Here is a 72,089-nt window from a genome sequence, read left to right as displayed (position 1 = left end):
AGGGCAAAGTGGCAAGTTGGGTCCAAAATTTGTTCAGAGGCAGGAATCAAAGCGTAATGTTTGATGGGTGATTTTGTGGTCCAGTGGGGTTCCGCAGGGCTCAGTGCTGGGTCCCTTGCTTTTTGTGTTATACATCAATGACTTGGACTTAAATGTTGAGGGTATGAGTAAGAAGTTTGCAGATGACACTAAAACAGGCTGAGTGGTTGATAATGAAGAAGAAAGTGGCGGACTACAGGAAGATATCAATGGATGTCTCAAGGCGCTTTGCAGCCAATGAAGTACTTTTTGAAGTGCGGTCACTCTTGTAGTGTGGGAGACACAGCCGCCAATTTGCACACGGCAGGCTCCTATAGGCAGCAGTGTGATGATGACCAGATCATCTGTCTCTGTGATGTTGATTGAGGGATAAATATTGACCAGGACACGAATCCTGGCCACATTGATCCGCCCACCAGTTCACACTCTTCTCCGAGGGACCAGCGCGATGATACTAAAACAACAAGCGAAGTTGTTAAGCTATCCATGCAGTCCATCGGAATCCAGCCACACCACCTTATACCACGGGTAACATCTCTCCATGGATTCTGGAATCTGGATCAACAAACCATAATCCCATCTTATAAGGAATTCCGGGAGGTGCTTCAAGATTTATTCCATATATGTGAACAGTTTTAATGTATTTAAACAAATACCGACGTTTTTTAGATGGGCGTCTGGGTGACGTCATCAAAACCATGGTCGTCATTTTGGAGCGTGAGCAGGAACATCGGCAGGGCCCAGGTACAGAGGAGTGGGAAGGTCGGGGCGGATGAGCAGTGAGTGTTTGTGGCGAGATGCGGTGAATGTTTATGGTGGAGGAGCGGCGACAGATCGTGGAGGAGGTGCGACAGATGACGGTATGGCACCCAGAAGAGCCGAGGGCCCAGGGGCAGCACGGGCCAGCCCACACTGCGATATGTGTGGGCACTGGGTCCATGCAGCAGAGCTGGTCTCCTGTCGTCTTGGTTAACCCTTGCCACTGGACCAAGACCTCGCTCTGTCAAGCCCATGTGGTGGCTGGTGTGCAACGGTCACCTCACGTTAAAAAAATCCACACAAAGGCATCTTCCACCCCCTCAATTGGAGTCCAGGACTGGAACATCGGGTCCTTCATCGAAACACCTGTGAACTCATGGAAGCAAATCGTCCTCGATCGAGGCACCGCCTATGATGATGATGATCAATGTACTGGTCAGGTGGGCAGAACTGTGGCAAATGGAATTCAATCCAGATAAGTGTGAGGTAAAGCATTTGGGGAGGTTTAACAAGGCAAGGGAATACACATTAAATGGTACGACACTGAAAAGTGTAGAGGAATAAAGGGACCTTGGAGTGCAGGTCCGCAGATTCCTGAAGGTAGCAGGCCAGGTAGTTGATGTGGTTAAGAAGGCATATGGAATACTTGTCTTTATTAGTCAAGGCATGGAGCACAAGAGCAAGGAGGTTATGCTTGAAATGTACAAAACACTGGCTACACCACAGCTGGAGTACTGCGTGCAGTTCTGGTCACCACATTACAGGAAAGATGTGATTTCACTGAAAAGGGTGCAGAGGAGATTTACTAGAATGTTGCCTGGACTGGAGAATTTTGGCTATGAGGATCGTTTGGAGATGCTGAGTCTGTTTTCTTTGCAACAGAGGCATCTGAGCGGAGACCTGATTGAGGTGCATAAAATTGTGGGGCATGGATAGAGTGGATATGAAGGTCCTGTTTCTCTTGGCAGAGGGGTCAACAAACAGGGGGCGTAGATTTTATGTAATTGGGGAAGGTTTAGAGGAGATATGAGGGGGCATTTCATCATCCAGAGGGTGGTGGGGTCTGGAACTCAATGCCTGAAAGGTTGGTAGAGGGAGGGACCCTCACCACAGTTAAAAGATACGTGGATGTGCACTTAAAGTGCCGCAACCTACAGAGCTCTGGACCGAGAGCTGGAAAGTGGGATTAGGCTGGATAGCTCTTGGTCGGCCGGCGTGGACACGATGGGCCGAAATGGCCTCACTCTGTGCTGAAACTTTCTGATTCTATGATTCTATTAATATATATATATATATATATATATATAATATATACAATTATCGTAATTTTCCCTTGGTGGTCGAGTTGTTAAGATCCCGAGCACTAACCCTCTTTCTATTCTCAATCAGTTTATCACATGAAAATAATTGAGGTCTGTGAGAGGATGAATAATTGCATACCTCGGGAGCCTATTATCAGCGAGGGCAGGCATCGACGACGAGGTTCAACACTGCCTCCAGTGCGCCAGTGCAGCCTTCGGCCGCCTGAGGAAGAGAGTGTTCAAAGATCAGGCCCTCAAATCTGCCACTAAGCTCATGGTCTACAGGGCTGTAGTCATACCCGTCCTCGTGTATGGCTCAGAGACATGGACCTTATACAGTGGGCACTTCAAGTCACTGGAGAAATACCACCAATGATGTTTCTGCAAAATCCAGCAAATCCTCTCGGAGGACAGACGCACCAACGTTAGCGTCCTCGATCAGGCCAACATCCCCAGCATCGAAGCACTGACCACACTCGACCAGCTCCGTTGGACGGGCCACATTGTTCGCATGCCTGACACAAGACTCCAAAAGCAAGCGCTCTACTCGGAACTCCGACACGGCAGGCGAGCCCCAGGTGAGCAGGGGAAAGGTTTCAAGGACCCTCAAAGCCACTTCATAAAATGCAACATCCCCACCAACACCTGGGAGTCTCTGGATAAAGACCACCCTCAGTGGAGGAAGAGCATCTGGAGGGTGCTGAGCACCTCGAGTCTCATCGCCGAGAGCATGCAGAACACATGCACAGGCAGCGGAAGGAGCGTGTGGCAAACCAGTCCCACCCACCCTTTCCTTCAACCACTGTCTGTCCAACCTGTGGCAGAGACTGTAATTCCTGTATTGGACGGTTCAGTCACCTGAGAACTCACTGTTAGAGTGGAAGCAAGTCTTCCTCGATTTCGAGGGATTGCCTATGATGATGATGAATTGCTGTAATCACCGTTAATAACCCCGTTACTTTCTGTTACACACTTAGTTTACAGACTCTCTGGCTTCTCCTGCCCTTTGTGGGACACTTGTAACTTTACAAACTGGGTGAGTTCGCGGCCCCTTATTCTAAGATTATGCCCCTTAGTTCTAGTCTCCCCTATCAGTGGAAACATCCTCCTTGTCAAGCCCCCTCATAATCTTATACATTTTGATCAGATCACCACCCATTCTTCTGAATTCCAATGAGTAGAGGCCCAATCTACAAAACCTTTCCTCATAAGTCAACCCCCTCATCTCCAGAATCAACCGAGTGAACCTTCTCTCAACTGCCTCCAGAGCAAGTATATCCTTTCGTAAATATGGAAAACAAAACTTCACGCAGTATTCCAGGTGTGACCTCACCAATACCCTGTATAACTGTAGCAAGATTTCCCTGCTTTTTTTCTCCATCCCTTTTGCAATAAAGGCCAAGATTACATTGGCCTTCCTGATCACTTGCTGGTGATCTAGTTTGCTAGATATGAAGGCCAGCTTAACATTAGTTTTATTTGATTATTTTCTGTACCTGACCATGACATTTACATAAAACATGTTGACTCTGTCGAATCATGTTATAATTTTCTAAGTGCCCTGACACCACTTCCTTAACAATGGATTACAGCATTTTCCTGATGACTGATGTCAGACTAACTGTCCTGTAGTTCCCGGTTTTCTCTCTCCCTCCTTTCTTGACTCGCGATGTTACATTTTCTACCTTCCGATCCGCTGGGACTGTTGTAGAATCTGGACATCGTGGTGCAAAGTTTACGGGTCTAACACCCGATCAGGAGGCTGCATGTTCAAATCAGTTAATTTAGCTGTTGTTCTTCCGGAATTGATATTGTGTTTGCTGTTTCACAATAACCAGACCCTTGCTCTAAAACCTGTCTCACTGATTCCCCAGGGGCACATTCATGTTACAATAAACATTCTGAATCAGATGCCTGAAGTACAGTGTGTAAAATGGGATATGGTTTAACAGTTAACATGCAAAGCACAGAACCAATTATTCAATTATCGACTTTCCCTCAGTTAACATTACTTTCACTGTGCAAAACAAGCTGATTGGTTAATTAATAAAGTTTGCCCGAGAAAGCGACATAAAATTTAACGATAATGATTCGCCCAACATGGGGCTCAAACCCACAATAGTGAGATTAAGAGTCTCATGCTGTATCTACTGAGCTAGCCAAGATTATGTAAATCACACATCCCTGTCGGTGATTGCTGCCAGGCGCCTGTTGGTTTCATCCCATTTCCCAGTTTTTCCCGATCCTGTCTGTCTCTCTGGCTCTGTTTAATCTGTGTGTGGCCACCTCCAGTTTGATTTTGAATAAATACCTGTGTTTGTGTATTCAGTAAAAACAGAAAATGCTGGAAACACTCAGCAGGTCGGGCAGTATCTGTGGAGGTGGGGAAGTGGGAATAATCGATGGGTTTGTTTGCGGCTTTGATCTGTTGCTGGGAAGTGAGGCAGCGCTGCAGGATGCTTTTTTTCGAGGTGTAGCAGAGGTTTCCGTCGTGTAACGGTTATCACCTTCGCTGCACATGTGAAATATCCTCGGTTTGAGCACGGACAGAAACATTATTTTGGAGAATATTTTTCTGTGTAATACATTTTTTAAAAGTAGCCCGAGGTTCCTTTTATCATGAGCGATGAACATCTTAACTCACTCTCCTAAAATACAGTGTGTGTAAAATCAGATAGGGGATAAAACTTCATCAGTGATTAAAGTTCCTTAACTCAGTAAAGTTCAGTTATTGAAGTTTCCATCAATTCATTACATAAACATAATTGAGGTGTGTGGGAGGATTAATAATGGGCTTTAATCGTTAATGAGCCCATTACTTTATGTTATTGACGCAGGTTACACACTCTCTTGCTTCTGAAAGTGTTGAGATGCGTGTGGGGTGATTGGGGCAGATCTTTCCCCACATTACAAGGCTCCATCGGTACTTCATTGACTTTAAATCACTTGAGGATATCCTGAGTTGTTGAAAGGCCACGTAAAAATGCAAGTCATTCTTTGCAAAAGTTCTAACCGCAAGTTCAAACTTCGCTGGCAAATGGAGGCTCACCAAGAATTTGTTCTGACACACGACAAAGTCCTTAAAAGTGGGATTCAGCAGTTCAGCTGATCGCTTAACATTTCCGTCTGACCTGGTGCTGCAAGTGGAGATGTGTCCGCAGTGTAGCGTTTAACACGTTCACCTTACACACGGGAAAGCTCACTGGGCAGAAATATTTTGTTGGAACTTTCTCCTCAAACTTTTTCAGGGGAGAGATTGTTCTCCATTGAAAGGACATAAGATCATAAGAACGTAAGAATTAGGAACAGGAGTCGGCCATTCGGCCCATTTTAATGTTTTCAAAGTGATTTCACCCGGGGACCTTTGGTGTGTTTGGGGAACATGATAACCGCTACACTACAGACACACGGTGGTAGATGTTGTCTTAGGAACATAACCAGAGCTCTAACCAACACAGCTGGCCGATACTTCAGGAGCTGGTTTTACGAGAATAGAATGACGGTGCTATATTTAGGAAGGCTGTGAAAGTGGCCGGAATTGATCTCGTATTTCCCAGCCTTTATACACAGGAACATAGGAACAGGAGGAGGCCATTTGGCAGCGACTGGTTGGGATCCGGAAAGCGCTGCCTGAAAGGGTGGCGGAGGCAGAATTAACCTTATCTTTCAAAATGGATTTGGATAAGTATCTGAAGGTACAATATCTCAGAGGTACGGGTAAAGGCCGGAGGAGTGGGACTAGCTGAGAGTCGGCACGGGCTCGACAGGCCGAACGGCCTACTTCCGTGCTGTAACCGTTCCACGATTCTATATTATGTTTAAACTTGCTGTGGATGAACAATCGGAGGTGAGTTTAGTCTCCTGGCAAATGCTGCCTGACCTGCTGAGATTTCCAGCATTTTCTGTTTTTATTTGCTATTTATTCTTCTGGCAAAAGGGTTCCTTATTCCTTAATTGCTCTTTATTTTACTTCAATAAATAGATAACTTTCAGTGAGAGAAAACGGATCCACCGGGGACCTTTCGCGTGTGAGGCCAACGTGATATCCGCCACACTGCAGCCCATCAAAGGGCGAGAAACCACTGAATATAAAGGATGAGCTCACAAATATCAGGGTCAGTGCAGTCTGGTCAACGTCAAACCCTCCTTTCTTGTTCAGCAGAGGCATGAACGGGAGTCAGACGCCACAAAGTCGCCATTAAAGACAAAAATGCAAATAACACTTCCAAATCTTTTCACTGTAAAATTATTTCACTTTATTTGAAATCCTACTGCGTTGAATCTGAAAATGAGCACCATGGGATTTTAACTTCACGAATTACTCTATTTTCTGTGCACGGTAGGAATAACTGGTGCAGTTAAAGTTGACAATACTTGCCCCAGATTCCTGGTGTCATCGGCAATGAAGATTTTAAACCAGACTCCTAAAATACAGTGTGTAAAATGGGTTAACATGCACAAGAACATAAGAACATAAGAAATAGGAGCAGGAGTCGGCCATACGCCCCTCGAGCCTGCTCCGAAATTTAATATGATCATAGTCGATGCGATCATGGACTCAGGTCCACTACCCTGCCCGCTCCCCAAAGCACAGGACAAATGATTGAAGTATCGACTGTCCCTCAGTTAGCATTTTTTTCACTGTGCAAAAGAAGGTGAGGGGTTAATTAATGATGCTTTCCCGTGAAAGCAACACAAATGTTTCAGAAAAAAACATACAGTGACTGGCAGGTGAGTGTTGCTTCTGATTCCTGGTGGGAATGGGCAGGGATTTTAAAGCCCCTTGTATTGTGAAACCTTCATATCGACGGACATCCAAGGCTCCCTGCGTAGGCCTCGTGGTGCAACGGTAGTGTGTCTGACTCCAAATCAGAAGCTTGTGTGTTCAAATCACATCTGGGTCACTGTAATTTTTGATATTGTTCTTCGAGAAGTAATACATTCTTTGCTGTTTCACGATAACCAGACCTTTGCTCCAAGGTCTGTCTCATTGTTTTCCCGGTGTCAGGCAGAGATACGCCTGCTGCCCTCATTTATTTCATGTGACAGGACACAAAAGTTCAAAATCAACCTGCAGGTGGCCAGATGCAGTTTTGTTGCTCAGGATGGCTGAGCGGTCTGAGGTGTTGTGTTGAAATTGTAATCTGCTTTGTAAAGCTTGGCTTCTCATCCCACTTCTGACATGTGTTATTTTTAATCATTAAGCAAAACTTATTTGACACCACAACGAGCTCCTAAAAACTGGGATTCAGCAGTTCAGCTGCTCACTTAATATTTCTGTCTGTCCGGGTGCTGAAAGTGGAAATGTTTCCGCAGTGTAGCGGTTAACACGTTCGCCTCACACGCGAAAGCTCACCGGGTGGGAATATTTTCTGTAGCTTTCTCCTCATGCATGCTCAGGGGCGAGTTTGTTCTCCTGTGAAAGGTCATAAGATCATAAACATGTAAGGATTTGGAGCCGGAGTGGGCCATTCGGCCCCTCGAGCCTGGTCCACCATTCAAGAAGATCCTGGCAGTTCCTCGACAGCAAGTTTAAACATCTGGGGCGGAGCCAACAGGCGCCTGGCTGCAATCAGTGACAAAAACGTGTATTTGGGCAGGAGCCCCGTGAGATCAATCGGTAGATCATGAAACTCTTAATCTCGAATTTGTGGATTAGAGCCCTACGTTAACTGTTAAAACATGTCCCATTTTGCACAGTGTGTTTCCGGGGTCTGGTTCAAAATGTTCATTTTTGGCAACATCAACAGGAGACTGGGGAAACACTGCGACTGACTTTAGAGCAAGAATCTGGTTATTGTGAAACACCAAAGGAAATATAAATTCTAGAAGAATGACATCGAAAAGATATGTGACCCCGACACCCAGAAAGAAGTGTTAAGGCAGAAGATTAAATGCTGCATTCCTCTGTGCAAAAAATTCCTTTCACAAACATTTCTTTGACAGAAACTGCACAAAACAAAAATGTTCCTTTCAAAGTCATTAAACTTCCGAATTTCCGCGCCCCCCGAATCTCCTGAATCAGATGCCTCTAGTTTTGCCGACTCAATCCATGTCCCTTTGCAATGTTCTGCTTCCACCCACACTATGAAATGTGCCACTAACTTATAGAATCATGGAATGGTTACAGCACGGAAGGCCATTCGGCCCGTCGAGCCCGTGCCGACTCTCAGCGAGTCCCACTCCCCCACCCTTTCCCCTCAGGGTTGCAATTATTGTTCCTTCAGACACTTATCCAGCTCCTGTTTGAAAGATAAGATTGAGTCTGCCTCCACCGCCCTTTCAAGCCGTGCATTCCAGATCCTAACCACTCGCTGCTAAATGGTCACCTCCTGTTCCTATGTGAAAAGTCTGGGAAACACTAGATCAATTCCTGCCACACTCACAGCCTTCCTAAATATAGCACCATCACTCTATTCTCGTAAAACCAGCTCCTGAAGTATAGGCCAGCAGTGTAGGTTAAAGCTCTGGTGATGTTCCTGACATTGCTGTCGTGTTTCCGTAATGTGGTGGTTATCAGCTCACACGTGAAATGTCCCTGGTTCGAAACTGGGCGGAAGCATTTTGAAAACTTGTTGAATTAATTTTTATAAAAAATGGATTTATTCATATTAGTTGTTCAATATCAACAAAACACAATGTCCCACAGCCTTGTTAAATTTTTTGATATCTCTGTACAGTTCTGCATACACTCAAACTCGACACTTGAACTGCATGCTCATAAAAGTATTGGAGTGGGAACTCACTGGATAACAGCACAGCTGGCAATGTTTGTGGAATATATTCGTGACACCAAAGCACACAATGACAACCTGGAACTGTGCGGCACCGAATCCTCAGGAAAAAACAGTTAAAAACATCGTCCCTGGGGGGGCGCGAACCACCAACCTTTCTGTTAACAACCAAACAGGGGCAACCCATTGCGCCACAGAAACTTACGCAAATGAACATCGCAAGACATCCCAAACCAGGGTGTCAGTCAGTTAAAGCTTCAGATTGCTCCGACCGGGATGGAACTTGTCCACTCTCAGTTGTTTTTTTTTCCAAATAAAGCGTGGGACATTCATTGTGGATGTATGGAAGCAGTCTGGTCCCGCAGACTGCAGACACTTCCATGTCACCGCCAACCAGCTCTCCCACAACCGGTGTGATCGACCTTCCAGCCTTCCAGTGCCTTTTCTGTGATGAAGTATTCTGAATGTCCCGAAGCCGGTATTTGGTTTTAATTCCTTTTAAGCTCCTGACTGCGGATATTCCTGTGATTAAATGTGAACACAATGCTTACAGGGACAGTTCGATTCACCGTTTCTTTGCTTGATGAAATTTCAAAGATTGAAAGCTACACACATCAACCCCAAACCTCGTCACCTGCTCGCTAACTCGACAAAATGTTGCATTTTCTTTTCATGCCAAGCATTTTGCATTAATGCATTGCAATGCCAACGCACTTTTTACCTGGCAAGACTGAAGTACAAGCTGTGATGAACAGTGTGAAACAGAAACAGCTACTTGAGAACCCATCGCCTCGAAGGTATCTGTGTGAATTGCTCTGCATCGATAATTAGCAGAGCGTAAAGAGAGGAAACTGACGAAGTGGATGAGAAAATGCCGAGCCAAAGTGTAATGTTGGAGATGATTTTGTTGTTTTTGAGAAATGTTTCAAAGATTTTACATTATCTGTTCAATGGTGTAATGTTGAGCACTCAGGATTCTGAATCCAGTGATCTGAGTTTAAATCTTTGTGGGACCTGAATGCTTGTTGTCCCAGCTGCTGAAAATTTGGGACAAACAAGTGCTGGTGGGCAGTTTTGCAGCCGTTGTCATTGATGCTTAATCGACAAGTCTAGTTGTCAATTCGTGTATTCAACCGTCAGTTACCTGTTACAAAATGGTTTAAACAGCTGTCTTGCTCTTTTCACTTCGTTGCTTTTAACCTCGAATTACCCGCACACACTCCGTTGTAGTAAAGGTAGGATCAGGTCTTTTATTTAAACATTCATACCAAACAAACCAAGTATGAAAGTTACTGAGAACACTTCACAAAGGCAGCTTGCTTCGATTTCCGTGGCTGCTTGAGACACACACCTTCCGAATGTCCAGTGTCTCTGGTGTCTGCGTGTGTGAGTCTCATCTTTATACTCTTATTTCTTTGCATTTAGACAATCACGGCTAACTGCTTTGTGAATTGTTTAACATACAGACTTAATATTGCTTGTTTAACCTGCAGATGTCATTAAATAGTAACAAAGGTACAATCAAATATTTAACATACAGACAATGACCAGTTGCTCATTTCAACGGCTGAAGGCACCACATTGTCTAACAGTCTCTTTCGATCCAAACTTCAATCTTCCTGTTTTTTAATCCAAACTTCAGACTGCGTGCTGAAGCAAAGAGTTCAGCAATGCGGGACTGTGCTCCCACATTCCCCCACTTCTTCTCCTCGCCTCTCTGCAGGTCTTATCTGGGTAACATACATTTGCATGGTGGCTCGAGCTCATTCAACAGCATTGTCCAGTTGTTGTCCTTGTTTTCCAACACAACATCCACAGTAAATCAAAATGACCAGCACGATCAGCTGAACCAGCACCAGCATAAGGCCAGGGTGTATAATTGTGTTCATCACGCCTGTTGCCGTCGGGCTCCATCCCAACAATGACTCGCACCAGCTTACATGTTCAATCTGGTCCAAAGTTGTGTGCACGTTCTCGATTTCCGCAGTGTGATGGTTAATGTCCACAACGATTGCTTGATTCAAACTCTGCAGCTGTTGAAATTTTGTATTCCATTCCCGTATTTCCTTCTTCCAAATAGCAGCGCGCTTAGGGTCAAAGTAGGGTTGTTGTAGATTCAGATTCTCAGGATGCCATTTTAAAGTCCGTTGGTCTGTGATCACCATATCCATTTTTACTTAAAAGTCAATTTTCAATTTTTGATGTTTCCAACTGAATTCCATGCTGTTTACATTCAGAAATGTAAACTCACAATCGGTGTCTTCGACTAAGTCTGTTGCACTCTGCACATGTTTTAACAATTTCCTCTGCTTTGTGGGAGAAGTGTAACAACATCGAGTAAAGGATGACGGAAATGCTGAATAGTCAGTCGAGAAACCAAGTCCTTCTCTCAGTTCACCCTTCGGAGCTGCTGTAATTCACTCTCTCGACATTTGCAACGATCGAACTTCTATTTCACATCCTTTAAGATCATGTTTGTAACTCCAACATTTCAGGTTTTCACTGAACATCTCATCAGTTCTGAGACAGCCCATTCCTGCAGAAACTTTAAATGTTTCTGAACAAGCTTCTCCCACTGCTTTCATCTCTGACTGTTCAGTAACTGCTCCTCGTGTAGCTGGGGTGTTGGGGAACTGTCTCTGAAGAGGGGAATCCCCTTCCTCCAGGAGCACCTTCATTTGTACAGCAGACCCGGTGTCCATTTCCCGCTGCCCTTCCACACAAGCCTCGATAAGGGTATGGCCACCCCTATCCTGAAGTAAGGGTCCTAAAGAACGACATGTGTGGTTGAGGCGCGGCATCCCTATAGGGATCCTCCCTCACCTGCGGAATCGACACCCGACCTCAGCAACTAGACCGAGGTATCATTCCTGTCTGTGTCTCCAGCTTCTCTTTCCTGATTCTTCAACTTTTCTTTTAACTTTTCTAATTCTTTAGCCAGTCTATCCCTGTCCTCTATCAACTGACGGCAACCACCTGGTCCTGCTCCTTTTATGTGACTCCTCGCGGGATTCATCCACTCAGGCCCTTCTGCCTTCCATCGCTGTAACCCCTGTCTCACTTCCATGACTGAAATTCCTGCAGCTCCCTGATACAAGCTTTCTACCATTGCCAACCATTTATCAAAATGATCGTCCCCACCCCAGGCATCTACTTCCAGAACTACTGACGGGGATAGGAGAGTCAAAATGATCTCTCTATGTGTACCAGCCCCGTAATTACTGATATCAATCCAATTACTTCCCAAACTTTTACACAACTGGAATATACGTTCCCCAGCTTCCCTGGGTCCTTCCCCTGGTAATAATGCAAGCCGCTTTATTAACTGTGGCCCTGAGTGAGTAACAAAGGTTGCAGCTATTATTCTACCAAGCATGAGACCTGGAAGTTGTTTCAAAACCTATTATTTTCCCCGGTGATTCCCAAAAGCTCACAGAACCATGTGAACCCTCGGTTTCTCTGATATGTTCCCAGACTGCCACCATCCCAGAATATTACACCACCATTGGGCAAACCTTTTAAGATCCTGAAGAGGTGCAGGTCCCACTTCACGAAGGATAGCTCTCATGTCCTGTAACTGTACCCCTCCTCGCTCATACCAGGTATCCCCAAAACCACTTAAGGTCGTGTTCCCTTCACGAGCTCCACAGGGAGTAGAGGAATCATGATCCTGCTCTCGCCTTGTCCGCTCGAGCGTGCTTCCCCCACTCTCCACATTACCGGAAGGTCGTGTGTAATGTTTTGGGGTGTTAAGCGTCTGAGTAACCGAAGAGGCATCTAACTGCTCCACCTCCGCACCTAACATTGCCATGCGAACCACACGGGTTCGAGGCTCCGAAGTCAAAGAAGACAAAGGAGCTGTGGATGGGAACGGTGGGCATTCTCCCTGTCCCTTCATCCCCTTTTCAACTCTCAGAACCGGAGAATCCTCCGAATACCACCCGGCTTTATCAATTGCTGTCTCCGCTGGCTAACCTAATACCACCATCTGCTGCAGCTTAGATATTCCTTTCTCTAGATCTTGTTTACGCTTCTGTTCATCAGCAAGATGCTGATCCAGTGTTAGAACAGTCCTGGCTGCCCCGAGTGCCTGAAATCACCAATTCTCTACTTCTTTACTCACTGCTGTTAGCTGCTCTCTGAGTTCTGAGACTTCCCGATCTCGAGCCTCAGCCTCTTCTCCTAACGTTTGAATCCCCAGCATGAGACACTGCAACACGAACGCTTTTCTCTTTTTATCACTTTTTAACCCAAACACTTTAATCTTTTTTAACTGGACACTCTCCACTAAGGACTGCCGTGTCTCTATCCATCCTCCTGTCATTGTTTCCTGTCTTATCCCATAAGGTCTCCCTTTCGACTCAATCCATTCATTAAGAAATGACTGGACTTCAACTGGAATATCTCCTGAGCCTCCCATTACTAACTGTAGATCCCTTTAATCACGACAACTAAGAGAATGCTCACCTCTCGAACTGGTGTGTGGGAAACACTTCTTCCAACAACTCAGCCAACTTTCTGCTTCACGTCGGGGTCTTCGAATAAGCTAACGAACTTTTGAAAATCACGTCGGGATCACCAAAATGTTGTAAACGGCTGTCTTGCTCTTTTCGCTTCGTTGCTTTTAATAACGAATTACCCGCACACACTCCGTTGTAGTAAAGGCAGGATCGGGTCTTTTATTTAAACATTCATACTAAACAAACCAAGTATGAAAGTTACTGAGAACACTTCACAAAGGCAGCTTGCTTCGATTTCCGTGGCTGCTTGACACACACACCTTCCGAATGTCCAGTGTCTCTGCTGTCTGTGTCTCTACAGTCCACAAAAGTCTCATCTTTACACTGAAAAAGCCTTTGAACTCTTATTCTTTGCATTCAGACAATCCTGACTAACTGCTTTCTGAATCGTTTAACAGACAGAATTAAATTTGCTTGTTTAACCTACAGATCTCATTAAATAGTAACAAGGTTACACTCAAATACTGAACATACAGACATCGTCAAATCGTTTAGTCCTGAATTTCCATAATTCCCACCGTAACAAGGTACTCAAATATTTAACATCCAGACAATGACCAGTTACTCATCTCACTGGCTGAAGGCACCACATTGTCTAACAGTCTCTTTTCCATCTAAACTTCAATCTTCCTGTTTTTTAATCCAAACTTCAGACTGCGTGCTGAAGCAAAGAGTTCAGCAATGCAGGACTGTGCTCATACAGAGCACACGATTTGACAACGAGACTTGCAGATCAAGCATCAATGACAAAGGCAACAAAATTGTCCACCAGCACCAGGTGTCTTTCACTTGTTTGTCCCAAATTTTCAGCCACTGGGACAGCAAGAATTGAGGTTCCACCACAATGTGAACTCAGATCACTGGTTTACTGAGTACAGAATGCTCACCATTACACCATGGAACCAATCATGCCAAAGTTTTTGAAACATAGAAACATAGAAAATAGGTGCAGGAGTAGGATTGCAAAAATTCGTTGGACAACCCCCCAGTGTGTGGACTCATTGGAAAGGAAATTTAATTTGGAACTATCAACCAGAAAGTTTGGGATCCTAAAGTGCACATGGTAGAAACTACAAGTTTTAATCGAATTTGGAATTTTACAAGGCAGATTGGGTCCGTGTGGAAAGGGCTGAGAACTAAAGGATCGTTCAAAGAAAGCAGTTTGGATATTGAAGCTGTCTGGGATATTGAAGCTGAACAAATTGTCTGGGGAATTGTGTAAACTCGAAAACCCATCTCCCCGGGAGACATTAACATAGCAACAATCAACCCAGAGATAGCCAGCCATCACTCTGAGCAGGAAACCCATCCAGCGTTAACATAATGACAATGGCCCATCCAGCCCGCATGGAAAACCCAGGCCTCGGCTGACATTGCAAATACCAAAAATCTAATTTTCCCGATCAAGAAACAAATTCAAAAGATCGACACATCCGAGACAGGTTACCATTAATGGGCCCGCCAAAATATAACAAAGAGATATCAAGCCCGCCAAAATTAAAACAAAGAATCGGGGCTCATTTGGCACGCAGATTAGAACGGCTCCCAAAGTATAACTGGGGCCTTGTTTTTTAACGAAAGAAGGAGAACGGGAAGGAGGGAAAAAGGAGAGAGATCGCCGCAGCAGTTTGTAATAAGCCTTCCAGAGAGCTTGCTACACAGCCTCCTATGCAGCTCTTCTGAGCTCCAACATCTTCAGCCTCGACGACACTCCTGGACCACACTGCCTGCTACCGAAGGAGAAGGAAGAACATCATCACAGCAGAGAAAGCAGTTCCCAGTAACTTCGGACATCATCATCGCGGCAGCAACTGACCACAGCCAACGTGGTAACATCGAAAACACCGCGATCGGCAAATTCTAAGAACAAAAGTCCTCAAGAAGAAACCGAAGCTTCGAAAGTTTCCCCTCTACAATCTGTTCCTCGATACCAACAGTTGAAACATTACCTAAAGAACTTTAAAACCTACTGCTGACGGAAGAAAGTGGGTACTCACCCCATAAATCCAATACGCACCCTACCGCATCAGCGGACACCACCCAACTGAAGACTACGCAGTAAGAAATCTTCCACGATGTTCGGGGTACGGCAAGCAGAACTTACAGAGTCCAGTGAACCTCGAAACTGCAAACCACCGCCAACTGACAATAAGAGGATTGGTGAGCATAATCCCTGTTTGCCCTCGAGTTTCACCGAGTCAGAGTTATGCATTGGGAGGTGGGAGGTGTATTATTTTTCTGTAACCCCTTTAAAGTGTGATAAGTGTTTTTATATTCGAGTAATTACAAGCTCGACATTTTACGTTGTTGCACTTAATAAACTTGAGGTTCTTTGCACCAAAACCAATTGTCTCTTGCACTTTGTCACATCCCCAAATAAATCCAAAGTCTAGAACCCAGATAGTGCGAGCGATTCAAACCGCTCAGAAGGTCAGTGGTGAACCTCACCCCACACACCACGCCCGACAGAATGGCGACCACGGCAGGACTTTGGTATAAAGGATGTGATGCAGAGATTGCTGTTTTGGAGGAAAGAACAAAGATGGAAGAGAGGATTTCCTCCGATGTGTACAAGAAAGTGAATGTCACTAAGGAATGGGTGCTTGGTCTGTTGCGCGCTCAGCGTTCAGGAGACGCTGCGGCCCAGTGGACAGCCAGCAAGTACCAGAAGGAATCAGTAGAAAAGGCAATTTGGTTGTCCTGACGATAGCAACAGGTCCAACCCCTAGATAAGAACATTGAGTCACTGCAGGCAGAACAATGTGAATTTGCAGAAACATCACATGACAGGGCTATGGCAGAAGAAAGGTGTGGGTGGAACTCCGTAAACTAAAACATGGAAAGACACAGCGAATGGAATGGTTCAAAAACAGCCAGGACTATTTTCAGTGTCAGGTTACCGAGGCAAGAATAATGAAAAGATACTGTGGGAGGAAAACACTCGCCTCACCCTTCAAGTAAAAGAGCTGGAGGATAGGTTAAGAGATGTACAGCAGCTTATAAAGTAGCCAGCACTAGTGGGTTTGAGTCAGGAGACCACGGTCCCTGCCAGCAACAAACAAAAGTTTAACCCTTGCTCTGTGCAAGGCAAAAGGCAAGGTATTCCTAATAAACCCGGGTGTGGCCCGGGTAAACCTGGAAGAGAAGGAGGAAACTATTCAACCACCACCTGTGGTGCCGGTGAATATACCGGTTCGGCAGCAGGAGGGTGAACGAGTTGTGGGGCGGACAGGGATAGCGGACCAGCACCACCTGTGGCACCGAGTTTCAGCTTGGCTTGGTAGCAGAGAGGAGGGGTAGGCGACCCAGAACAGGAAGGGCCAGAACCAGGGCCAATGTGCCTGGTCCGGCAACAAACGTTTGGCCCGCCCACTGGTGCTGGGGGTCTGGGGCCCCTGGAAAGTCAGTTTGTGGTTCCCCACACGACCCAACACCTTAGGGCTATGATAAGTCACCTGGGAAAGCTCACCCCAAAGGGGGACACCTCGGTCCACTTTATGGAAGTGGAACAGGCAGGGGATATTAACGGGTGTGATGATGCTGAGATAGCAAATATGCACCTCCTCTCACTGGACGGCAAGCTGTACCAGTCCCTCTCTGCCGAGAGTAAAAGGGGGCAGAGGACATGTGCCGCTGTCCAGGAAGATATTCTAGAAGCCATGGACTGTAATGATGAGAGTCCCAACAGTGCAGCTCACAGGGAAAACCCGACAGGTTTTCGCAGACAGGCTGTGGCCTGTGTACCAGAGCGTCTGTGGAGGGGACCTCGACCGGAATCACCTAAGCCGGGATGAGAGAGCCCACTGGTTCCGAAGCCTGATGGCAAACAATTTACCAGTATAAGGAGAAAGGCTGAGGCCTGGTTTGACCCGAGAGATCCCCAGGCCACCGAACAGGGAGTGGTCAGAGAACTGACCCGAGCCTACTGGAACGGCAGGGGGATGGATGAGCACCCACCCAAGGGAAGGGTCCTCAAAATCAGACCTAGTCAGGACAAGAGGGAATGGTGCCACGAGGGGTGCAACCCCTCTGATACAAAACGTACCTGTTTTGGGTGCGGAAAGAGTGGGCACTGGAGAAATGGTTGTAGAAACCCATGGAAGAGTAGCGCAGGGAAGAGTTCTCGTGCCCCTGCCAAAAAGACCGAGACCGAGAAGCCAGCCCCTCCCCACACGTTTGATACCTTTCTGACTGCGCTGCGAACAATGCTGGATGGCTCTGGGAGGGTAGCCACCGCCACCGGTACCGAAATCCCATCTGCCCCATCCCAGCCAAAACAGTGACGAGAACAGACACAGCCTGTTCCCCTGTGTTCCCTCGAGTACGATGCGTGGGGGAGACCGACCGTTCAGATGGAAGTGGAGAAGGTGAAAGGGACTGACCTGCTGGATACCGGTGCATCAAGCACCCTTGTCTGTGTAACTAATCCCGCCGACTCACCTCTGTCTAACGGGGTCCCCGAGAGTTTGGTGGTTTTCACAGGCACCGAGCAGGTTGGCTCATTCTCCGTTCCGCTCTCTGTTCATTTAGGAACACCCCACACCAAGTGGACTTGTGTCCTGATGAAGTGGGAACAGGAAGGGAGAGGGATTCCGGGGTGCTGACTTTATTCTCGGCCACGGGATCCTAGTGGATTTAAGAAACGACTGTCTTTGGGGGTCAGTCTGTACGGGACAGGAGAGTGAGGTAATGGTTATCCCAGAAAAACGGGGAAAGGGGACAGTGTGCACCATGAAGCCAAAGGAGTGTTACGACCGTGAATCACTGGTCAGTAACACTCCGATGGAGTACCAAGAGTATGTAAGGGCAAACCTTGGAGCTTTTGCCACTCACAAACACGACTGTGGGAGGATAAACGGGGTCGAGGTTAGCATAGATGGGGATCCTATGGCCCGACCGTAGAAACAGTATAACTTCCCCAGGGAGGCGGAGGCAGACATGGAAACAGCCTTGGGTTCTTTAGTGAAACAGGGGTATTGAGACCAATAGCTACCCATGTGAACTCTCCGTTGTGGCCGGTTAAGAAACGGGACAACTCCTGGAGAGCCACGGTGGACTATCGAGTACTCAACCGTAACATCCCCGCCTGTGCACCCACTGTTGTTGCTGTCGCCGACCTCATTGGACGTATCCCAGCCTCCGCGACCACCTTCACAGAGCTGGACTTTTCCAACGGGTTTGGTCCATACCTTTAAGAAGGAACGATCAGTACAAGTTTGCTTTTACCTTTAAAGGACAGCAATACACTTTGAACTGTCTCCCTCAGGGCTTCCACAACAGCCCCAGTATTTTCCATCAATGTATGGCCAACTGTTTAAAGAGCTTCAGCAGACCCCAGCAGCTGGTACAGTATGTGGACGACCTGCTCCTATTCACGGATGAGGGGGAGGAACATGGCCCACTGCTGGCTGAACTGCTGGAGCTGCTGAAAGAAGAAGGGTTTAAAGTGAATCCCACAAAGGCACAGATCGGTCTGAAGGAAGTAAAAATCCTGCGACTGGCTGTGCGCGCTGGGGAAAGGGCCATTGACAAAGCTAGAAGGGAAGCAGTGCAGAAGTTACCAGCTCCCGACACAGTAACAGAAGCAAGATCTTTTCTCGGGCTAACGGGTACAGCAGAGATCTCATTGAGGATTATGCAGCCACAGCAGCCCCTCTGCTCCGACTCCGACACAAGGGAATGGAGTGGGAATGGGACGAAGGCTGAGAGGCAGCATTTATCCAACTCAGAAAGACCTGCAGACCGCACCAGCTCTAGGGGCTATTGATGGGGGTAAATAGTTTTTCCTGGAGGTAGCAGCCAGTGAAGGGACAGCCTGAGTGCAGTACTGCTCCAAGAGTGGCATGGCCGGCTGAGACCAGTGGTCTACTCCTCCAGGATACTCACGGATGTGGAGAAGGGACACTCCAACTGTGAGCGGCATCTCCTAGCCACTCACTGGGCTGTGAAAAGTTCACTGATCTTCACAGGGGGATCCCCTATCACACTCCTTCCCCACCATACGCCCACCCAAATGCTCCTGGACGGTAGGATCAAGGACATGACAGAGAGCAGTGCCTGCTCCTATCCCAGATGGACCTGAGGGTAAAGAGTCTCTGCGAGCCAAGACTCGCAGCCAACATGATCTATCCAGGGAACGCCCTCCGGTGTACGGTGGGAAATTAACATAGGTTTTCGGGCTGGGTTACACCGCAGAGGCCGAGAGATCCTTGTGGACGGTTCAAGCACGGATCTGCGGGTGAACGACTCACAGGCTGTGGAGTTTATGACCCAGAGGCAGGCATTGCCTTGGTGATTAAACTCCCCAGTACAATGAGTGCCCAGCACGCTGAACTGTCTGCGGTGGTATATGTAGTCACACACCCCGAAGAATTCCCCAGCCCACACACGATTTTCTCGGACAGTATGTTCACATGCAATTCGTGTCTGGAGTACTTGGCTATCTGGTCCCGTCGCGGATACACATCTGCAGACGGGAGACCCCTGGCAATTAAGCCCCGACTGGAAAAGATCATGACAGCCGTGGGGGAGGAAGGGAAGATCTATATACATAAAGTGAAGGCACATTCAACCACTGAACCCCGTAGCGAGGGAAACCAGCAGGCTGACATGTTTGCCAAGCAAGGTGCGCACGAGCAAGCTCTGGGATCCGTACAACCCAGGCCCCATCACAGCAGTCAGGGGCAGGATTGGGATGACAGTGAGGGCAGGGGTAGCATTGTCCCCGGACCTAAAAACGGTTCAGATCCAAGACCCCGTCCCCAAAACTGTCCTGAACACGCTAGAAAAAGGGGATAGGGTAGACGGCCCGTACAGAAGGAATGCTGTTCAGGGGGGAGCAATGGGTAGTACCCCAACAACAGCGGAGAGAATTCCTCCAGCTGGCCCACGAGGGTCCAGGAGCAGGACACCCTGGACCTGAGACCACTTGGCAACAGGTGGAACAGGCAGGGTGCTGGCCGGGACTCAGGGAAGACGTCCGCGAGTTCTGTGCCAGCTGTCTGGTGTGCGCTGCCAACAACCCCGACCTCCAGAAAAGGAAGGTGTCTATGGGGCATATCAGGAGGGTAGAGGGATCCTGGCAGTCGATTCAGGTCGATTACATTGGGCCCCTACCCACTGCCCAGGAAGGTTACAAGTACTGTCTCGTGTTGGTGGATGTATTCACCAAATGGGTGGAAGCCTTCCCATGCCGAACAGCCACTGCCCTGGGAACCGCCAGGATCCTGGTCACGGAGGTGTTCTCCCGATGGGGACTACCCCAGTACGTGAAGTCCGACTAGGGGAGCCACTTCACCAGGCAGGTGATGCAGGAGATCCTTAAGGTGCTCAGCATTAAAGGTAAATGGCAGTCATCCGGGCTGTGGAGCGTTTAAACCGCAACATCAAAGAAAGGCTGCGAAAAGAGACAGGGGACTCACCCAAGAGGTGGGTAGAGGTCCGACCACTGGTCCTCATAGGGATCCGGGCCAGCCAGTCAAAGATCACGGGGTACTCCCTGTATGAGCTCATGACCGGCAGAGCCAGGTGAACCCCCACCCATGTATTAGCCCCGGTACTCACGGAAGGTCAGCTCCGGGAAGCGAGCTGGGACAGCTTTGTCAGGAACCTGTTTGAACTCATTAAACAGATTCACTGGCAGGCTGCTGACAATATGGGAAAACAGCATCGGAGCAACTGACTGCTGTTAGAGCCCCTCAAACACCACGAATGGGAGATAGGGGATCAGGTTATGGTATGGAACGATGCTCGAGTAGGGGTTTATGAGGCACTGTACATGGGGCCGTACCACATTGTTGACAAGGCAAGCCCCATGGTCTGTGCCGTGAAAATGCCTCGCCGTACAAAGTGGTTCCACATAAACCAGTGCAAACTTTTCAACCCCGGGACAGCAGCTAAACATAAGGGACAGCCAGGAACAGAGAACCGTGTTAAAGGCAGGGACCCTCAGCCAGCAGCCCCCGACTGTGGAAATCCCACAGGGGACGTGGCAGACCCACAGACTGTACCCAGAGGGGCGATGGACTGAGTTACTGGAGGAGCGATCGCCCCAATCAATTGGGACTTGGAGGCACCCCCAGGGGTCAAAACCCTGAGAAGGACTCACCGCACACCACGGCCTAAGGCACCGTGGTCACCAGCGCCCCAATTTAAGTGGTTCAGCCCCGGGAGAGGGACCTGCCGTGAAAGGGTACCTAAGATCATGGACCAGCCTGCGAGCAGGGACACCCAGCCGGTAGTCTCGGGCGACGAGGGACCCCCAGAAGAGATAGTGGTGGACCAGCCACTAATTGGGGGTCCCCAGCCCACGGCCCTCAACCAGGCAGAACCCCCAGGAGACAAAATGAACCAGGCAGCCACCCCCAAAGGAGCGGTGTGCTGTATCACCGGAGGGGACATTCCCCCAATAGTGTGGGACTCAGACCCACCTCCGGTCAGGACACTCCAGGTCCTGCGGTACTGTCCGACCTACTACTGGCCCCGCTGGAAACACAGAGGCCAGGGAAGAAAAGAGAAGGACAGGAATTAACCTGGCCACCCGGAGATGGGTGGCAGATGTACATAAATAATACGATATGTGTTAAGGTATGTTTAGTAAGAATCTAGCGTAGTGTAGATTATGCGTGTAATGATTTCAGGGCACCACAACCGAAAAGAAACCACACGTATGGAAGGTGTGAAACGAGTAGAATAGGATAAGGATGTTTATATGAATATAGAAGTTAAGAGTTTCAGCCGACAGCCGGTGACTAAATAGTGACATATGTATTGGGGAAAGGAAAAGACCCCACCTTGTCGGCAGTAAAAGAGGCACTACAAGATCGATAACAACATGAACAGGGTCCTGTTCCTGCTCACCCTGATAAGGATGAGCAGCGACAGCTGAGGAGACGTGGAAGAATCCCCCATTTATGGTCTCAGGAGAGAGAGCACCGATCGTGACTGCAGGGAGTGGCACCCCGGGTGTGGAAGAGCTCGCCGTGTACGCCCACGAGGGAAGGTGGCCAGGGTGGATGGGGTCTCATTCCAGCCACTACTCCAGCCAGGAAGGGTTTACCTCTGGGGAGGCCTCCGTTCCATGCCCCAGGATACGGGTCGTTGCTGCGTGGGTCAGTGTCACGGAGGGAAAACGTGTATGTTTGACTTGTAAATGAAAGATTCCCCTGGGTAGATTGTGCTGGCTCAGGAAGCTGAGCAAGGATGTGGGGGATCAGCACTCTGACTGGGAAAGACTCGGGAATGACATGTACCGTACCATCACGGGGACACGGGGAGGAGTGAAGGTGTGTTAGAACACGTGGTGGGAGTCTGAACAGGGAATTTACGTCTGCATGTGGTGGTCAGAGGAGATCTGTCCTGCAGGCATATCAATCGCCTTTGCCAGGCAATGGCAAGATGAGGGTGAAGGGATGGGGTGGGATTCCAGCCTACACGGGTGTGTGGTCCCACACTCCCCACTCACAATTAACACCACCGAACTTATAGCACACCTTAAGAAACCCCTGCCCACGACCCCGCCAGTGAGAACAATAATAGAAAGGTGTCCTACCATCACCAAGTAACTCGGGAATGGATTAGTATTGGTACCAACCGAAAAGGTGTTATACCAGGGGCTACATTATGCAGTAGCTTCAGTTATGTTAAACTTTACCGAGGTGCATATACCTGACTGGTGCCCGAAGGAAACAGAGCAGCTATAGCAGGCCCTACTCAGAGAAATGTTCAAGAACTTTTATGAGTTAGAATTTGAGAATGTAGACAAAACAGATATATACATCCTATACGCGAGGGACACCATGGGCACGGGAAGACCTAGAAGGGGCACCTTGAACGACATTTTAACTGCATATCATGCAGGATCCTCTGTGATAAATAGCCTGGACGATATCGAACTACACATGCAGATAAATGGTCTAAAGAACCAACTGAGAAACATCATGAAAGAAGAAAACACAGGAGAAGGCTCAGAGCTACACGAGAACCAGGCTATGATGATCCATTGAAAGGAAATCGTGGCTGAACTGGAAAAACATGCACAGACAGGGAATGCACTCATACGGAAGGATAGGAATGCTTCTGACCAGGTTGCACAGAACGAGGTGTGTGTGCTGTACGGGGCATGGTTGTTGGGCGAGGGCCGCAACAACCTGGAGGATTTAAAACAAGGTTTAGTCCCCTACTGGATCAGTAACAAGCCCATACAGTAACTCACGAAGCCCGTGCCAGCTCGGCCTAGCTTCTGAAACTTACCCTATCCCAGTCGATCGCGATGTTCTCATCACACCATCATGGGGATAGTACTAAGGATGTCGGTCATGGGTGGGACAGCCCTTCCCACACTGTATACAGGGTGGAGAACATTGGAGTCATTCAAGGAGGTGCACATGTTCATTTCACAGCAGTCCCACCATATGTCATAAAGTGGGAACACGCTGTGACGGGTACTGACCTCTCCGGGTGCTCACATAATACTGTGTCCCCAGCACTTGAACACCTATTCTAAACCACAGTGTGGGTTTAAAGCTGCTGGTGCACAGTCTATCAACTGTACCATGGAGGTAATGGCACAAAACCATGTCCCTCCACAGGGAGCATACATCGGTGGTGGGACATATTGTGTCAGCACCAGTGCGCCCCACTACCAACATGGACACTTCTGGTGTCCGGTCAGTGACAGCAGTTTTTGCTTTAAACCCGAGGCAGAAGTTCAAGTGTCCCAGGAACGGATTGTCCCCATGCCTGAACCCTCCACTGTTCACCTCACTGTGAGAGAAAACATCAAAAACCTGCAGGATTATGTAGTACATTTGGCGATGAAATTCCCCCACTACCCGAACAACTTACTGCTCTGCTAGCAGCTGTAGTAATCTCACAAAAACATTTCGATTCTCGAGAACAGAAAACAATTGAGATAGGGAGAAAGATTCCAGAGATCACAATTCCACCTTGGTGGGACATTTTCAGAAATATAGAAGTTCCTGCCGGGATCAGAATAGCTTCCCACTTTTTGGTTGTCTGTCAACTCGCGATTATTCTTTACTTATGGTGTCTCACTTGTTGAGTGAAACGCAGAGGCTGTCAGGTCAGGCTGTACGCTCCCTGGCCAAACTTGGGGATCGCACAGGGAGGAGTAACACCATACTACCATGAACTCATCCTTTTTTGGCGTGGAAGCAAGTCATCCTCATTTCGAGGGACCGCCTATGATGATGATGATGATGGATATATTAACGTCCCGACAGCTCATTGACTGCAGGAGTGGGACCGTGTGGCGCTTCAGAAGACATGTCAAAAAGACAAAGTCACTGATTCCGTCTCATGTGCTCCTTCAATCAGGAATCGCAACAATCTAAAAATGCTTAATAATGGTTACACCTTATCTCCAAATAAACTTCATACTTGGCTTGTTGGTCTAGAGGTATGATTCTCGCTTCGGGATTGTTATTTGAAGTATGCGAGAGGTCCCGGGTTCAAATCCCGGACGAGCCCTCATTTTGCCGCGAATTTTGAATTTGCATCGAACTTTTGCAAAGAAGGACTTGCATTTCTGCAGCGTCTGTCAGGAACTCATGATGCCCCAAAGTGCTTTACAGTCGTTGAGTTGCCTTTGAAATGTTGTCACGTGAGGAAAGATGTGCCCAAGTCACCTCACACGCACCTCAACTCTTTGTGAAGGAGATCATAGAAGTTTACAGCACGGAAGGAGGCCATTTCGGCCCATCGTGTCCGCGTCGGCCAACAAGAGGCCATCCAGCCTAATCCCACTTTCCAGCTCTAGGTCCATAACCCTGCAGGTTACGGCACTTCAGGTGCACATCCAAGCACTTTTAAAATGTGGTGAGGGTTTCTGCCTCTGCCACCCTTTCAGGCAGTGAGTTCCAGACCCCCACAACCCTCTGCGTGAAGAAATTTCCCCTCTAAACTTTCTACCAATTACTTTAAATTTATGTCTCCTTGTTGATGACCCCTCTGCTAAGTGAAATAGGCCGTTTCTATCCACTATATCTAGGCCCCTCATAATTTTATACACCTCAATGAAGACTCCCCTCAGGCTCTGTTCCATGGAAAACAAACCCAGCGTATCCAATCTGTCCTCATGGCTAAGATTCTCCACTCCCGGCAACAGACTCGTAAATCTCCTCTGTATCCTCTTCAGTGCAATCATGTCCTTCCTGTAATATGGCGACCAGAACTGCACGCAGTAGTCCAGCAGTGGCCAAACCTGCCCCACCGACCCCATCTCTTGTATTCTATTCCTGGATAATAAAGGCGAGCATCCATATTCCTTCTTAACCACCTTATCGACCTGGCCTGCTACTTTCAGGGATCTGTGGACATGCACTGCCTGGATTCTGGGGAGGACCCAGCAGATTGGAAAACTGCAAATGTAATGCCCCTATTTAAAAAAGGAGGAAGACAAAAAGCAGGAAACTATGGACCAGTTAGCCTAACGTCTGTGGTTGGGAAAATGTTGGCGTCCATTATTAAAAAAGCAGTAGCAGGACATAGAAACATAGAAACGTAGAAAATATGTGCAGGAGAAGGCCATTCGGCCCTTCGAGCTTGCACCACCATTCAATAAGATCATGGCTGATCATTCAGCTCAGTACCCCTTTCCTGCTTTCTATCCATACCTCTTGATCCCTTTAGCCTTAAGGGCCACATCTAACTCCCTCTTGAATATATCTAACGAACTGGCATCAACAACTCTCTGTGGCAAAGAATTCCACAGGTTAACAACTCTCTGAGTGAAGAAGTTTCTCCACATCTCGGTCCTAAATGGCTTCCCCCTTATCCCTTAGACTCTGACCCCTGGTTCTGGACTTCCCCAAACATCGGGAACATTCTTCCTGCCTCTAACCTGCCCAGTACCGTCAGAATTTTATATGTTTCTATGACATCCCCTCTCATTCTTCTAAACTCCAGTGAATGCAGGCCCAGTGGATCCAGTCTCTCCTCATATGTCAGTCCTGCCATCCCGGGAATCAGTCTGGTGAAACTTCGCCGCACGCCCTCAATAGCAAGAACATCCTTCCTCAGATTAGGAGACCAAAACTGAACACAATATTCCAGATGACGCCTCACCAAGGCCCTTTAAATCTTCAGTAAGACCTCCCTGCTCCAATACTCAAATTCCCCAGCTAAGAAGGCCAACATGCCATGTGTCTTCTTCACCGCCTGCTGTACCTGCATGCCAACTTTCAATTATTGATGTACCATGACACCCAGGTCACGTTGCACCTCCCATTTTCCTAATCTGTCACCATTCAGATAATATTCTGCCTTCACGTTTTTGCCACCAAAGTGGATAACCTCACATTTATCTACACTATACTGCATCTGCCATGTATTTGCCCACTTACCGACCTGTGCAAGTCACCCTACAGCCTATTAGCATCCTCCTCACAGCTCACACCGCCACCCAGCTTAGAGTCACCTGCAAACTTGGAGATATTACAATCAATTCCGTTGATTCCATCTAAATCATTGATGTATATTGTAAATAGCTGGCGTCCCAACACTGAGTCCAGTGGCATGCCACTAGTCACTGCCTGCGATACTGAGAAGGACCCATTTATCCCTGCTCCCTGCTACCTGTCTGCCAACCAGTTCTCTACCCACGTCAATACATTACCCCCAATACCATATGCTTTCATTTTGCAAACTAATCTCTTGTGTGGGACCTTGTCAAAAGCCTTTTGAATGTTCAAACACATTACATCCACTGGTTTTCCCTTGTCCACTCTGCTAGTTGCATCCTAAAAAATTCTTGAAGATTTGTCAAGCATGATTTCCGTTTCATAAATCCTTGCTGACTTGGACAGATCTTGTCACTGCTTTCCAAATGTGCTCCTATTTCATCTTTAATAATTGATTCCAGCATTTTCCCCACTACTGATGTCAGGCTAATCGGTCTATAATTTTACATTTTCTCTCTCCCTCCTTTTTTAAAAAGTGTTGTTACATTAGTTTCCCTCCAGTCCATAGGAACTGATCCAGAGTCGATAGACTGTTGGAAAATGATCACCAATGCATCCACTATTTCTAGGGCTACTTCCTTAAATACTCTGGGATGCAGACTATCAGGCCCTGTGGATTTATTGGCCTTCAATCCCATCAATTTGCCTAACACAATTTCCTGACTAATAAAGATTTCCTTCAGTTCCTACTTCTCGCTAGACCCTCGGTTTCCAAGTATTTCCGGAAGGTTATATGTATCTTCCTTCGTGAGAACAGAACTAAAGTATCTGTTCAATTGGTCTGCCCTTTCTTTGTTCCCCATTATAAATTCACCTGATTCTGACTGCAAGTGACCTACGTTTGTCTTCACTAATCGTTTTCTCTTCACATATCTACAGAAGCTTTTGCAGACAGTTTTTATGTTCCCTGCAAGCTTCCGCTTATACTCTATTTTTCCGCTCCTAATTAAACCCTTTGTCCTCCTCGACTGAATTCTAAATTTCTCCCAGTCCTCAGGTTTGCTGCTTTTTCTGGCCAATTTATATGCCTCTCCTTGGAATTAACACCATCCCTAATTTCCCTTCTTAGCCACGGTTGAGCCACATTCCCTGTTTCATTTTTTTCTCCAGACAGGGATGTACAATTGTTGAAGTTCATCCATATGATCTTTAAATGTTTGCCATTTCCTATCCACCGTCAACCCTTTAAGTCTCATTTGCCAGTCTATTCTAGCCAATTCACATCTCATACCATTGAAGTTACCTTTCCTCAAGTTCAGGATTCTCGTCTCTGAATTAACTGTGCCACTCTCCATCTCAATAAAGAATTGTACCATATTGTGATTACTCTTCCCCAAGAGGCCTCGCACAACAAAATTGCTATTAGTCCTTTCTCATTCCACATCACCGAGTGTAGGAGAGCCAGCCCTCCAGTTGGTTCCTCGACATATTGGTCAAGAAAACCATTCCTAATGCACTCCAGGAAATCCTCCTCCACTGTATTTAGAAACATAGAAAATAGGTGCAGGAATAGGCCATTCGGACCTTCTAGCCTGCACCACCATTCAATGAGTTCATGGCTGAACATGCACCTTCAGTACCCCATTCCTGCTTTCTCACCATACCCCTTGATTCCCCTAGTAGTAAGGACTTCATCTAACTCCTTTTTGAATATATTTAGTGAATTGGCCTCAACAACTTTCTGTGGTAGAGAATTTTACAGGTTCCCCACAGTCTGGGTGATGAAATTCCTCCTCATCTCGGTCCTAAATGGCTTACCCCTTATCCTTAGACTGTGTCCCCTGGTTCTGGACTTCCCTAACATTGGGAACATTCTTCCTGCATCTAATCTGTCTAATCCCGTCAGAATTTTAAACGTTTCTATGAGGTACCCTCTCATTCTTTTGAACTCCAGTGAATACAAGCCCAGTTGATCCAGTCTTTCTTGATAGGTCAGTCCCGCCATCCCGGGAATCAGTCTGGTGAACCTTCGCTGCACTCCCTCAATAGCAAGAATGTCCTTCCTCAGGTTAGGAGACCAAAATTGTACACAATACTCCAGGTGTGGCCTCACCAGGGCCCTGTACAACTGTAGCAACACCTCCCTGCCCCTGTACTCAAATCACCTCGCTATGAAGGCCAACATGCCATTTGCTTTATTAACCGCCTGCTGTACCTGCATGCCAACCTTCAATGACTGATGTACCATGATACCCAGGTCTCGTTGCACCTCCCCTTTTCCTAATCTGTCTCCATTCAGATAATAGTCTGTCTCTCTGTTTTTACCACCAAAGTGGATAACTTCACATTTATCCATATTATGCTTCTTCTGCCATGCATTTGCCCACTCACCTAACCTATCCAAGTCGCTCTGCAGCCTCATAGCATCCTCCTCGCAGCTCACACTGCCACCCAACTTAGTGTCATCCGCAAATTTGGAGATACTACATTTAATCCCCTCGTCTAAATCATTAATATACAGTGTAAACAGCTGGGGCCCCAGCACAGAACCTTGCGGTACCCCACTAGTCACTGCCTGCCATTCTGAAAAGTCCCCATTTACTCCTACTCTTTGCTTCCTGTCTGACAACCAGTTCTCAATTCATGTCAGCACACTACCCCCAATCCCATGTGCTTTAACTTTGCACATTAATCTCTTGTGTGGGACCTTGTCGAAAGCCTTCTGAAAGTCCAAATATACCACATCAACTTGTTCTCCCTTGTCCACTCTACTGGAAACATCCTCAAAAAATTCCAGAAGATTTGTCAAGCATGATTTCCCTTTCACAAATCCATGCTGACTTGGACCTATCATGTCACCTCTTTCCAAATGTGCTGCTATGACATCCTTAATAATTGATTCCATCATTTTACCCACTACCGATGTCAGTCTGACCTCCCTGTTATCTCTCCCTCCTTTTTTAAAAAGTGGGGTTGCATTGGCTACCCTCCACTCCATAGGAACTGATCCAGAATCAATGGAATATTGGAAAATGACTGTTAATGCATCCACTATTTCCAAGGCCACCTCCTTAAGTACTCCGGGATGCAGTCCATCAGGCCCTGGGGATTTATCGGCCTTCAATCCCATCAATTTCCCCAACACAATTTCCCGACTAATAAGGATTTCCCTCAGTTCCTCCTCCTTACTAGACCCTCCGACCCCTTTTATATCCGGAAGGTTGTTTGTGTCCTCCTCAGTGAATACCAAACCAAAGTACTTGTTCAATTGGTCTGCCATTTCTTTGTTCCCCGTCATGACTTCCCCTGATTCTGACTGCAGGGGACCTACGTTTGTCTTTACTAACCTTTTTCTCTTTACATATCTATAGAAACCTTTGCAATCCGTCTTAATGTTCCCTGCAAGCTTCTTCTCGTACTCCATTTTCCCTGCCCTAATCAAACCCTTTGTCCTCCTCTGCTGAGTTCTAAATATCTCCCAGTTCCCAGGTTCGCTGCTATTTCTGGCCAATTTGTATGCCACTTCCTTGGCTTTAATACTATCCCTGATTTCCCTTGATAGCCACGGTTGAGCCACCTTCCCTTTTTTATTTTTACGCCAGACAGGCATGTACAATCATCCATGCGGTCTCTAAATGTCTGCCATTGCCCATCAACAGTCAACCCCTTCAGTATCATTCGCCAATCTATCCTAGCCAATTCACGCCTCACACCTTCAAAGTTACCCTTTTTTAAGTTCTGGACCATGGTCTCTGAATTAACTGTTTCATTCTCCATCCTAATGCAGAATTCCACCATACTATGGTCACTCTTCCCCAAGTGGTCTCGCACAACGAGATTGCTAATTAATCCTCTCTTATTACACAACACCCAGTCTAAGGTGGCCTCCCCCCTAGTTGGTTCCTCGACATATTGGTCTAAAAAACCATCCCTTATGCACTCAAGGAAATCCTCCTCCACCGTGTTGCTTCCAGTTTGGTTAACCCAATCTATGTTCATATTAAAGTCACCCATTATAACTGCTGCACCTTTATTGCATGCACCCCTAATTTCATGTTTGATGCCCTCACCAACATCACTACTACCGTTTGGAGGTCTGTACACAACTCCCACTAACGTTTTTTGCCCTTTGGTATTCTGCAGCTCTGCCCATATAGATTCCACATCATCCAAGCTAATGTCCTTCCAAAATATTGCCTTAATTTCCTCCTTAACCAGCAATGCTACCCCACCTCCTTTTCCTTTTATTCTATCTTTCCTGAATGTTGAATAACCCTGGATGTTGAGTTCCCAGCCCTGATCATCCTGGAGCCACGTCTCCGTAATCCCAATCACATCATATTTGTTTACATCTATTTGCACAGTTAATTCATCCACCTTTTTGCAGATACTCCTTGCATTAAGACACAAAACCATCAGGCTTGTTTTTTTAACACCGTTTGTCCTTTTAGAATTTTGCTGTACAGTGGCCCTTTTTGTTCTTTGCCTTGGGTTTCTCTGCCCTCCACTTTTCCTCATCTCCTTTCTGTCTTTTGCTGTTGCCTCCTTTTTGTTTCCCTCTATCTCCCTGCATTGGTTCCCATCCCCCTGCCATATTAGTTTAAATCCTCCCCAACAGCACGAGCAAACACTCGCCCGAGGACATTGGTTCCGGTCCTGCCCAGGTGCAGACCGTCCGGTTTGTACTGGTCCCACCTCCCCCAGAATCGGTTCCAATGCCCCAGGAATTTGAATCCCTCCCTGCTGCACCACTGCTCAAGCCACGTATTCATCTGCGCTATCCTGCGATTCCTACTCTGACTATCCCGTGGCACTGTGAGCAATCCCGAGATTACTACTTTTGAGGTCCTACTTTTTAATTTAGCTCCTAGCTCCTTAAATTCGTTTTGTAGGACCTCATCCCTTTTTTTACCTATGTCATTGGTACCAATGTGCACCAGGACAACTGGCTGATCTCCCTCCCTTTTTAGAATGTCCTGCACCCGCTCCGAGACATCCTTGACCCTTGCACCAGGGAGGCAACATATCATCCTGGAGTCTCGGTTGCGGCCGCAGAAACGCCTATCTATTCCCCTCACCATCGAATCCCCTATCACTATCGCTCTCCCACTCTTTTTCCTGCCCTCCTGTGCAACAGAGCCAGCCACGGTGCCATGAACTTGGCTGCTGCTGCCCTCCCCTGATGAGTCATCCCCCTCAACAGTACCCAAAGCGGTGTATCTGTTTTGCAGGGGGATGACCACAGGGGACTCCTGCACTACCTTCCTTGCACTACTCTTCCTGCTGGTCTTCCATTCCCTAGCTGGCTGTGGACCCTTCTCCTGCGGTAAGACCAACTCGCTACACGTGATACACACGTCATTCTCAGCATCGTGGATGCTCCAGAGTGAATCCACCCTCAGCTCCAATTCCGCAACGTGGACCGTCAGGAGCTTGAGGTGGATACACTTTCTGCAGATATAGTCGTCAGGGACACTGGAGTCGTCCCTGAGTTCCCACATGTTACAGGAGGAGCATAACACCCGACCGAGCTCTGCTGCCATGACTTAACCCTTAGATACACTTAAATTGGCAACAACAATGTTAAAAGTTACTCACTGATATAGAAGAGAAAAAAGAAAAGAGAAAAACTACTCACCAATCACTCACCCTCTTGGCTGTGACGTCAACTTTTGATTTCTTTCTACTTCTTTATTGCCTTCTCTCCCCGCTGCAGCTGCACAGGTACGCCTCTCGGACTGCCGCCGCCTCTCGCTGCCGCTGGGTCTTTATAAGCCTCACCAACCATGCACTCCCGCCTCTCGGACTGCCGCCGCCTCTCGCTGCCGCTGGGCCTTTTATTGGCCTCACCAATCACGCACTCCCGCCTCTCGGTTTGGTTAGCCCAATGTCTATGCAGATTAAAGTTGCCCATGATAACTGCTGTACCTTTATGCATCCATAATTTCGTGTTTGATGCTGTCCCCAAACTCACTACTACTCTTTGGTTGTCTGTGCACAACTCCCATGAGTGTTTTCTGCCCTCTGGTAGTCCGCAGCTCTATCCATACAGATTCCACACCGTCCAAGCTAATGTCCTTCCTTACGATTGCGTTAATTTCCTCTTTAACCAGCAACGTTACCCGACCTCCCTTTCCTTTCTCTCTATCCTTCTTGAATGTTGAATACCTCTGGATGTTGAGTTCCCAGCCTTGGTGTCCCTGGAGCCATGTCTCTGTAATCCCAATTATATCATATTTGTTAATTGCTGTTGATGCAGTTAATTCGTCCACCTTATTACGAATACTCCTCGCATTGAGGCACAGAGCCATCAGGTTTGTCTTTTTAACATACTTTCTGCCTTTAGAATTTTGCTGTAATGTGGTCCTTTTTGATTTTTGCCTTGTGTTTCTCTGCCCTCCACTTTTATTTTTCTTCTTTCTATCTTTTGCTTCTGCACCCATTTTACTTCCTTCTATCTCCCTGCATAGGTTCCCATCCCCCTGCCATATTAGTTTAACCCCTCCTGAACAGCAGTAGCAAACACTCCCCTAGACATTGGTTCCGGTTCTGACCAGGTGCAGACCGTCCGGTTTGTACTGGTCCCACCTACCCCAGCACCGGTTCCCATGTCCCAGGAATTTGAATCCCTCCCCCCTGCACTACTCATCAAGCCACATAGTCATCTGAGCTGTCCTGCAATTTCTACTCCGACTAGCACGTGGCACTGGTTGCAATCCTGAGATTACTACCTTTGAGATCCTACTTTTTCATTGAACTCCTAGCTCCCTAAACTCAGCTTGTAGGACCTAATCCCGTTTTTTCCTATATCGTTGGTACCTATATGTACCACGACAGCTGGCTGTTCACCCTTCCCCTCCAGAATACACTGCAGCCGCTCCGAGACATCCTTGACTTTTGCACCAGGGAGGCAACTTACCATTCTGGAGTCTCGATTGCAGCCGCAGAAACATCTATCTTTTCCCCTTACAATAGAATCCCCTACCACTATAGTTCTCCCATTCTTTTTCCTGCCCTCCTGTGCAGCAGAGCCACCCCAGGTGCCATGGACTTGGCTGCTGCTGCCTTCCCCTGATGAGTCATCTCCTCCAACAGTACCCAAGATGGTGTATCTGTTTTGCAGGGGGATGACACCAGGGTACTCCTGCACTACCTTCCTTCCACTGCTCTTCCTGATGGTCACCCATTTCCTATCTGCCTGAGTAACCTTTACCCGTGGAGTGACCAACTCACTAAACGTGCTATTCACGACATCCTCAGCATCGCGGATGCTCCAGAGTGACACCATGCACAGCTCCAGTGCCGCAATGCGGCCTGTTAGGTGCTGCAGCTGGATACAGTTCCTGCACATGTAGTCATCAGGAACACTGGAAGCGCCCCTGACTTCCCTCACAGCACAGGAGGAGCATGACACGTGTCCGAGCTCTCCTGCCATGACGTAACCATTAGATTACTTAATTTGGCAACATGCCAAAGGTTTCTTGCTGCTAAGAACAAGAAGAAAGACAAAGAAACAGAAAACTACTCACCACTCAACCAGCCAATCACTTACCCTCTTGGCTGTGACGTCACCCTTTGATTACTTGTGACTTCTTTCTTACTTTTGACCCTGCACCAGCTGTAGCTCGCTGCTCGCTGCTCCTCCAGCCGCTGACCTCCGACTGCCGCCGATCCCCGGACTCCCGCTGGGCCTTTATAGGCCGCTGCTCACACCTCCTCCGGTCACTGCTCCTCCGGCTTTTGGAAAAAAATAATTCAGTCAGGCAGAGTCTGCATGGATTTATGAAAGGGAAGAAATGTTTGACAAATTTGCTGGAATTCTTTGAGGATGTAATGAACAGGGTGGATAAAGGGGAACCAGGGGATGTGGTGTTTTTGGACTTCCAGAAGGCATTTTGACAAGGTGCCACATAAAAGATTACTGCACAAGATAAAAGTTCACGGGGTTGGGGGTAATATATTAGCATGGATAGAGGATTGGCTAACAAACAGAAAACAGAAAGTCGGGATAAATGGTTCATTCTCTGGTTGGTAAACAGTAACTAGTGGGGTGCTGCAGGGATCAGTGTTGGGGCCCCAACTATTTATAATCTATATTAACGACTTGGAAGAAGGGACCGAGTGTAAAGTAGTCAAAGATTGGAGGAAAAGCAATGTGTGAGGAGGACACAACAAATCTGCAAAACAACATAGCCAGGCTTAGTGAGTGGGCAAAAATTTGGCAGATGGAGTATAATGTTGGAAGTGCAAGGTTATGCACTTTGGCAGAAAAAATCAAAGACAAGTTATTATTTAAATGGAGAAAAATTGCACAGTGCTGCAGTAACAGCGGGACCTGCGGGTACTTGTGCATGAAACACAAAAGGTTAGTATGCAGGTACAGCAATTGATCAGAAGGCCAATGGAATCTTGGCCTTTATTGCAAAGGGGATGGAGTAGAAAAGCAGAGAAGTCTTGTTGCAGTTATAAAGGAGATTGGTAAGGCAAGACCTGGAATACTGCGTGCAGTTTTGGTTTCCATATTTAATACTGCTTTACTTGCTTTGGAGATGTAGAATTTACCAATATTTCGCAAAGATTCCTTGTACCTGTTCCCCTGCAGAGGAGAAGAATCCCTTTCTGAACTTTTAAAATGGAAGGACAGACTTCGGGACACAAATGAGTTTAAAGAGGAAGACGAGGCCTGCAGGGGATAAAAGGGGATGCATTCATGGAGCCCCCACAGTGTTTTAACTCATAAGAAAGAGAATTTAATTTGTACCTAAATTACAGAAGCCTGAGATCCCCTAAACATCTCTGGGAAGCAGCATATCAATTTTGAGATTCTACAACATTTTGGCTGCGAATAAAGAGTTACCGAATACATGACATGGGGCTAACCTCTGTGAAGCAAATTCGTGTATTAAGGATCCCAGACTGTCTGGGGGAACTATGCAACACCGATTCACCCGCTAATAGATAATCAAATTACCAACCATTATCTAAATGACACAACTGTATCAAATTACTGCTGAACAAGCCCGACAAATTCTGACAAAGAAGAGAGCTCGAAACTAATGAGCAGCTCCCTTGAAACAAAGAGCTGGGCCAGATTTGGTGGGAGATAAGATAGCCTTTTTGGGATATATCTATTCCCAGTTTTACAAGGAAAAGAACACAAGCAGCCGGAGGTGGGGAGTGAAGAAATGGAGTAGTGGAGAAAACTGCAAGAAATCATCAAGGACCGACCGAGCATGCAAACAGCACGAGGCCCACGAAACGGAAGGTTGTCAGCAACCAAATTGACAATCCGGGCCACCACAACCAGCGAAACGACCAACCGAAACCAACTCAGCAAAAACCGAAGAATCGACATTTATTTCCATTCTACAATCTACTTCTGAACGACCAACGGGTGAGAAATTACCAAAAAGGACTAACTAAAGCTATTCCTAACCAAAGAAAGTGGGTACTTACTCCATACATCCAAAACTCAACTTACTGCATCACCCCAACTGAACACTACGCAGTCCGTAGTCCTCTCCTCCGTCCGGGATAATGCTCGCCTAGAAGGCCAAGTGCAGTGAACCCCGAAACCGCAATTCACCGGCAAATGTCAAAAGCGATTGGTGAGCATAGCTCCTGAACCCCCAGAGCTATAACTTAGTTAGTCAGGGAATTGAGAGCGGGGGAGGCAAGGATAACTCGTGTAAATGTATCTGCATTCTCCTCTTTACCCCATTTAGAGTTTAAGCTGTATTCCTTTCCCCATAGGCTGTATGTTGACAATTTATTCAACGTGTTGTACCCCTTAGTGTCTATTGCTATTACTATTCTGTGTGTGTTATTAAAGATGTGCCTTTTACTTTCTTTTAAACACAATAAAGCCATACCTGCTTCCTATCTTGAAACCGATTGTTTGCCCAAGTCTGTCACAGCCCCTTTATAATTCAAGTGTCGAGAACCAAGGGTGTGGGAGCGATTCATTTAAGGGCAGAAGGGAAAGCTGACCCTCCGAAAACCACCCCTTACATAATGGTGACCACCAAGGGCCTCTGGGGCAAGAGACGTGATAAGAGAGAGAGTGGTTTCATGAAAAGAAGCAAAAAGGAAGAGGGGATTTCCTCGTATGTGTTTAAGAGGGTAAATGTGGCTAAGGAGTGGGTACTCGATCTATTGTATGCTGAGCGTCCAGAAGATGCTGCAGCTCAATGGACCGAGAGCAAGGACCATAAAAAGTCAATAGAGAAGGCCATTTGGCTAATTTGCCTTCAGCGACAGATCCGGCTTCTCGATGAGGAGAATGAGAAATTAAAGGGAGTATTGAGGCAGGCAGAAGAGAGGTCCAGTGCAAGGGACACAGTCGGAGAAAGGCTGTGGACTGAGGTGGGACAGTGAAAGGAAAGTAGAGAGCTCACTAAAGAAAGGCACAAAACCCAACTGGACCTTTTACAGTGTCAGATTATTGAAGCCAAGTATAGCGAACTTGCATTGATGGAATAGAATTCCTGCCTCGCCAAGCAAGTTAAAGATTATGGGGAGAGGGTGAAAGACATTCAGGTAGCCTATAAGGTAGCCAGTACTAGGGAATTTGAGGCTGGTGACCATGGCCCCCGCCAGCAGCGGATCCAAGGCTTGAACCTTGCTCTATCCCGGGCTCAAGGCATGGTGTGCATGATAAACCCGGGTTTAGCCCAGGAATACCTGGTAGAGCAAGGAGAAACCCCGCAGTCACCGCCTGCAGCTCCCGGGAACAGCCCAGAGCAGCGGGGGTGTCAGCCAGAGTGCGGGGCAGACAAGGATTGCGAACTACCAACAACGGCGGCCCCGAGTTTTAAATCGGTTTGATAGCAGGGGGAAGCAGGCAAGCCAATACAAGGAGGGCTGGAACCAAGGCCAATGCACTCGGTCCGGCAGCAGACGTTTGGCCCACCTGGTGCAAATGGAGCTGCACGACCCCTAGTAAGCAATTTCATAGCCCGCATGACACCCAAAAACTGAGCGCTATGATAGGCCACCGAAGTAAGCTCACCCAACAGGGGGATCCCTCGGTACACTTCCTGGAAGTGGAACAGATAGGGGATATTAACGGGTGCAATGATTCAGAGCAGGCTAAGCTGTTGCTCCTCTCACAAGACACCAAGCTGTGCCATTCCCTCTCTGCACACAGCAGAAAGGGGCGAAACACGTACCCTCCGGTTAAGGAGGAGGATCTAGAGGCCATGGGTATGAACGACTTGAGTCCTTTCTCCCGAGTGCAGAAAACAGTACAGCTCCATGGGGAGACTCCACAGGCTTTCGCCGACAGGTTGTGGCCGGTCTACGAAAGGGCCTGTAGTGGGGTTCTTGACCGGGCCCACCTGGCCCCTAACGAGATGGCTCACTGACTCCGCAGCCTGGTGGCAAACAGCTTACCTGGAGTGAAGGCAAAAGCCCAGGTCTGGTTCGATCCAAGAGATCCCAGAACCACCAATGAGACAGTGGTCAGTCAGTTGACCCTGGCTTACCGGAACGGGAAGGTCCATCAGATTAAACCCAGCCAAGGCAAGAGAGAGTGGCATCAGGAAGGTGGGAACCCTCCCCACAAAGGGGGTGAATGTTTTGGGTGTGGGAAAAGTGGGCACTGGAGGAAGAACTGTAGCAACCCATGGAAAGAGACTAAGGGAAAGGCCACTTCAGCCCCAGCCCGTAAGGTCGGGGCAGGAACACCCGACTCATATGAGACACTCGTAGCCACCCTACAGACACTTATAAATGGACTGGGAGCAGTAGCTACCGCAACCGTTACAGTAGCCGGTACGGTAAATCCCTCTGCTCCAACCCACCCATGTGTATGACTAGAGCCAGCGCAGCCTGTGTACCTGTGTTCCCTAGAGTACGATGCCTGGAAGAGACCGTGCGTTACAATGGAGGTGGTGAAAGTGAACGGGACCTACCTGCTAGATACTGGTGCTTCCTGCACCCCTGTACATGCAGATAACCCGGCTACCTCACCTCTATCGAACGGGGTCCCGTACAGTCTAGTGGGGTTCACAGGCAACGAGCAAACTGGTTCGTTTTCCATCCCGCTCACCATTCAGTTAGGGACACTCAAAACCAAATGGAAGTGTGTCCTGATGAAATTGGAGCAGGAGGGAAAATTTATCCTGGGGGCTGATTTTATCATTAGCCACTAGATCCTTTTGGATCTGAGGAACCACTGTCGATGGGGAGCCATAGGGACAGACAGGGAAGGTGAGGTGCCGGTGATCCCAGAAAAAGAGGCCAAGGGAATGTTGTGTACCGTGAAGCCAAAGGAGGGTTATGACTTGGAATTACTGGTCAGTAGCACCCCAGTGGAGTACCAGGCATATGTACGGGCACACCTTGCAGCATTCGCCACCCACAAACATGACTGTGGCAGGGTAACGGGGGTGGAAGTTAGTATAGAAGGGGACCCCATGACCCAACCACAAAAGCAATATAACTTCCCCAGGGAGGCAGAGGTCGTCCTGACAACGGCGCTGGGATCACTGGTAGAGCAAGGGGTGTTAAGAACGATAGCAACCCATGTGAACTCTCCACTGTGGCCGGTTAAGAAATGGGACAACTCATGGAGGGCCACCGTGGACTATCGAGTGCTGAATAAGAATATCCCTGCCAGTGCACACACTGTAGCAGCCGTAGCGGACCTCAGAGGGAGTATTCCAGCATCCGCGACCACTTTCACGGTGTTGGACATTTCAAATGGGTTCTGGTCCATTCTTTTAAATCGGGAGGACCAGTACAAGTTCGCCTTTACCTTTAAGGGCCAACAATACACGTGGAACTGTCTTCCCCAGGGATTCCACAACAGCCCAGCATTTTTCACCAACGCATGGTGAACTGTTTAAAGGGCTTTAGCAGACCCCAGCAGTTGGTGCAGTATGTGGATGACCTGCTCCTGTTCATCGATCAGGGGGAGGAGCATGGCCCACTGCTGGCTGAGCTGCTGGAGCTGCTAAAAGAAGAAGGGTTTAAAGTAAAGCCGAATAAGGCACAGATCGGCCAGAAGGAAGTCAAATTCCTGGGGCTGACTGTGCGCGCTGGGGAAAGGGCCATAGACAAGGCTAGAAGGGAGGCAGTACAGGAGTTAGCAGCCCCCAACACAGTGACAGGGGTAAGATCCTTTCTCGGGCTCACTGGGCACTGCAGAGACTTCATTGAGGATTATGTAGCCACCGCAGCCCCTCTGCTCAGGCTCCTACACAAGGGGGTAGAGTGGGACTGGGATCAGGGTTTGTGAGGCAGCATTTAATCAGCTCAAGAAGGACTTACAGACCGCGCCAGCCTTAGGAGCGAAAGATGTAGGAAAGGAGTTTTTCCTGGAGGTGGCAGCCAGCGGGGACACTTTGAGCTCAGTGCTGCTTCAAGAGCGGCACGGCCAGCTGAGACCGGTGGTTTACTCCTCCAGGATCCTCACAGATGTGGAGAAGGGGTACTCCAACTGTGAGAGACACCTCCAAGCCACACATTGGGCAGTGAAAAGATCCTTGATCTTCACGGGAGGGTCTCCTCTAACACTCCTAACCCACCACACACCTATTCAGATGCTCCTAGATGGGATGACCCGCATTGCTCGCTGGACCCTGCTCCTCTCACAGATGGACCTCAGAGTAGAAGGTCCGCATGAGCCAAGGCTCGCAGCCAACCTAATCTACCCAGGGAAAGCACACAGGTGCTCCGTCGAAGGGGTATGGGAGGTGAACATTGGCCTTCGGGCTGGGTTACACCCTACTGGCCGGGACATCTACGTGGACGGGTCCAGCATGGTATCTGCTGGCAAACGACTCACTGAGTGCGGAGCCTATGACCCAAGGGCAGGTATTGCCCGGGTAATCAAGCTCCGCAGCATCATGAGCGCCCAGCATGCTGAACTGTCCGCCGTAATGTACATGGTGTCCCACCCCGAGGAATTACCTACCCCGTACACGATTTGCTCGGACAGGATGTTCACCTGCAATTCGTGTACAGAGTACCTGGCTATATGGTCCCGTCGCGGATACACGTCCGCTGACGGGAGACCCCTGGCAATCAAGCCCCTGCTGGAGCAAATCATGACAGCGGTGGGGGAAGAAGGAAAGGTCTACATACATAAGGTGAAGGCCCATTCAAAAACTGAACCCCGTGCAGAGGGAAACCAACAGGCTGACAAACTGGCCAAAGAAGGTGCCCGCACGGGAAAGTTCTGGGACCCCTATGACACTGGCCGCATAGCAGCGGTCAAGAATAAGAACAGGGCAGCAGAGAGTACAGGGATAGCTTTGGGCCCGGACTTAAAAACAGTTCAGGCACAGGACCCGGTCCTGAAAGCTGTCCTGAACGCGCTAGCTAGAGGAGAGAGAGTAGAAGGTCCGTACGGCACAGCAGCCATTACCGTTAAGGAAGGCCTGCTGTTTAAAGAGGGACAATGGTTCGTGCCACAGCAGCACCAGAGGGAATTCCTAAAACTGGCCCATGAGGGTCCAGGAGCGGGACACCCCGGGCCTGAGAGCACCTGGCAACGGGTGGAACGGGCAGGATGGTGGCCGGGACTCAGGGAGGATGTCCATGGGTTCTGTGTGAACTGCCTGGTGTGTGCTGCGATCAACCCTGACCCCCAGAAAAGGAAGGTGTCCCTACGACACGTCAGGAGGGTAGAGGGACCATGGCAGTCAATCCAAATTGACTACATCGGGCCCCTACCCACCGCCCAGGGTGGCTACAAATACTGCCTAGTCCTGGTGGACGTGTTCTCAAAATAGGTTGAAGCCTTCAACTGCCGAACAGCCACCGCACTAGGGACAGCTAAGATTCTAGTGAGGGAAGTGTTCTCCCGGTGGGGACTCCCACAGTATGTGGAGTCGGACCAGGGGAGCCATTTCAACGGGCAGTTATTGCAGGCAACCCTTAACCTGCTCGGCATTGAGGGGAAATGGCACATTGCCCACAATCTACAGTCATCGGGTAATGTGGAGCTTTTAAACTACACCATTAAAGAAAGGCTGCGGAAGGAGACAGGAGACTCACCCCAAAAGTGGGTGGAGGTCTTACTGTTGGTCCTAATGGGGATCCGAGCCAGCCAGTCAAAGAGCACGGGGTATTCCCCATGCGAGCTCATGACTGGCCGGATCATGCGGACCCCCACCCATGTCCTAGCCCCGGTGCTCACATAAGGTCAGCTCAGAGAGGTGAACTGGGACTGGTTTGTCAGGAACCTGTTTGAACACCTCAAACAGATTCACTGGCAGGCTGCTAGTAACATGGGCAGACAGCATCAGAGTAACCGATTGCTGCTAGAACCCAGCAAACACCACGAATGGGAGATAGGAGGCCAGGTCATGGTGAGGAACCATGCTCGGGTCGGGGTTTGTGAAGCATTATATATGGGGCCATACAGCATTGTCGACAAGGCAAGCCCGATGGTCTATGCCATAAAGCTGCCCCGCTGTACTAAGTGGTTCCACATCAACCAGTGCAAGCTGTACAACCCAGGGTCAGCCAAGCACAGAGGGCAGCCGGGAGGGGTGAACCGTCCTCAGGACAGGGATCCTCCGTTGGCCGCCCCCGACGGTGGAGGGCCCACAGGGAATGTGGCAGGCTCAGAAACCGTGCCTTTCGGGACGGTGAATTGCAGTACTGGAGGGGCTATCCCACCCATCGTTTGGGATTCGGACGCACCCCCAGTAACCCAAGCCCTGAGAAGGACCATCCGTACACCACGGCCAAAGATACCGTGGTCACCGGCATCTGAGCCTCAGCGATTCTACCCTAGGAGAAGGGCAGCCTGACATGAAAGGCTGAAGGTCAGAAGTACAGAGGCCACTCAGATTAGGGACCCCCAGCCAGCCCCCTCCAGCGGTAACGGTCTCACAGGAGCAGTAGCATCGAGCTGTCCCAGAGACAAGGGTCTCCAGCTCACCGGCTGCGGGGATACCCTAGCTTCCAAGCGGCTGTCAGACCGCACCAGGCATGGGCCTGACAGGGACTAACCAGGACACCCGGAGACGGGTGGCGGCTGTACATAGCTCTAATTTTTAGTCGAAGGTAGCTGACTGCAACATTTTACATTTTAAGGTTTAGTTTAGAATTGAGGGTAATGTTGCAGTAATGTTTAGGTGATTGTTTTGAGTTTGTCTTGTGTGTCAGCCAGCCTGAGAGCAGTTCTCAAGGGCAGGATCCAGACATTACCAGGTGATGGACAAACCTCAGGAGACCAATTGATGTTGTTTAATTTTAATCTATGTTCTTCCTTCTGTAATGTGGTTGTACGTTGACTACATGCTGGTGAATATAATGTAATTGAAATGAAATGTAACTGTGCTGAAATGCAATTGTAGGGATGGAACCCCCTCCAAGCTGGGAGGGTGTAAACGTAAAAAGTTTGTACCTGTAAAGGGAAAAGTGTATATCTGTGGTGATGTTGCATAAGTGTAATGCATATTTTGGTATTAGTTTAGTTAATTTACGGGGAAGGTTATTTCTTGAGAGCCAGGAACTTTGCTCACCTGTAAGATGACACCATAGATGACATGGTATCACAGGGGGGGAATGTAGAATTTACTAATATCTCGCAAAGATGCCTGGTACCTTTCCCCTGCAGAGGAGAATAATTCCTTTCTGGGCTTTTAAAATGAGTTTAAAGGGGCAGACGACGCCTGCAGGGGATAAACGGGAATGCATTCATCGAGACCACCCCCCCCCCACACAGTGTTTGGACTCATAGGAAAGGGAATTCAAAATGGACCTAAATTTCAGAAGCCTGAGATCCCCTAAACATCTATGGAAAGGAGCAGATCAATTTTAAGATTCTACAACATTTTGGCTGCGAAAAAGAGTTCCCGAGTACAGAAGGTTAAACTCTGTGAAGCAAATTCATGTATTAAGGATCCCAGACTGTCTGGGGGGAAATATTCACCCCATAAGAGATTATCGAATTACCCAATCAAGCACAATGGAAATCATGGTCAGGAAACTGGACAATCCTCAAACAATGCAAAACCAGTGATAGCACATTCTCACACCCTAATCGAGTTACTGCCGACAAAGGAGACATTTGAAAATCAATGGACAGAACAGTTTAAACAGAGCCCAAGAGATTTGATGGGAGATAACAAAGCCTTTTTTCGGGGATATATCTATCCCCCAGTTTTACAAGGAAAAACTAACAGAACACAGACTGGAACTCGCACTGACTCGAACAAGGACATAGACTGGAACACAGACACAGACACAAGCAGCCTGCTTCCTCTGCAGTGAAGAAATGGAACAGTGAAGGAAACTACCAGAACTCATCAAGAACTGACCGAGCACGAGGCCCACGAAACGGAAGGTTGTCAGCAACCAAATTGACAATCACTCTCCAATCTACTTCTGAACGACCCAACGGGGGAGAAATTACCAAAAGGGACTAATTAAAACTATTCCTAACCAAAGAAAGTGGGTACTTACCCATTACATCCAAAACGCAACTTAGCATATCAACGGACGCACCCCAACCGAAGACTACGCAGTGCGAAGTCCTCTCCTCTGTCCGGGGTACGGCTCGCTGAGAAGGCCAAGTGCAGCAAACCCCGAAACCGCGAATCACCGGCAACTGTCTAAAGGGATTGGTGAGTATAGCCCCTGAACCCTCAGAGCTATAACTTAGTTAGTTAGGGGAATTGGGAGGTGGGAGGCTGGGATAACTTGTGTAAATGTATCTGCATTCTCCTCTTTACTCCATTTAGAGTTTAAGCTGTATTCTTTTCCCCACAGGCTGTAATTTGACAATTTATTCAATGTGTTGTACCCCTCAGTGTGTATTGGTCTCTGTGTGTTATTAAAGGTGTGCCTTTTACTTCTTTATAAACACAATAAAGCCATACCTTCTTCCTACCTTGAAACCGATTGTCTGTCCAAGTCTGTCACAGTCCCTTCATAATTCCAGTGTCGAGAACCAAGGGTCAGCGAGCGATTCGGAACCGCTCATATAAGGTCAGAAGGGAAAGCTGACCCCCGGAAAACCACCCCTTACACTGCCGGCCACAACTCCTTCATAACCGATCTTATTCCTCTCACTACTTATTTACCCATGGATTCCTCGTGAGGTTGTGGTGACCTGAAATTTCTAAAATCTTAATTTAAAACTAGAACTCTTCAACATTCTTAAACTCATATCGTGCTATTATATACATCTGCCACCCGTCTCCGACTGGCCAAGTTAATCCCTGTTCTTCTCCTTCCCTTATTCAGCCTCTGGTTTGCCTGTGTGGCCGGCGGTAAGGCAGTCTGTACCACAGGACCCAGAGTGTTCTGACTAGAGGTGTGCCTGAGTCCCACATTATCGGGGGAATGGCCCCTCTGGGGCAACAACACACTTCCCCTTTAGGTGTGGCTGCTGAGTTCATTTCATTAACTGAGGATTCTGCACAGCCGGGGGCTGTAGGCTGGGGACTCTCAGTTAGTGGCTGGTCCACCACGACCTCTCCTGTGAGTCCCTCACCGCCGAAGGCTGCCGGCTGGGGATCCCTGTCCGGAGACTGATCCATGATCTTGGGTATTCTCTAACGGATGGCCAACCTCCCGGGGCTGACCCACTGAAACTGGGGCACTGGTGACCACGGTGTCTCCGGGAAGCGAGCCGGGACAGCTTTGTCAGGAATCTGTTTGAACATCTTAAACAGATTCACTGGCAGGCTGCTAACAACATGGGCAATGAACTCAGCACTTTAGCTTGAGTGTTCAGGACAGAACGCGCCCCTGAGCATGTATGAGGAAAAAGCTCCAGAAAATATTCTCGGCCAGGGAGCTTTCGCTTGTGAGATGAACGTGTTAAGCGCGACACTGCGGAAACATCTCCACTTTCAGCACCAGGTCAGACAGAAATGTGAAGCGAGCAGGTGGACTGCAGAATCCCACTTTTAAGGAGTTGGTCGTGGTGTCAAACAAAGAGTTTCACTAAATGATTAAAAATAAGAAATGTCAAAGTCGAACATGCATTTCCAGAGGAGACTGCAATCTGAACACAGCACTTTAAACCAGTCCGCCACCCTGAGTATTCAATGCTAGATGTGGCCACCTGCTGGTTGATTTAGAACTTGTGTGTCCTGTCACATGAAATAAATGAGGGCAGCAGGCGCATCTCTGCCTGACACCGGGGAAACAGTGAGACAGATCTTGGAGCAAGGGTCTGGTTATTGCCAAACAGCAAAGAAAATATTTTCCGGAAGAACAATGTTGAAAATAATTGCAACCCCAACATGATTAGAACACACAACCTTTCGATTTGGAGTCAGGCATGCTACCATTGCCTGACAAGGTCCACACATGAAGTCTGAGATGTTCGGCGATATGAATGTTTAACAATACAAGGGGCTTTAAAATCCCCGCCCATTCCCACCAGGTATCAGAAGCAGCGCTCACCTGCCAGTCACCGTATGTTTTTTTCTTAAACTTTTGTATTGTTTTCACGGGAAAGCATCATTAATTAACCCCTCACCTTCTTTTGCACAATGAAAGAAATGCTAACTGAGGGAGAGTCGATACTTCAATTATTTGTCCTGTGCTTTGGGGAGTGGGCAGGGAAGTGGACCTGAGTCCATGATTGCATCGGACATGTTCGTATTAAATGTCGGAGCAGGCTCGAGGGGCGTATTGTCGACTACTGCTCCTATTTCTTATCTTATTATGTTCTTATGCATGTTGACCCATTTTACTCACTGTATTTTAGGAGTCTGGTTCAAAATCTTCATTGCTGATGACACCAGGAATCTGGGGCAACTTTTGTCAAATTTAACAGCACCGGTTGTTCCGACCGTGCACAGAAAATAGAATCAGTAGTGAAGATAAAATCCTACGGTGCTCATTTTCAGATTCAATGCAGCAGGATTTCAAATAAAGTAAAAGAATTTTGCAGTCAAAAGATTTAGAAGTGTTACTTGTATTTGTGTCTTTAATTAAACTTTGTGGCATCTGATTCCCGTTCATGCCACTGCTGAAGAAGAAAGGAGTGTTTGACGTTGACCAGACTGCACTGCCCCTGATATTTGTGAGCTCATCCTTTATATTCAGTGGTTTCTCACCCTTTGATGGGCTGCAGTGTGGCGGATATCACGTTGTCCTCACACACGAAAGGTCCCCGGTGGATCCGTTTTCTCTCACTGAAAGTTATCTATTTATTGGTTAAATAAAGAGCAATTCAGGATTAAGGGAGCCCTTTTGCCAGGAGAATAAATAGCAAATAAAAACAGCAAATTCTGCAAATCTCAGCAAATCAGGCAGCATTTGCCAGGAGACGAAACTCGCCTCCGATTGTTCCCATTTGGCAAGTTGAAACAAAATGTTTCTGCTTGGGATCGAACCAGGGACCTTTTGCATGTAAAGGAAACATGATAACCACAACACGACAGAAACCACTGATACAACAGCCCCAACAGAGGGGAGCTGACCAGTGAGCTCCCTCTGCGCTGATCGGGAATGAGGAGGCTCACCTGAAACAACCTCTGTCCCACACTGAAAGTTCTCAATCCTTCTCCTCCGCTGCCCTTTACAGAAATGTCACGGATCACCCAGCCACCGTGTTCACTTCCACATCCTCACAGTGGGGCCACAGAGGCTCCTACCGTCTCCCCGCGATCAGTGAACTCACCCAGTTTGTAAAATTAAATCGGAACACGTGCCCGGCAAAGGGCAGGAGAAGCCAGATAGTCTGTAAGCTCGGTCTATCACAGAAAGTATTGGTATTCATGGTGATTACAGCAATTATTAATCGTCTCACAGACCTCAATTATTTTTATGCGATGAATTGATCGAGTATCGTTACCACGTCAGTGCGGCAGATCTTAACCCCTCGACCACCAGGGAACAGTTATGATAGATGTTGATATATTTATATATATTTATATAAGAACCTGAATATCAACGGCTAGCTACCTTGACCTCATGGCGAACAGCAGTGCATCTAACTTTGAGTGAAGTAAATTGTTCCACAATGAAACCCATTTCATCTTTTGTTCCCTTTTAAACACTAGAAACTGAGACAGGGGGAATAAATAGAGAAATAAAAGCACAGGGATAGAGACAAGAGGAAGAGAGAAGGGGAAAGATACTGTCCCCACCCAGAACTAATGCAGAAACCCCTCTGCTGCGCTCGGGGTGGCCACCCACAGCCTGGATACACTAACGGGAGAACACCAGCGGCAGGTCGGGGCCATAAAAGGAACGGCGAGCGGCCCTGGGAGCAGCTTGGAGGTCCCGGGAGACTACTCCAGGGAGCAGCACGAGCTGGTGCAGGAGGGCGGCGGCAGCGAAGTGTGATGTCATCAAGGTCCAGGTCAGTGATGGGAGCGTGGGCAGATACAGCAGGAGCGGCGAGATCGTTGCGAAGGAGCGGCGAGAGACTGTGGAGGGATGTGATCAGGGCCCAGGGGAGGCATGAGTTCAGGGCCAGGAGCCCAGGGGCAGCACGGGCCAGCCCACACTGCGATATGTGTGCACAGTCGGTGCGTGCAGCAGAGCTGGTCTCCAGTCGTCTTGTTTAACCCTTGCCACTGGACGAATACCTCGCTCTGTCAAGCCCGTGTGATGGCTGGGGTGCAACGGCCATCACACTTTTAAAAAATCCACGCACAGGCATCTTCCACCCTTCAACATACATTTCACGACCTGGAATATTGAAACACCTGTGAACTCATCCTTTTTTGGCGAGGAAGCAAGTCATCCTCGCTTCGAGGGACTGCCTATGATGATGATGAACTGGATTTGCTGCAGTCCGTGGGCAGCAGGTGATGAAAGCGGGCGTGAGAGGGTGAGTGACAGGTGGGCACTGCTTCTGATGCTGTCTGACCCACGCTGGGAGCGGCCGGGGATTTTAAAGCCCTTTCATTGCACCAATGCAGGGTAAATGAAACTGTGTTTCAGGAACCTTCATGTTTCCAAACATAGACAATTTGCACTGTCGACCTTGTGGTGCAACGGTAGTGTGTTTGACTTCCGATCATAAAGTTGTGCATTCAAATCATGTTGAGATCATTGTTCTTCAAAAGTTGTAAACTTCTTTGCTATTTGGCAATAAACTGACACTTGCTCCAATGTTTGTCTCACTGTTTCCCCGGTGTCAGGCACAGATATGCCAGATGCCTTCATTTACTTCATGTAACAAGACACAAAAGTTCAAAATTTAAATGAACTTACAGTCTGGATGGCCGAGCCGTCGAAGGTGCTGCGTTCAGTTTGCAGTCTGCTCTTAAAGCGCGGTTTCAAATCCATTTTCTTATTTTTAGTCATTAAGCAAAACTCATTTGCTTGGCACCACGACCAGCTCCTTAAAAGTGGGATTCAGCAGTTCACCTGCTCGCTTAACATTTCCGTCTGACCTGGTGCTGAAAGTGGAGATGTTCCCGCAGTGTAACGGTTCACATCTTTGCCTCACACGCGAAAGCTCACCGGGTGGGAATATTTTCTGGAACTTTCTCCTCTTGCATGCTCAGGGCGAGATTGTTCTCCTGTGAAAGGTCATATGATCATAAACATGTAAGGATTAGGAGCTGGAGTAGGCCATTCGGCCCCTCGAGCCTGGTCCACCATTCAAGAAGATCCTGGCAGTTCTTCGACATTAAGTTTAAACATCTGGAGCGGAGCCAACAGGCGCCTGGCTGCAATCAGTGACAAAAACGTTTGCTTTAGCAGAAGCACAGCGAGCTCAGTTGATACAGCGTGAGATTTTTAATCTCGGGTTCGAACACCAAGTTTGTTGATTACTTTTTAATTACATTTTATGTTGCTTTCACGGGAATACATCGTTAATTAACCGATGATCTTCTTTTGCACAAATAAAGAAATGCTTACTGAAGGAGAGTCCATAATTGGATAATTTATCTATGCTCTGCAAGTTAACTCTTAAACCATAAACCATTTTACTCACTGCTTTCGGGGTCTGGTTCAAAATGTTCATTGCTGGTAAAATCAACAGGAGACTGGGCAAACAGTGAGACTGACTTTAGAGCAAGGGTCTGGTTATTGTGAAACACCAAAGAAAATATACATTCTGGAAGAATAACATCGAAAGGAAATGTGACCCGACACCCAGAAAGAAGTGTTGAGAGAGAAGATGAAATACTGCATCCCTTTCTGCAAAAAATTCCTTTCATAAACATTTCTCTGACCGAAGCTGCACAAAACAAAAATGTTCGTTTCAAAGTCATTAAACTCCCGAATTTCCGCTTCACCAGAATCTCCTGAATCAGATGCCTCTAGTTTTGCCGACTCAATCCATGTCCCTTTGCAATGTTCTTCTTCCACCCACACTATGAAATGTGCCACTAACTTATAGAATCATGGAATGGTTACAGCACGGAAGGCCATTTGGCCCGTCGAGCCCGTGCCGACTCTCAGCGAGTCCCTCTCCCCCGCCCTTTCCCCGTAGACTTGCAATTGTTGTTCCTTCAGACACTTATCCAACTCCCGTTTGAAAGATAAGATTGAGTCTGCCTCCACCACCCTTTCAAGCCCTCCACCACCCTTTCAAGCCGTGCATTCCAGATCCTAACCACTTGCTGCTAAATGGCCACCTCCTGTTCCTATGTGTAAAGTCTGGGAAACACGAGATCAATTCCTGCCACACTCACAGCCTTCCTAAATATAGCACCGTCTTTCTATTCTCGTAAAACCAGCTCCTGAAGTATAGTCCAGCTGTGTCGGTGAAAGCTTTGGATATGTTCCTAACATCACTTCAATTGCAGTGTTTCCGTAGTGTAGTGGTTGTCACATTTTTTTCACCCACGAATGATCTTTGGTTCGAAACTGGGGGGAAACATTTTGAAAACTAATTTAATTAAATATTATAAAAAATGGATTTATTCATATTAGTGGTTCAATATTAACAAAACACAATGTCCCACAGCCTTGTTAAATTTTCTGATATCTCTGTTCAGTTCTGTGTACACTCAAACTCGACACTTGAACTGAATGGTCATAAAGGTATTGGAGTGGCAACTCACTGGATAACAGCAGAGCTGGCAATGTTTGCGGAATATATTCGTGACACCAAAGCACACAATGACAACCTGGAACTGTGCGGCACAGAATCTTCAGGGAAAACATTTGAAGTCCCTGGCAGGGGTGCTTGAACCACCAACCTTTCGGTTAATAACCAAACACGCTAACCCACAGGGACTGACACAAATGTACACTGCAAGACATCCCAATCCAGGGCGTCCGTCAGTTAAAGCTTCAGATTGCTCCGACCAGTTGGAACTTGTCCACTCTCAGTTGCATTTTTCCTACATAAAGGGTGGGACATTCTTGTGGATGTGTGAAAGCAGTCTGGTCCCACACACTGCAGACATTTCCATGTCACCGCCAACCAGCTGTCCCACAACCGATGTGATCTACCTTCCAGCCTTCTGGTGCCTTGTCTGTGACAACGTATTCTGATTGACCCGAAGTCGGTATTAGGTTTGAATTCCTTTTCAGCTCCTGACTGCGGATATTCTCGTGATTAAACGGGAATTAAATGCTGACAGGGACAGTTGGATTCACCATTTCTTTGCTTGGTGAAATTTCAAAGATTGAAAGTGATGCACATCAACCCCAAACCTCGTCACCTACTCGCTAAACGCGACACGCTGCTCCCGTGAGATGGAAGTCCAGTTGCTGTTTCAAGCTTGAATGCAGGGACAAGCAGAACTCATTCAAAGAAAGTCCAAGTCCCTGAGGCACCTGACTATTTGCACCGAACTCCTTCGCAAAGAGTTGAGGTTCGTGTGGGGTGATTTGGGCACATCTTTCCCCACACTACAACACTTCAAACATAACTCAACGGCTGCAAAGCGCTTTGGAGCATCATGAGTTCCTGAAAGGCACTGCAGAAATGCAAGTCCTTCTTTGCAAAATTTCTGTGCAATTTCAAAACTCGCCGGCAAAATAATGGACTCGTCCAGGATAGGAACCCAGGACTTCTCGCAAATTTCATTTAACTTCTACTAAGCAAACGTTACAATTTTAGATCAACGAACCAACTGCTTGACAATAATAAAGTTAATGTATAGCCATTATAAAAGCAAGTTTTTGTGTGTGGATACCCTTGATTAGAGAAGCACATGAGATCGAATCAGTGATTTTGCTTTTTCGACCTGTCTTCTGAAGCACCGCACGGTCCCACTCCGACAGTCAATGAGCTGTTGGGACGTTAGTGTTTCCAGGCTGTGACTGGCCACCCCGAGCGCAGTAGAGGGGTTTCTGCATTAGTTCTGGGTGGGGACAGTATTTCCCCTTCTCTCTTCCTCTTGTCTGTATCACTCTGCTTTGTTTTCTGAATTTATTTCCCTGTCTCAGTTTCTAGTGTTTAAAAGGGAACAAAAGATGAAATGGGTGTCACTGTGGAACAATTTCTCTCACTCAAAGTTAGATTCACTACCGTTGTGCCATGAGGTCTAGACATCTAGCTGTCGATATTCAGGTTCATATATAAACATATATTTTTATATTGATACAAATTATCGAAGCTGTTCCCTGGTGGTCGAGGGGTTCAGAACCCGAGCATTAACCCTTTCCATTCTCAATCAGTTCATCGCAGAAACATAATTGAGGTGTGTGAGAGGATTAATGATTGCTGTAATCGCCGTTAATAACCCCACTACTATCTGTTACAGAACGAGCTGACACACTCTCCCGCTTCTCCTGCCCTTTGCTGGACACGTGTCCCGCGTTTAATTTTACAAACTGGGCGAGTTCGCTGATCGCTGGGAGACGGTAGGAGCCTCTGTGACCCCACTGTGAGGATGTGGAAGTGAACACGGTGGCTCGGTGATCCATGACATTTCTGTAAAGGCAGCGGAGGAGAAGGATTGAGAACTTTCAATGTGGGACAGAGGTTGTTTTAGGTGAGCCAACACATTCCCAATCCTCCTCTCTTCTTAGGTAATCCCCGAAGTCGAGGATGACTTGCTTCCACATTAAAAATCAGTGGTGATCAGCACAGAGGGAGCTCACTGGTCAGCTCCCGTCTGTTGTGGTAGCTGTGCCAGAGGTTTCCGTAGTCTAGCGGTTTTCACGTTTGTTTTACACGTGAAAGGTCACCGGTTCGATGCCGGGCGAGAACATTGTGTTGAAATTTCCTATCGGGGAACAATCGGAGGCGAGTCTCGTCTCCTGGCAAATGCTAACTGACCTGCTGAAATTTCCAGAATTTGCTGTTTTTATTTGCTATTTATTCTCCTAGCAAAAGGGCTCCCTTATTCCTTAATTGCTCTTTATTTCACCAATAAATAGATAACTTTTAGCGAGAGAAAATGGATCCACCGGGGAACTTTCGCGTGTAGGAATAACCGGTGCTGATAAATTTGACAAAAGTTGCCCCAGATTCCTGGTGTCGCCAGCGATGAGGATTTTGAACCAGACTCCTAAAACATAGTGTGTAAACTGGGATATGGTTTAACAGTAAACATGCAAAGCACAGAACAAATGATTGAAGTATCGACTGTCCCTCAGTCAGCATTTCTTTCATTGTACAAAAGAAGATGACGGGTTAATTAATGATGCTTTCCCGTGAAAGCAACACAAAAGTTAAACAAAAAACATGCGGTGACTGGCAGGTGAGCGCTTCTTCTGATACCTGGTGGGAATGGGCAGGGATTTTAAAGCCCCTTATATTGCGGAATCTTCATATAGACGAACATCTCAAGCTCCCTGTGTAGACCTTGTGGCGCAACGGTAGCGCGTCTGACTACAGATCAGAAGGTTGTGTGTTCAAATCACGTCGAGGTCACTGCTCTTTTGGTTAATCCCGGAATTAATATTTTCTTTGCTGTTTGGCAATAACCAGACCCTTGCTCCAAGGTCTGTCTCACTGTTTCCCCGGTGTCAGTCAGAGAAACACCTGTTGCCCTCATTTATTTCTTGTGACAAGACACAAAAGTTCAAAATCAACCTGCAGGTGGCCATATACCGCACTGGATAGTCAGGAAAGCACAGCGGTCTAAGCTGTTGTGTTCAGTCTGCTCTGAAAGTGTGGGTTTGAATCCCACCTCTAGCACCTTTTATTTTTAGTCATTAAGCAAAAATCATTTGCTTTGCACAACGATCAGCTCCTAAAAAGTGGGATTCTGCAGTTCACCTGCTCACTCAGCATCTCCGTCTGACCTGGTGCTGAAGGTGGAGATGTTTCCGCAGTGTGGCCGTTCACACGTTCGCCTTACTGTCATGTATCTCACACCACTCTGCAGTTCTAAGTCGTTTTGAACATCTCTTTCAGCCAGGTGTGGGTACCTTCAAAGGGGCTAAAGTTAAAATCTACATCACACAGGATGCCAGACCGGTCCATCACAAGGCTGGAGCTGTGCCTTATGTGATGAGGGAAAAGATTGAACACGAACTGGACCTGCGGGAAGGCATTATCTCATCCGGGGAATTTAGCGACTGGTCAAGTCCCATCATCCCCGTCATGAAGCCTGATGGATCCGTACAAATCTGTGGGGATTACAAGCCTACCAAAAACAGAATCTCCCGACAGGACCAATACCCGCTGCCCAGAGCAGAGGACCTATTTGCCACGTTGGCTGGAGGAAAACTTTTCTCGAAACTAGATCTTACATCTGCGTATATGATGCAAGAACTGACCGAAGAGTCTCAGCTACTCACCACCATCAACACACATCGAGGCCTTTTTATGTACAATTGATGCCCATTCGGCATCAGGTCGGCAGCTGCTATATTCCAGCGCAACATGGAGAGTATGCTCAAGTCCATCCTGGGGACGGTTGTGTTTCAAGATGACATACTCATCACGGGCAGGGACACCGACTCCCATCTCCGCAATTTGCAGGAAGTACTAAGTCGATTGGATCGAGTAGGCCTAAGAGTTAAGAAATCCAAGTGTCTGTTTCTCGCGCCTGAGGTTGAATTTTTGTGCAGAAGGATTGCCACTGATGGAATCCGCCCAACAGAATCAAAAACCGAAGCAATTCGTCTGGCACCCAGGCCCTGGAATATCTCGGAACTGCCTGCCTTTCTCGGGCTATTCAATTACTTTGGGAACTTTATGCAGAACTTGAGCACACTGCTGGAGCCTCTCCACGTGCTACTCAGAAAGGGGTGCGATTGGTTTTGGGGGGACGCCCAAGAACGCGCCTTCAATAAAGAACTCAATCTTCTAAGTTCCAACAGTGTTTTAGCCTTTTTTGACCCAGGTAAAAAGTTAGTTCTTACATGTGATGCGTCAGCGTACAGGGTCGGGTGCGTTTTACAGCACGTCAATGATGCGGGTAAATTACAACCCATTGCTTATGCCTCCAGGTCACTTTCCCGGGCGGCGTGCGGTTACGGTATGGTTGAGAAGGAGGCGCTCGCGTGCGTGTACGGTGTCAAAAAGATGCACCAATATCTTTTCGTGGCCAAGTTCGGGTTAGAAACCAACCACAAACCGCTCACGTCCCCGCTATCTGAGTGCAAGGCAATAAACGCCAAAGCCTCGGCGCGCATTCAGCGGTGGGCACTCATGCTGGTGTCTTACGACTAAACAATAATGCACAGACCAGGCACAGGCAACTGTGCTGACGCGCTTAACAGGCTACCCCTGGCGACCACGGAAGGTTCGGACGAACAGGACTGTGAGATGGTCATGGCAATCAATGCCTTTGAATCCACAGGTTCGCCCATGATGTCTCACCAAATCAGATTGTGGACGAACAGCGACCCCACGTTATCCTTAGTCAAAAGATGCGTTTTAACTGGTGACTGGGCAGAGACCCGCGATGCCTGCCCCAAGGAGATCAAACCTTTCCATCGGCACATGCATGAACTATCACTACAGGCAGACTGCCTGATGTGGGGCAGTCGAGTAGTTATGCCCTTGCGAGGCTGAGAGGCGTTTGTCCGAGAGCTCCACCGCGAGCACCCGGGGATTGTCCTAATGAAGGCCATAGCCAGAGCCCACGTCTGGCGGCCTGGCATTGACGCGGACTTGGAGCTCTGTATCCGTCGGTGCACCATTTTTGCCCAACTCGGTAATGCCCCCAGGGAGGCCACCCTAAGCCCCTGGCCCTGGCCCACAAAAACCGTGGTCTCGGGTGCATGTAGACTATGCGGGCCGTTCATGGGCAAAATGTTCCTCGTAGCCGTTGATGCAATTTCAAAATGGATCGAGTTCACCATTTTAAACTCGAGCACCACCTGCACCACTGTGGAGAGCCTGAGAACCATGTTTGCAATGCACGGAATTCCTGACATACTGGTCAGTGATAATGGTCCGTGCTTCACTAGCGCAGAATTGCAAGATTTTATAGTTGACCACGGCATAAATCACGTAAAGACGGCACCGTTCAAGCCGGCCTCCAATGGCCAGGCGGAGCAAGCAGTGCAGATCATTAAACAAGGAATGCTCAGAATCCAAGGTCCCATGCTGCAGAGCCGCCTGTTGCAACTGCTGCTGGCATACAGATCTCGTCCACATTCATTGATTGGGGTACCCCCCGCGCAACTATTGATGAAATGAACCTTAAAGACCAGGCTCTCGTTAATCCTCCCAGACATGCATGAAATTGTTGAGGATAAGCGCCGGAAGATAACTGAGTACCATGACCTAAATTTGAGGGGGTGGTGGAATGAGATAGGGGACAAAGTGCTTCTGCTAAACTATGGCAGGAGTCCCAAATGACGTGCAGGGACAGTAACAGGCAAGGAAGGAAACAGGCTACTGGTTGTACAAATGGACAATCGCCAAACCTGTCGGAGGCATGTAGACCAAGTAAAAAGTAGATTCACCAACAATACTGCAGGACGAGAGGCAGACTACAGTATGGAACTCACACCACACCTGGTGGGCAGACAGAGGGAACAACCTGAGGAAAGGGCAGTCTCAACAGACAGCCCAGGCGAGATACCAGCAATCACACTGAAAGAAAAACAGGCACCAAGGCAAACAACTGAACCACAACTAAGACGCTCCACGCGAGAGCGTAGACCACCTGAGAGTCTGAATCTATAAAGACAATAAGACCTTGGGGGAGTTTGATGTCATGTATCTCACACTACTCTATATAACTGTATCTTACCATGCTATACATGTCTGTAACTAGATATGACCTGTAACCACAAGCATACGTTACCACCAGGGGTGCACTTGCAGGAGACACTGCATACCTGTTCCACACAGGTATATAAAGGCAGGTCTCAGGCAAGTGTGGCACTTGAGAGCTGTGAAATAAAGGTGCAGGTCCAGAGTGACCTTGACTTCAGCATGTGCCTCGTCTGAGTCTGTACTGCAGGGTCAGAACTTTACACTTACAAACGAAAGCTCACCGGGTGGTAATATTTTCTGGAGCTTTCTCCTCATGCATACTCAGGGGCGAGTTTGTTCTCCTGTGAAAGGTTATAAGATCATAAACATGTCAGGATTCGGAGCCGGAGTAGGCCTTTCGGCCCCTCGAGCCTGGTCCACCATTCAAGAGGATCCTGGCAGTTCCTCGACAGCAAGTTTAAACATCTGAGGCGGAGCCAACAGGCGCCTGGCTGCAATCAGCGACAAAAAGGTGCATTTGGCAGAAGCCCGGCTAGGTCAATCGGTCGAGCATGAGAATCTTAATCTTGGATTCAGGGTTGCGAGCCCCACGTTAATTGTTAAATCATGTCCCATTTTACACACTGTGCTTTAGGGGTCTGATTCAAAATGTTCATTGCTGGTAACATCAACAGGAGACTGGGGAAACAGTGCGACTGACTTTAGAGCAAGGGTCTGGTTATTGTGAAACAGCAAATGAAATATCAATTCTGGAAGAATGACATCGAAAAGAAATGTGACCCCGATACACAGAAAGAAGTGTTAAGGCAGAAGATTAAATGCTGCATTCCTCTGTTCAAAAAATTCCTTTCACAAACATTTCTCTGACCAAAACATCACAAAACAAAAATGTTCCTTTCAAAGTCATTAAACTCCTGAATTTCCACGCCCCCCGAATCTCCTGAATCAGATGCATCTTGTTTTGCCGACTCAATCCATGTCCCTTTGCCATGTTCTGCTTCCACCCACACTATGAAATGTGCCACTAACTTATAGAATCATGGAATGGTTACAGCACGGAAGTCCATTCGGCCCGTCGAGCCCGTGCCGACTGTCAGCGAGTCCCACTCCCCTGCCCTTTCCCCTGAGTCCTGCAATTGTTTTTCCTTCAGACACTTATCCAACTCCCGTTTGAAAGATAAGATTGAGTCTGCCTCCAGTACATTCCAGATCCTAACCACTCGCTGCTAAATGGCCAGCTCCTGTTCCTATGTGTAAAGTCTGGGAAACACTGGATCAATTCCTACCACACTCACAGCCTTCCTAAATATAGCACCGTCTTTCTATTCTCGTAAAACTAGCTCCTGAAGTATCGTCCAGCTGTGTAGGTTAAAGCTCTGGTGATGTTCCTAACATTGCTTCAAATGCAGTGTTTCCGTCGTGTAGTGGTTGTCACATTTGCCTCACACGCGAAAAGTTCCTGGTTCAAAATTGGGTGGAAACATTTTGAAAACTTGCTCAATTAAATATTAGAAAAAATGGTTGATTCATATTCGTGGTTCAATGTTAACAAAACACAATGTCCCACAGCCTTGTTAAATTTTCTGATATCACTGCACAGTTCTGTATACACTCAAACTCTACACTTGAATTGAATGCTCATAAAAGTATTGGAGTGGGAACTCACTGGATAACAGCAGAGCTGTCAATGTTTGCGGAATATGTTTGTGCAGTCAAAACGCACAATGACAAACTGGAACCGTGCGGCACCGAATCCTCGGGGAAAACGCAGTTAAAAACTTCGCCACTGGGTGGGCTCGAACCACCAACTTTTAGGTTAATAGCCCAACGCACTAAACCATTGCGTCACAGAAACTGACGCAAGTGCATACTGCAAGACATCCAAAACCAGGGTGTCCATCAGTTAAAGCTTCAGATTGCTCCGACCAGTTGGAACTTGTCCACTCGCAGTTGCACTTTTCCCAAATAAAGGGTGGGACATTCATTGTGGATGCGTGGAAGCAGTCTGATCCCGCACATTGCAGACACTTCCATGTCACTACCAACCAGCTCTCCCACAACCGGTGTGATCTACCTTCCAGCCTTCCGGTGCCTTGTCTGTGACGAAGTATTCTGATTGTCCCGAAGACGGTATTGGGTTTTAATTCCTTTTCTGCTCCCGACTGCGGGTATTCCTGTGAATAAACGCGAACAAAGTGATTACAGGGTCAGTTCGATTGACCGATTCTTTGCTTGGTGAAATTTCAAAAATTGAAAGCGACGCACATCAACCCCAGAAAATGCTGGAAACACTCAGCAGGTCAGGCAGTATCTGTGGAGGTGGGGAAGTGGGAATAATCGATGGGTTTGTTTGTGGCTTTGATCTGCTGCGGGGAAGTGAGGCAGCGCTGCAGGATGCTTTTTTTCGAGGTGTAAGCAGAGGTTTCCGTCGTGTAACGGTTATCACGTTCGCCACACAAGTGAAATATCCCCGGTTTGAGCACGGACAGAAACATTATTTTGGAGAATATTTTTCTGTGGAATACATTTTTAAAAAGTAGCCCCAGGTTCCTTGTATCATGAGCAATGGGCATTTTAACTCACTCTGCTAAAATACAGTGTGTGTAAAATCAGATAGGAGATAAAACTTCATCAATGATTAAAGTTCCTTAACTCAGTAAAGTTCAGTTATTGAAGTTTCCATCAATTCATTTCATAAACATAATTGAAGTGTGTGAGAGAATTAATAATGGGCTTTAATTGTAAAGGACCCCATTACTTTATGTTAAAGACCCAGGTTACACACTCTCTTGCTTTTGAAAGAGTTGAGATCCATGTGGGGGTGATTAGGGCCCATCTTTCCCCACATTACAAGGGTGTCAGGAAACCAACCATCCAAACCCCTTCATGAACCACAGGGGTTCCCGCAATTGTCTGGTCTCAAAGCGGTTTTAGTCCTTGTCAATATCTCTTGTCCATTTCCCGGTGTTTCCCGATTCTGTCGGTCTCCCTGGCTCTCTTCAAGCTGTGTGTGGCCACCTACAGATTGGATTTCAATGAATACCTGTGTTTGTGTTTTCAATAACAACAGAAAATGTTTCTTATATATTTCTTATGTTCTCTCCAAATCCTCGATATTCTTCCTAAATTGTGGTGCCCAGAACTGTAAACAGGTTCCAACTGAGGCCTGAATAAAAAGATTTATAAAGCTTTGGTGTAAGTTCCTCACCGGTGTAATCTATTTCACGTTATAAAGCCAAGGGCCTGTATTCTTTTTTAATAGGCTTATCAACTTGTCTACCTACCTTCAAATATTGCTGTGTGTAAATCTCTCGGTCACTCTGTTTCTGCATCCCATTTAAAACAACACCATTTAGTTGAAGTTTCCACAGATCACCACCGTGTGTTTCCCAGACCTTACACAGAGGGACATAGGAACAGGAGGAGGCCATTTAGCCCCTCGAGCCTGTTCCACCATTCCGTGAGATCATGGCTGATCTGATCTTGGTCTCAACTCCACTTCCCTGCCATCTCCACCTAACCCTTGACTCCCATATCATTCAAAATTCTGTCTATCTCCACCTTAAGTATATTCAATGACCAAGCCTCCACAGCTCTCAGGGATAGAAATACAAAGATTCACGCCCCTCCGAGAGAAGAAATTCCTCCTCATTCCCATTTTAAATGGGCAACCCCTTATTCTGAAACTATGTCCCCTAGTTCTAGATTCCCCCACGAGAGGAAACATCCTCTCTGCATCTACCCTGTCGAGCCCCCTCAGAATCTTACACCTTTCAAAGATATCATCTCTCACTCTGCTAATCTCCAATAGGTAGATCCCAACCTGTTCAACCATTCTTCATAAGACAACCTTGTGAACCTTCTCTGAAATGCCCCCAATGTAAGTTTATCCCTCCTGAAATGAGGAGAGCAAAACTGTATGCAGTACTCCAGGTGTGGTCTCACCTGTGCTCTGTACAGTTGTAGCAGGACTTCCGTACTTTTATATTCCATCCCCCTTGAAATAAAGGCCAACTTTCCATTTGCCTTCCTAATTACTTGCTGTATCTGCATGCAAACTTTTTGTGATCAGGAAGGCCAATGGTATCTTGGCCTTTATTGCAAAGGGGATGGAGTATAAAAGCAGGGAAGTCCTGCGACAGCTATATAACGTATTGGTGAGGCCACACCTGGAATACTGCATGCAGTTTTGTTTTCCATATTTACGAAAGGCTATACTTGCTTTGGAGGCAGTTCAGAGAAGGTTCACTAGTTTGATTCTGTGATGAGGGGGTTGACTTATGAGGAAATGTTGAGTAGGTTGGGCCTCTACTCATTGGAATTCAGAAGAATGAGAGGTGGTCTTATCGAAACGTGTAAGATTATGAGGGGGCTTGACAAGGTGGATGCAGAGAGAATGTTTCCACTGATGGGGAGACTAGAACTAGAGGGCATGATCTTAGAATAAGGGGCCAGCCATTTAAAACTGAGATGAGGAGAAATTTCTTCTCTCAGAGGGTTGTAAAACTGTGGAATTCCCTGCCTCGGTGAGCTGTGGAAGCTGGGACATTGAATAAATTTAAGAGAGAAATAGACAGCTTTTTAAATGATAAGGGGATAAGGGGTTATGGGGAGCAGGCAGTGAAGTGGAGTTGAGTCCATGATCGGATCAGCCATGGTCTTATTGAATGGTGGAGCAGGCTCGAGGGGCCGTATGGCCTACTCCTGCTCCTATTTCTTATGTTCTTCAGTAAAAGGACTCCCAGATCCCTCTGCTCGAGAGCATTTTGTAATCTCTCCCCATTTAAGTAATTATTAGCTTTTTTTGTTTTACCTACCAAAGTGGATAACTTCATATTTCCCACATTATACTGCAGCTGCCAATTTTTTCCTCACTCACTGACCCTATCGATATCGCTTTGCAGATTGTTTGCATCGTCCTCACAACTTGCTTTCCCACCATATCTTTGTATCAGCAGCAAATTTGTCTACATTACAAACATGCAGAGCCCAGAACAAATTATTTTACACCACTGGCGATGTTTTCCCATTGCCTTTGCAGGTGTATATCGCAGATTACCCAGAATGAAACAGTACATTTAAGATTTATACTATGAGGGAAAATTGCACCTTATCTTATTAGTTCGAGGTGTTTCATTAATTGATTTGACATGCTGTATTCATGTGAGGTGCTGTGGAAAAATGGATCCTTACTCATTGCTGACTCTAAGTTAGAACAAATGAGTGTTCGACAGTAAAATGAGCACTGCACTTTAATTGAGAATGACATATCCAGAGTTATAGTAGGCAGCCGCATACCGCAGTGAAGTAGAGCAGACCCGAGAGACTCAGCTAATATTTGGAAAGTAATCACTGAATTAACACAGAAGAGTGCAAAACATTCATCAGAACAATATACAATCTATACAATGCGTCTGATTGTGTTTGAAGGAACACGGCCCATGGAGAGAGAGCATCATTTCCAATTACATTCTATAATAAGTCTGATCAACATTTTCCAGTTTTGGGACGTTGAGCTTCAATTTCGGAATTTTGCATTTAAACATATTCGATGTCATGAGGAACTCAAATCGGCGGCCGTAATGTGTTTGTTCAAACAACTGAAACTAATTTCAACTCTGTTGCATCTTGACTGTCCCAGTGGGGAGCCCACAGGATATAATTGAAAGGCTCCGGGAATATTTCAGGGTTTAATTCAGAGAGATTGCCTAAAGCACGAAGAGGCAGCATCGCTTAACACAGAAAATGCCTGATACGTCCTTACTACACAGTATAAATACACACGAGGCCCATGCTTGAGAGAAGGTCAGTCTGTGACCTATCCTTTATTCCTTCGCACTCAAGTGATGAAGGTGGGTGGAGCTTCCCCTTTTATACCTGAAGATCCAGGTTAGGAGTATCTTCCACCTAATGGTCAGTGTTCTCACATTGTTCAAATTAGGTCAGTTTATACATGGGTTACAATGCTGGTTGAATACATGACATCACCTTCCCCCCCAAAGTCTTATTGGGATCACAGGTTGAGTCTCTCTGGTGGTTTACGCTCCCTTGTGGAGCGCCTGAGTTGGGGCTCCGGTTGTTGGGCGCTGGCCTGAGTGTCTGCTGTTTGCAGTGCTCAGGCCTGTCCGGACTGCACACAGTGACTGTGCTCTCTTCCCTTTGGTTCCGGTGTTCGGTCACCTGTGGTGGAGTGACCTCTATATCGTTCTCTTCCTCTGCTTCTTCTATGGGGTTGCTGAACCTCCTTTTTGTTTGATCCACATGTTTTCGGCATATTTGTCCATTGGTATGTTTAACTACCAGAATCCTATTGCCCTCTTTGGCAATTACAGTGCCTGCGTGCCATTTGGGCCCTGCAGCGTAGTTGAGGACAAAAACAGGATCATTTACATCAATACATCGTGCCCTCGCATTCCTGTCATGGTAGTTATATTGTGACTGGCGCCTGCTCTCGACAATTTCTTTCATGGTGGAGTGTATAAGGGATAATCGGGTTTTGAGCGTCCTTTTCATTAGTAACTCTGCTGGTGGAACCCCTGTGAGCGAATGTGGTCGGGATCTATCGGCCAAGAGGAAGCGTGATAAGCGGGTTTGCAGGGAACCCCCTTGGAATCAGAGTATCCCCTGTTTGATTATCTGCACTGCTCGTTCTGCCTGGCTGTTTGAGGCCGGCTTGAACGATGCGGTTCTAACATGGTAAATTCCATTGCCTGCCATGAAGTCCTGGAATTCAGTGCTTGTAAAGCACGGGCCATTGTCACTGGCCAAGATGTCCAGTAGACCGTGGGTGGTGAACATTGCCCGTAGACTTTCTACCGTGGCAGAGGATGTGCTTGAATTTAAAATGTCACACTCGATCCATTTGGAGTAGGCGTCTACTACAACCAAAAACATTTTCCCCATGAAAGGACCTGCGTAGTCCACATGGATGCGTGACCAAGGCTTGGCGGGCCATGGCCAGGATCTAAGGGGGGCTTCCCTGGGCGCATGGCCAAGCTGGGCACACGTGTTGCACCTGCGAACACAAAGTTCCAGATCTGCGTCTATCCCTGGCCACCAAACATGTGACCTGGCAATTGCCTTCATCGTGACAATGCCCGGGTGCCCATTGTGGAGTTCTCTGATGAACACCTCTCTGCCCATCTGTGGCATGACTACGCGGTTTCCCCACAGTAGGCAATCGGCCTGAATCGAGAGTTCATCCTTGCGCCTGTGAAATGGTTTAAATTTCTCAGGGCATGCCCTTTCCGTGGCTGCCCAGTCCCCATTCAGGACACATTTCTTGACTAGAGACAATAGCGGGTCTCTATTTCTCCAGACTTTAATCTGACAGGCTGTCACGGGTGAGCCTTCGCTTCAGAAAGCTTCAACAGCCATGACCATCTCAGCACCATGCTCGGTAGCCCCCTCAGTGGTGGCTAGTAGGAGCCTGCTGAGTGCATTGGCGCAGTTTACGGTGCCCGGTCTGTGCCGAATTGTGTACTCATAGGCAGCGAACGTGAGTGCCCACCTCTGTATGCGGCCCGATGCGTTTACATTTATGGCCTTGTTGTCGGCCAAAGGGGACGTTAGGGGTTTGTGATCTCTCTCCAGCTCAAATTTCCTGCCAAACAGGTACTGGTGCATTTTCTTTACCGCATATACACATGTGAGCGCCTCCTTTTCTATCATCCCGTAGCCCCTTTCTGCCTGGGACAGACTCCTGGAGGCAGAAGCTACCGGCTGTAACTGACCCTTGGCATTTACATGCTGCAACACACCCGACACCATAGGATGACAGATCGCACGTTAACACAAGTTTCTTACATGGGTCATATAGCGTCAACAGATTGTTGGAACATAACAAATTGTGTGCTCTATTAAAAGCCCTTTCCTGGCTGTCCCCGCAGACCCATTCATGACCTTTGCTTAGGAGCACGTGTAGCGGCTCTAGCAGCGTGCTCAATTTGGGAAGAAAGTTGCCAAAATAGTTCAGGAGCCCCAGGAACGAACGCAGCTCCGTCGTGTTCCCGGGTCTGGGTGCTCTCTGGATCGCTTCCGTCTTGGATGCAGTTGGGCTGATCCCGTCTGCTGCTACCCTCATCCCCAGGAATTCTACCTCTGGAGCGAGGAAGGCGCACTTCGCCTTTTTCAGTCGCAGACCTACCCGGTCCAGTCTGCGTAGCACCTCCTCCAGGTTGTTGAGATGTTCTTCAGTATCGTAACCCGTGATGAGGATGTTGTCCTGAAAAACCACCGTCCCTGGAATCGACTTGAGGAGGCTTTCCATATTTCGTTGGAAGATCACGGCGACCGAGCGAATCCCGAACGGACATCTGTTGTACTCAAACAACCCCTTGTGTGTCGTGATGATGGTCAGCTTCTTCGACTCACTCGCCAGGTCCTGGGTCATGTAAGCTGAGGTCAGGTCCAATTTTGAAAAAAGTTTGCCACCGGATAGCATCGCAAAGTTGTCCTCCGCTCTCGGTAGTGGGTACTGGTCTTGGAGTGACACCCGATTGATGGTGGCCTTGTAATCGCCACATATCCTGACCGACCCATCCGCCTTGAGCACCGGCACAATCCGGCTCGCCCAGTCACTGAATTCGACTGGCGAGATGATGCCTTCCCTCAGGAGGCGGTCCAATTCGCCTTCTATCTTTTTCCGCATCACGTACGGCACCGCTCTGGCCTTGTGGTGTCCTGGCCTGGCGTCCGGGTTTATGTGAATCACTACCTTGGCCCCCATGAAAGTGCCAATGCCGGGTTGAAATAATTAGTCAAATTTGTCCAGGACCTGTGATCATGATACTTGCTCCACAGAGGAAATTGCATTGACATCGCCCCATTTCCATTTCATGACAGCAAGCCAACTCCTCCCCAGTAGTGCGGGACCGTCCCATGGGACAATCCAGAGTGGCAACCTGTTCTCTGAATCTTTGTGGGTCACGACTACCGTGGCCCTGCCTAGCACCGGAATGATCTCCTTGGTGTAATTCCGTAGCTGTGCGTCAATCGGCGATAATTTTGGCCCCCTGGCCTTGGATGCCCACAACTTTTTGAACTGTTTGATAGCCATCAGGGACTGGCTGGCACCCGTGTCTAACTCCATTTATACTGGGATGCAATTGACGAGCAGTTTCATCATTATTGGTGGCGTCCTGGTGTATGAACTGTACACCTGCTCCACATGAACTCGCTGAACTTCAGCTTCCAGCGATTTCCCCCAGTGTCCATTTCTGCAATTTCTGCAGGTATTTTGCTCATCTCTGCAAACTACAGCTGAATGCATGCCTCCACGCCTCCAGCATGAGTTACGGTTTGAAACAAAAGGTCCCTTGCCAGTCGATCGTCCCTGACTGCCCCTGTTATTGTCCTTGAGTGCACCATTAACAGGTGTTGATGGCCCCATTACTGGCCGCATTGTCCCTTGCAATGTCGTGAATCGCTGTTCAGCTTGCCATTGTCTCTGTCGAACTCCCCTTCTGGGTTCGACTACATGTTGGGGCATACCTGACTGCCCTTGTCTGCCTGGAGAACTGTGTGCTGCTTTAACAATGTTGAATCTCTGTCCCAACCATTCCTTAACACAATACCTCTCGTCTGTTCTGCTAGTGGCCATGCTCGCGTGGTTTAAATCCCAGTTTCTTGTCGCCATTGATACGTCCTTACTTCACAGTATAAATGCACACAAGGCCTATGCTTGAGAGAAGGTCAGTCTGTGACCTGTCCTTTATTCCATAGCACTCAAGTGATGAAAGTGGGTGGAGCTTCCCCTTTTGTACCTGAAGGTCCAGGTTAGGAGTGTCTCCCACCGAGTGGTCAGTGTTCTCACGGTGTACAACTTCGGTCAATTTATACATGGGTTACAATGCTGGTTGAATACATGACAATGCCTGCGACATTTTCCATCATTGATAAAATATTCTACGTGATCCTTGCAGTCACTGCTCTTCCTGGTCAGTGATTATAGTCATTGACGTTGTGTAACTCTGTGTGTGATCCATATTTGGCCTTGTTCTGTATCTGACAATGTAGTGATGACCATTAAATGATAGGGGCAGTGACATAATTTCAATAAATCGGAAGTCCACATAAGCCAAATTCCCACTGCTCATTTATGCCGTTCCTTTAACAGAAACCGTAACTCTGTACTCTGCAGACACGCAAATGATGAAGTTATTGCCGTTGTTGGAACACTTTGTATACTTGCACCTGCCCTCGGCACTAAAAGCTCTCTAAAGTTTGTTTCTTCGGAAATTGCTGCCTGATGCAGTGCCCAGAGAGAAGTGTTCAGCGACAAGCTGAAATGCCGAATCCCTTTTTCTGAAAAAATTCCTTTCACAAACATTTCTCTGACCGAAATGGCACAAAACAAAAATGTTCCTTTCAAATGTGCCAATTATTTTTGTTCAACTTTTATTTTGCTTTCATGGGATAACATAATTAATGATTCGATAATTTTCTTTTGCACAATGAAAGAAATATTAACTGACGGAAAGTCACTATGTCAATAATTTGTTCTGTGCTCTGCATGTTTGTAATGTCGCCAAGTTTGCTGATGATACAAAGATAGGTGGGAAAGCAAGTTGTGAGGAGGACGCAAACAATCTGCAAAGCAATATTGATAGGCTCAGTGGGTGGGCAGAAATTTGTCAGATGGAGTATAATGTGGGAAATATGAGGTTATCCACTATGGTAGCAATAATAAAAAAGCAAATCATAATTTAAATGGGGAGAGATTACGAAATTCTGCGGTGCAGAGGGACCTGGGGGTCCTCGTACATGAAACACAAAAGGTTAGTATGCAGAAACATTCTCTCTGCATCCAACTTGTCAAGCCCCCTCATATATTTACACGTCTCCATAAGATCACCTCTCAATCTTCTGAATTCCAATGAGTAGAGGCACAACCTACTCAACCTTTTCTCATAAGTTAGCCCCCTCATCTCCGGAATCAACCTAGTGAACCTTCGCTGAACTGCCTCCAAAGCATCTATATCCTTTCTTAAATATGGAAAACAAAACTGCACGCAGTGCTCCAGGTCTGGCCTCACCAATACCCTGTATAACTGCAGCAAGACTTCTTTGTTTTATACTCTTTCCCCTTTGCAATAAAGGCCAAGATTCCATTGGCCTTCCTGATCACTTGCTGTACCTGCATAATAACCTTTTGTGTTTCATGCACAAGTACGCGCAGCTCCCGCTGTACTGCAGCACTGTGCAATTTTTCTCCTTTTAACTAATAACTTGTTCTTTGATTTTTTCTGCCAAAATGAATAACCTTGCACTTTCCAACATTATACACCATCTGCCAAATTTTTCACCACTCACTTAACCTGGCTATGTCTTTTTGCAGATTTTTTGTGTCCTCCTCACACATTGCTTTTCCTCCCATCTTTGTATCATCAGCAAACTTGGCTACATTACACTCGGTCCCTTCATCCAAGTCATTAATATAGATCGTAAATAGTTGAGGTCCCAGCACTGTTCCCTGCAGCACCACATTAGTTACTGATTGCCAACCAGAGAATGAACCATTTATTCCGACTCTCTGTTTTCTGTTCGTTAGCCAATCCTCTCTCCATGGTAATATATTACCCCCAACCCCGGGAACTTTTATCTTGTGCAGTAATCTTTTGTGTGGCACCTTGTCAAAATGCCTTCTGGAAGTCCAAATACACCACATCCACTGGTTCCCCTTTATCCACCCTGTTCATTACACCCGCAAAGAATTCCAGCAATTTTGTCAAACGTGACTTCCCTTTCATAAATCTATGCAGACTGAATTATTTTTTTCCAAAAGTCGGAGGAGCAGTGATCGGAGGAGGTGTGAGCAGCGGCCTATAAAGGCCCAGCGGGAGTCCGGGGATCGGCGGCAGTCGGAGGAGCAGCGGCTGGAGGAGCAGCGAGCAGCGAGCTACAGCTGGTGCAGGGTCAAAAGTCAGAAAGAAGTCAAAAGTAATCAAATGGTGACGTCACAGCCAAGCGGGTAAGTGATTGGCTGGTTGTGTGGTGAGTAGTTTTCTGTTTCTTTGATTTCTTCTTGCTCTTAGCAGCAAGGAAACTTTGGAATTGTTGCCAAATTAAGTAAATCTAATGGTTAAGTCATAGCAGGAGAGCTCGGACACATGTCATGCTCCTCCTGTGCTATGTGGAAAGTCAGGGACGCTTCCAGTGTCCCTGATGACTACATGTGCAGCAAGTGTATCCATCTGCAGCTCCTGACAGGCCACATTGCGGCACTGGAGCTGCGCACGGATTCACTCTGGAGCATCCGCAATGCTGAGGATGTCGTGAATGGCACGGTTAGTGAGTTGATCACACCGTAGATAAAGATTACTCAGGCAGAGAGGGAATGGGTAAACATCAGGAAGAGCAGTGGAAGGAAGACAGTGCAGGAGTCCCCTTCGGTCATCCCCCTGCAAAACAGATACACAACCTTGGGTACTGTTGGGGGAGATGACTTATCAGGGGAAGGCAGCAGCAGCCAAGTCCATGGCACCATGGGTGGCTCTGCTGCACAGGAGGTCAGGAAAAAGAGTGGGAGAGCTATAGTAATAGGGGATTCTATTGTAAGGGGAATAGATAGATGTTTCTGCGGCTGCAATCGAGACTCCAGAATGGTATGTTGCCTCCCTGGTGCAAAGGTCAAGAATGTCTCGGAGTGGCTGCAGCGCATTCTGGAGGGGGAGGGTGAATAGCCAGCTGTTGTAGTGTATATAGGTACCAACGATATAGGGAAAAACGGGATGAGGTCCTACAAGCTGAGTTTAGGGAGCTAGGAATTAAATTAAAAGGTAGTAATCTCAGAATTGCTACCAATGCCACGAGCTAGTCAGAATAGGAAATGCAGGATAGCTCAGATGAATATATGGTTTGATGAGTAGTGCAGGAGGGTGGGATTCAAATTCCTGGGACATTGGAACCGGTTCTGTGGGAGGTGGGACCAGTACAAATCGGACGGTCTGCACCTGGTCAGGACCGGAACCAATGTCTAGGGGAATGTTTGCTCGTGCTGTTGGGGAGCGGTTAAACTAATATGGCAGGGGGATGGGAACCTATGCAGGTCCAAGTCAGCATGGATTTGTGAAAGGGAAATCATGCTTGACAAATCTTCTGGAATTTTTTGAGGATGTTTCCAGTAGAGTGGATAAGGGAGAACCAGTTGATGTGGTATATTTGGACTTTCAGAAGGCGTTCGACAAGGTCCTACACAAGAGATTGATGTGCAAAGTTAGAGCACATGGAATTGGGGGTAGTGTACTGACATGGATTGAGAACTGGTTGTCAGACAGGAAGCAAAGAGTAGGAGTAAATGGGTACTTTTCATAATGGCAGGCAGTGACTAGTGGGGTACCGCAAGGTTCTGTGCTGGGGCCCCAGCTGTTTACACTGTACATTAATGATTTAGATGAGGGGATTAAATGTAGTAACTCCAAATTTGCGGATGACACTAAGTTGGGTGGCAGTGTGAGCTGCGAGGAGGATGCTGTGAGGCTGCAGAGCGACTTGGATAGGTTAGGTGAGTGGGCAAATGCATGGCAGATGAAGTATAATGTGGATAAATGTGAGGTTATCCACTTTGGTGGTAAAAACAGAGAGACAGACTATTATCTGAATGGTGACAGATTAGGAAAAGGGGAGGTGCAAAGAGACCTGGGTGTCATGGTGCATCAGTCATTGAAGGTTGGCATGCAGGTGCAGTAGGCGGTTAAGAAAGCAAATGGCATGTTGGCCTTCGTAGCAAGGGGATTTGAGTACAGGGGCAGGGAGGTGTTGCTACAGTTGTACAGGGCATTGGTGAGGCCACACCTGGAGTATTGTGTACAGTTTTGGTCTCCTAACCTGAGGAAGGACATTCTTGCTATTGAGGGAGTGCAGCGAAGGTTCACCAGACTGATTCCCGGGATGGCGGGACTGACCTATCAAGAAAGACTGGATCAACTGGGCTGGTATTCACTGGAGTTCAGAAGAATGAGAGGGGACCTCATAGAAACATTTAAAATTCTGACGGGGTTAGACAGGTTAGAAACAGGAAGAATGTTCCCAATGTTGGGGATGTCCAGAACCAGAGGTCACAGTCTAAGGATAAGGGGTAAGCCATTTAGGACCGAGATGCGGAGGAACTTCTTCACCCAGAGAGTGGTGAACCTGTGAAATTCTCGACCACAGAAAGTTGTTGAGGCCAATTCACTAAATATATTCAAAAAGGAGTTAGATGAGGTCCTTACTACTAGGGGGATCAAGGGGTATGGCTAGAAAGCAGGAATGGGGTACTGAAGTTGAATGTTCAGCCATGAACTCATTGAATGGCGGTGCAGGCTAGAAGGGCCGAATGGCCTACTCCTGCACCTATTTTCTATGTTTCTATGTTTCTATGAGATAGAAAGAAGTAAAATGGGGGCAGAAGCAAAAGATAGAAAGGAGAAAAGTAAAAGTGGAGGGCAGAGAAACACAAGGCAAAAATCAAGAAGGGCCACATTACAGCAAAATTCGAAAGGGACAAAGTGTATTAAAAAGACAAGCCTGAATTCTCTGTGCCTCAATGCGAGGATTATTCATAATAAGGTGGATGAATTCACTCAGAGGCAGCAATTCACGAATATGTTATAATTGGGATTCCAGAGACATGGCTCCAGGGTGACCAAGGCTGGGAACTCAACATCCTGAGGTATTCAACATTCAAGAAGGATAGACAGAAAGGAAAAGGAGGTCGGGGAACGATGCTGGTTAAAGAGGATATTAACGCAATGTTAAGGAAGGACATTAGCTTGGATGGTGTGGACTCTGTATGGATAGAGCTGCAGAATACCAAAGGCCAGAAAACACGAGTGGGAGTTGTGCACATACCACCAAACAGTAGTAGTGAGTTTGGGGACAGTATCAAAGAAGAAATTATGGCTGCGTGCAATAAAGATACAGCAGTTATCTTGGGCGACTTTAATCTACATATAGATTGGGCTCACCAAACTGGTAGAAATACGGTGGAGGAGGATTTCCTGGAGTGTATAAGGGATGGTTTCCTAGACCAATATGTCGAGGAACCAACTTAGGGCTGGCTATCCTCGACTCGGTGATGTGTAATGAAAAGGGACTAATTAGCAATCTTGTTGTGCGAGGCCCCTTGGAGAAGAGTGACCATAATATGGTAGAATTCTTCATTAAGATGGAGATTGAAACATTTAATTCAGAGACCAGGGACCTGAAGTTAAGGAAAGGTAACTTCGATTGCATGAGATGTGAATTGACAAGAATAGACTGGCAAATGAGACTTAAAAGGTTGACGCTGGATAGACAATGGCAAACATTTAAAGAACACATGGATGAACTTCAACAATTGTACATCCCTGTCTGGAGAAAAA

At 47.4% G+C, this 72,089-nt stretch overlaps 2 non-coding genes across 2 annotated transcripts; both read left to right on the top strand.

Moving 5' to 3' along the window:
* Positions 1-24,755: 24,755 nt before the first annotated feature.
* trnap-cgg (transfer RNA proline (anticodon CGG)) lies at positions 24,756-24,843 on the top strand. Its single transcript is given in 2 exon segments — positions 24,756-24,791; positions 24,808-24,843. It is a non-coding gene; the product is annotated as a tRNA-Pro (tRNA).
* Positions 24,844-53,424: 28,581 nt separating this feature from the next.
* On the top strand, positions 53,425-53,496 carry trnac-aca (transfer RNA cysteine (anticodon ACA)). Its single transcript has one exon. It is a non-coding gene; the product is annotated as a tRNA-Cys (tRNA).
* The last annotated feature ends 18,593 nt before the right edge of the window (positions 53,497-72,089 follow it).

Source organism: Pristiophorus japonicus, unplaced genomic scaffold (assembly GCF_044704955.1).
Source record: "Pristiophorus japonicus isolate sPriJap1 unplaced genomic scaffold, sPriJap1.hap1 HAP1_SCAFFOLD_89, whole genome shotgun sequence".
Classification (NCBI taxonomy): domain Eukaryota; kingdom Metazoa; phylum Chordata; class Chondrichthyes; family Pristiophoridae; genus Pristiophorus; species Pristiophorus japonicus.
This window is presented reverse-complemented; position numbering and strand designations above follow the sequence as displayed.